This window comes from Gymnoscopelus braueri (assembly GCF_963280865.1).
Source record: "Gymnoscopelus braueri genome assembly, chromosome: 22".
Taxonomy (NCBI): domain Eukaryota; kingdom Metazoa; phylum Chordata; class Actinopteri; order Myctophiformes; family Myctophidae; genus Gymnoscopelus; species Gymnoscopelus braueri.
Window position 1 is genome coordinate 42297455 of NC_137624.1, and position 72089 is coordinate 42369543.

The 72089-nt window shown below is 41.8% G+C and overlaps 3 protein-coding genes across 4 annotated transcripts in view; all 3 read right to left on the reverse strand.

Moving 5' to 3' along the window:
• Positions 1-7103: 7103 nt before the first annotated feature.
• On the reverse strand, positions 7104-8168 carry LOC308079044 (kelch domain-containing protein 3-like; the record flags this gene model as incomplete). The annotated part of the gene is made up of 1 exon (XM_080420381.1): positions 7104-8168. The coding sequence occupies one exon, from the start codon at positions 8166-8168 to the stop codon at positions 7104-7106; it is 1065 nt and encodes a 354-aa protein (XP_080276507.1).
• Positions 8169-16648: 8480 nt separating this feature from the next.
• On the reverse strand, positions 16649-58076 carry LOC308077789 (2-oxoglutarate dehydrogenase complex component E1-like). 2 transcript variants are annotated; one of them, XM_080418719.1, is made up of 24 exons: positions 57969-58076; positions 55934-56400; positions 54888-55309; positions 48753-48944; positions 46887-46974; positions 40773-40888; positions 40050-40207; positions 38992-39138; positions 37762-37852; positions 36007-36186; positions 34002-34130; positions 32688-32867; positions 30903-31055; positions 30069-30171; positions 28207-28335; positions 27108-27258; positions 26416-26543; positions 25567-25745; positions 24408-24479; positions 23664-23792; positions 22829-22901; positions 21389-21552; positions 20240-20394; positions 16649-18881 (listed from the first exon to the last, which is right to left on the reverse strand). In XM_080418719.1, the coding sequence occupies exons 3-24, from the start codon at positions 55128-55130 to the stop codon at positions 18761-18763; spliced, it is 3081 nt and encodes a 1026-aa protein (XP_080274845.1). In that variant the 5' UTR covers positions 55131-55309; positions 55934-56400; positions 57969-58076; the 3' UTR covers positions 16649-18760. The 2 variants fall into 2 exon arrangements, with proteins under 2 accessions (XP_080274845.1, XP_080274846.1); XM_080418720.1 differs by lacking the exons at positions 48753-48944; positions 54888-55309; positions 55934-56400; positions 57969-58076 and adding an exon at positions 48706-48720.
• A 7542-nt stretch (positions 58077-65618) lies between these two features.
• LOC308078645 (calcium/calmodulin-dependent protein kinase type II subunit beta-like) overlaps positions 65619-72089 on the reverse strand; it is a 64047-nt gene continuing 57576 nt past the window's right edge. Inside the window, exons 19-21 of the mRNA XM_080419902.1 lie at positions 71005-71099; positions 68815-69051; positions 65619-65990 (exon numbers count right to left, since the gene is read on the reverse strand). Of these exons, the coding sequence (XP_080276028.1) occupies positions 68816-69051; positions 71005-71099 (331 nt within the window). The 3' untranslated portion in view covers positions 65619-65990; position 68815. The remainder of the gene's footprint in view (positions 65991-68814; positions 69052-71004; positions 71100-72089) is intronic.

The following is a 72089-nucleotide window of genomic DNA, read 5'->3' on the forward strand; positions in this document are numbered from 1 at the left end:
TTTGTACTTTTACTCAAGTACATTTTTAATTTTGGATTTTTACTTGTAACAGAGTATTTTTATATTGCAGTATTGGTACTTTTACTTTTTGAGTACTTTTTCCACCACTGGGCACCCGGAACTAGTGGCGAACAAACTGACACTATGGGTGCCAAAGCCATAGGAAAGGCAAAAGGCGCACCACCTACTGTGGCATGACAAAGGAGCTAACAACACTGTAGAGCTCAAGACCCCTGATGCTAGAGAGGAGGGTGTCTGTAGAGGGCAGCGATTCAGGATAAAGTACTGATCTAATTTATGAATACAACATACAAAAGTTGAAATACAGAGATACAAGGTTTCTGTCCGACGGCTAGCTACAACACGTGTTTAGTTTCAAGCTGACAGGTGACACTCCTGTCTTATTTCAACATCCGTGTGTGTGTGTGTGTCTGTGTGTCTGTGTGTGTGTGTGTGTGTGTGTGTGTGTGTGTGTGTGAGAGAGTGAGTTTTTTTTATCACGACACAAAGCTTGAAACTGACAAGATAATCTTGATAAGATCATCTTGCACGCCTTTGTGATACAGAGGATGTTCTGGTTATGTCAATCCATCACTTTATGATTATAATCTGGCCATGGTAAAGGATTTGGCCTGCAGCCAGTTAAGAGCAGGAAAGCATCGGTCATTTTTGCCAAACTGTTTCCTGATCAGCTTCACACATGTGTGTGTTGTGCTTCACCCATTAAAACCGGGAAAGCATCTGTGTCACTTCAGATTCTAACGACTTTATCCATTATTTTATACTTTGGCTATTCCCAAATGCGATCATTTATGTTCCTTTGATACATTATTCTACATCACTGAGTTGGCCACAGAGAGATACTCTCGGATCCCTTAATTCCTTCATCGAAACAAACTACCGACACCTGAAACCCATTCCAGCGTGGAGTTTTCAGACAGCTGGAGATCATGTTCATTGGAGACCTAGTACCGCTATGGTTATAATTAATCACTGGGCGTCACAGCTCGATATGTAACGCCTGCCTGCCTGCCCCTACCCGACACTGACCCCATTAGATTTGTCGGTCCGCTGGTGTCAGAGGCCTTTTATGGCATAGTGACGAAAATAATTCTCCAGCAGACGCAAGACAGAGTAAAATTATTTGGTCAGAGACACGAGTTGGGTGAGAAACCAGGAAGAATGTATAATTCATAGATTGAGGAGTCAGATACAGAAAGCGCTGGTCACAGGTCACACATAGGACTTAAGTGAGCGAGTGAGGAAGGACAGTTGTTGAGGAGGATTACAGGGTTAAGCAGAACTGGGAGAAAAGGAAGAAAAAGGTGATGATAGAAGGGAGTATGAGAGAGTAGGAGAGATGTCAGAGTGCAAGCACGGTCACACACAACATACATGACATTGCTTAGCTGCTGCAGTACACATACAAAACCATACATTTCACGCACGATAAGCAAAAGTTTAAGAGGAATAAATAATAATGATGATAATACTGCTAACTGCCAAATTATTATAACTGCCATTTTAAAAATAAATAAATCGCCCAAGTACAGAGAAAATTTGCGTTCACATCCGAGGGGCATACAATGTTTGTGGTCTGGACAATATGGACTTTGTTTTCTTACATGGAGGGACACTACAGCTTTTGGACAATACGTCAGTAGACATACAGCTGGATTGGTTGCAATAAACATGCGACACGTGCAGGAGAGAGAACTATATCGAATGAGCATTTTGGGGGTGCTCAGGAAAACATAAACTGTTTTGCGTCTGTCTTCCGGCAGGAGGAGTGTGGAGGAGTGTGTCACGTGACCGAGCCACTGGAAGATGTCAAACCAGGGTCTCCAGCCCCAAAGCATGTGAAAGCTAATTTTCCTCTGGCAAGTTGGTAATTAAAGTATTAAATGGCGAAAGTAGGGCAGAATTGGTTTTATTCACAACACCCTTTTATTTGTATGTTTCTGAAAAAGGAGATACCGTTGTCCTTTTTTCAGAAAAAGGGGGAGAGAGACAGGTCCAGGTTTTAACAAGCATTGCGACATTCATCACATTTAAGTGTTACAATGGAAAATGTAAGACAAACAATATATAACCACACATACTGTAGTATACGACCATGGCAGAGACATAGAAAACTCACACTATACACTGACTGGCACCCTGACCACAGATTACAAGTGTATGTAGTAATTAAGTAAGTAGGCGTAGTGGAGGTGAAGTTTGGAACAATAGGACAAGAAAGTTTGTTAAAATATTAAATGAGGGGCGTTGAATGGAAAAAAGAATGTTATCAGAGGGCTTGAGAGAGAAAGAGAGGAGGGAGAGCTTCTGTATGTGATGTTTAGAAGTAAAAGAGCCAAGAGGGTGATTTGACTGCCACGGCCTGTATGTAAGTGGTGTGATTGAACAGACAGAGAAGTTTAGTTTAGTTTAGTTGTATTAAAAGCTCAATAAAAACGATATCAAATAATGCAAGCTTATAAGGGGAGCAGTGGGAAAATAATGAGTACGAAATAATTGGAGTACAGTATGGAATAAATTAAATATAGTGGAGGTTCCATAAGTAAGGGCCTCTGAATTTGATGTTTGATATGACAGTAAATTAAAATTATCTCATTGTCTTGTGGGGTAGGACTGAATGTCAGAAGGAACATAAATAATAATAAAATATATGATAAGAACAAGGAATGTTTTTATTTTTTATTTTATTTTTTAACAAGTGGCAGATGGCGCGGCGCATGTTTAGTTGAGAGTGAATACATTCTAAAAATAATTTGGTCAGATATGATGGAAGTGGATGTGTAGCAGCCCAAAACAATATTACAATAGTGTCAGTAATTTAAAGTTGGCGTTGGGGGAAGTATTGCGATTGTATTAACTGTTGTACAGCCATCTGTTAACTTAAGTGATTGATCATTCCCCAGATGAACTAACCACAGATCGAAAAAGTCACGGACCAGCTATTTTTAGGTCAAAAAGGGGGACGCCCCTGGACCTGAGCAAAATGTGTAGAAAATGTATTACAAAGTGTACAGACCCTAATTACATTGAAAGCCTCTATTTTTCTAACAGACACAGGAGAAACGGACAGGAGGTATACCCAGAATCCAGCATAATCTGTGTGTGTCATGCTATGCTTGCTTTATGTTGGCTGAAGGAGGTTTTGTCTGTCGGTCGGACGGTCTGTCTGTCTGTCTTTTTTCCTCCCCAGCCAGTCAGGTCTACCATGTGATTCAGCAGTCAGCAAAGGGGGACACTGGGGCAGTTTGGGTCTTTTGGGGTTTTGGCTGTTCGCAGTGGGTAGTGGCATGGGAGTATATGTGTGTTTTAATTACTATTTTTTATTGCAGTACCTGAAGACCCAGAATGACGTGCCTAACCTTTTATTCTAACCCAGACACACACGAGGACCAAATGGCAATGAATTGTGACTTAACACTGTAGATTTAGGTGTATCCTGTCCTTCATAATTTCCCTTATTAGAGTTCACCTACCTTTTTGGGTAGGTGAAAGGGGGAATTGGAAGGAAATTAGAGTGTTTTCAGAATTAAACCCAGCTATTCTGATTACTTGAGCAATACACTAATAGTTAGATTTTATACTGTGCGTACATTTGAATAATTTGTAGGTCTAAAAGTGTTGAGTTTTAGTATAAATGTGTCACTATGACCTTATATTCCAAAGCGATGTTATTAGCATGAGATGAGATCATATCGCCTTAGAGGCCCTCTCTCTCTCTCACTCCCCTCGAGTGATTCATCTGACTGCAGGCAAACTTACTTTAATGGTCAGAGTGCCTTAATGATTTCATAAAGTTAGTCTTTGTGGTCTAAAACTATTGTATACATTCATTGTAGTGCCAACTGATAATAGCTATGATGTCAATTGCCATCAAATGTCTCCTGAAGCAAAACTCAGTGTAACATTTCCTCAGATTCAGTATAACGCTCCAATACAGTAGACAGTGTTAGACATAGTGTTATCTACAGTAGTACAGAAGAGAGGAGTTTTAGGGAGGGTACATTCCACAGGTACCCTGAAGGAGCCAAGGTCATCTTGCAGCCCGGAGTAGCCGTGAGAGAATGAACACACAGGGAGGGGGGCCTTGCCCGCCCCAACGATGGGTCGCGAGAACGCACGGGATGGGAGCCGCCTGCTCGATCCCCTACGATGGATCAACAGCGACTCCTGTTGATGATTTTATTTTAATCTATATGCCAGAGATATAAAAGCTTGATGAGAAAAATATTATGTTATTACAAACTTCTCGATCTGCTTGAGAGGCGTGTATCTCGGAGCTCCGATGTAATATATATCTGGTGTAGTATCTTTATTGTTTGTTTGATAATTCATTCTAATAGTTTCTAGGCTCATAATTGTATACTTAGTTTAAGGATAATAAATGATTTGATCTCACAATTGTTAATCTCCTGTCACTTTCATTTTTAAGGGTGTTTTCACGTCTCCCCACTTAACAGAACCACTGAACCAATACCTTACGATAGATTTACTTTTAATGGTGTCATAGGTTCAGCAGAAATCTAACAATATACAAGCTGTATACGAGCTTGTAGATCTGCTATTTTTGAAAAATCACAAGGATTTGTGCATTTTTTTTTTTTTTAAAGCGAACATTTTTAACTCAAATCTTTGCTTCTGGGGGTCCCTGGAACAACACATTTTGAGATGGGGGTCCGCGGCCAAATACATATCATTTTGGGGGTCCTTGACATGGAAAGGTTTGAGAATCACTGAGAAAACTGTTAGGATTTAGAAGACATTTGTAGAACCGGCCTCAGGTCTTGGGTCAATGGGTTAAACTGCATGGGGAAATGACTCATGTATATCTACAATCAGTAGAGGGTATTCAGTGATGGACAGTACTGAAGAGTATACTGTACTGTAGTCCATTATTTGAGTATTTGTATCTTTGGATACCCATGACTTTAGGGAACATAGCCCATCTCCAAACGATGCAAATGTGTTGAAAAATTCTAGAGAATCCTTGATCGTCTTTGGAAAAAGTCTAGATTTTAAATACAGCCTTTGTAACACTATTTTATACAGATGGGGGGGGGGGGGGGGTGTAGCCTCAAACCTGACAGCAGCAGCAAAATAAAAAAGAAGGAAAAAAAGTAGAAAAAATAAAGCAAAGATTTAGAAATAAAACATTACAAAACGCAAGGTCTCCACCTTTGCGTTCATTTTCCTCTCCCACCCCCGGTTTCTTCTCGTCGAAGTGCCATAACTGTCTGTTTCTTTGTTTCTACATCCATTCCTGATAAGAGATCAACTGGGCGTAGCAGTTCTTAGAGATGTTCTTATTGGATTAGAGATATTCTTCTCATTCGTCCTGGTGTACTTCAGTTAGTACCTCTTTCATTTCCCCCCAGTTCCATATGCACTTAGGACTCCGGACCCCCATTTGACGCAATATAGGCTCTATGCAGCAGCCATATTGGGAAGAAATTGGGCCTCTTCTTTACTTCCTTCACAGGTTTTACCAATGATACTAATGAAGGCTCTGTTCCATTCTGGTCAAACAGAGTCAGGGTGCTGATATTGTGTCATGTTGGCTCACTGGAAACACTCTGCTACACCAGTGGGTCTCAAAGTGTGGTCCAGGAACCCTCGTGGTTCCTTGAGGGGGTTCCAAATGTCCCTTTGTGGGTGTGTAACTCTGAGAGTGTACAAATGGAACCAAATGGACCCGTATCTTTACACTCTCAGAGTTATGGGGGTCGTTGAAATTAAAACATTTGAGAACCACTGTGCAACACTAAATGGAACAGAGCCTTCAATAGTAAACTTGGTAATACCTGTGAAGGAAGTAAGGAAGAGGCCCAATTTCTTTCCAATATGGCTGCTGTTCATAGAGCCTATTGTTTATCTCATGGGGGAGGCCCAATCTACACTGTAAAATCCTCAGTGTTAATTTAACTCTGATAGTGTACAAATGGAAACACATGGACCTGTAATTGGTTCCATGTGTACACTCTCAGAGTTACAGACCCAAAAAGGGTCTATAAATATGGACCCCCTGGTGGTCCCTATAGATCGTACGTTGAGAAACAGTGCTCTATATTCTCCTGTAATGATGTTGCTTCATTCCTGGTGGGCATCACTCATAGAGTCATAATATATCTAGAGTGGTAACCGGAAATCCCGGTCCATTCAACCGGAAATCCCTGTCCGTTCACTTGTATGGAGTTGCTCGCCCCAGCGCATATACTCCCTTTTTACCGCTTTTTACCCCTTCTTCCGTGTTTGTTGACGGTGACGTCACGGTGCTCATCCGCATCGTTTCGCGTCGTCTCGCATGCCCAGTAGTGTCACCCCTGAGCGCAACCCCATGCGCAAGCTTGTGCGCAAGCTTGTGCGCAAGCTTGTGAATCGAGCCCGTTGGTCGCAAACGTTTTCGCTCGTTCCGTGTGTCTGGCCCCAGCTGTAGTAACTCTTTGACTGCCAGAAATAAAACATAATTTGCTAAGCCACTGCCAACGTTATTTTTTTTGTGTTTTCATTAACAACACAAATCATAGAATATTCATCTCCTGTATTATCAATCCCCCGAGCACTTCAAAAGACGTATCCGTGTCTCGTAGAATGTCTCGGAGAAAAAAGCGTGCCGCCGCGATCATCCGTTCCATAGATATGGGCAGTGGAATGTAGGCAGTTTTCGCCAAAAAGCAACAAAAACAGAGAAAAGGCCATTCTTCCATATCGAATAACAAGGAAGTGAACAGGCTGGGTTTTTTTTTTGCGATCACGTGACCCGCTGCTTCTCTCCTTCACTGGGAGCCAAACGGTGACCCATAGGCGAGCAAAGAGCGCCATCTAGTGGAAAACCACGAAAACACAAAATCTCGTCATTCTCGTGCAGACTGCACCTTAGCAGAATATGGCGAGAAATCTCGTCATTGGCAGTCAAGGAGTTAAGCTGCAGTACCAGAATCGGCCACAGTGACTTAAGCGCTTCACTTCTCCCTCTCGGTTCTGGGGGATTATTGGCATCACCGAGAACATTCCTGTGCCCTGCTTTCCTTTCTGTCTGGATGAAGAAAGGTGCTTATTTCCTCGCCTAAGGGTGCCAATCTCCAATCTCACGTTCTAGCGGCAGCCACGGCTGCCAGTTCCCATCTGAGGTTGTGTGGCAGTTCCGACTGCTCCAGGCCGTAATGAAGAACTAACAGCCTGCTTAGTGTCTTCAGACTAGGACTTAAGTCTAAGATGTACACGCCGTTAATGTCGTCGTCGTCTTCATCTTCATCTTGTTTGCAGTCGCTAAAGAGGATGACGCTGTCTCCCACCGTGCAACAGCACATGCTAGACAAATATGGGCTTTCCACCTTGGGCTTCACCCTTGTCCAGGAGAGGGTCCCTACGTTGAGTTTCCACAGATCGTTGAAGATCTCGCCCGTGTTGTGGCCACCGAATATGTAGAGCTCTCCGTTGCAGATGAAGGCCGAATGACCCACGCGACCCTCTGGAAGAAGCTGTGAAGGAGGAAGGCTCAGCCAGTGGTTGGTCTCCGTGTCAAATACTCGGATGTCGTAGTAGTTGTCCTCGTTCCCGCGGCCCCCGAATACAAACATCTTCGTCCCGATGACGGTGGCAGAGTGCCAATCCGAAATAAGCGCCGGAGCACCTCTGGTGCCAATCAAGGACCAGAACATCGTGGCGGTGTCCAACTTGTGGATGTCGCTAGTCCATCGACACTGCCAGTTGTGTCCTCCCAAGACATACATGGCCTTCCCCAACGCACAGGCCGAGTGACCGCTCCTCGCCTCCGGAACGCTCCCCGACATCCTGGGCTTGAACCACGCGCGGGCGTTGACGTCGAACGCGTAGAGCACGTTGCAGTACCCCTCCTCCGTGTACTTGAACCCTCCCCAGATGTAGATGATGTCTTCCATCAGCACAGCCGTGTGGTAGTAGCGCAAGGAGGGAACCTCGGGGGGGCGCTCTCTTCCGGTCGCCACCGGGGGCAGCTTCGTCCAGCGCAGGGACACCGCGTTGAAGACCTGCACCTCGATCTCGTCGTCCCTGCTGCCCATGACGGCGTTCCTGTGGCGCACGCCAAAGGAGTACAGCTTGTTCCCCACTGCCACGGCTGCATGGAAGAACCGTGTCGGCCCTCCTTTCACATGCGCCGTCCAGCGCAACATGTCCCGGCCGGCGTGAACAAAGCGTGGATCGGTACGGTCATGTCATGTGAAAGAATTCGTTCATATAAGGCACGCTGCGACCTATATGGGTGAAGCTTGGCCAATCCACGAAGCCGATGGGTTAAGTTGGCCAATCACAGGGAAGCCAGTGCCTGTTGATCTCCCCTAATATGGCAAACCGATTGCCATAGCAACCCCAGGCCAGCCCACACAGACCCTGAAATTGTTTGGGATTATTTTAGTTTTTTCAAGGACTTCATTTGATCATCACAGATGATCAGATTCACAGGTTAGTTCCCACAGAACTCATGTGCTGCTTCCTAAATGTATACTGACCAAATGCTGTCTAACCCTTTATATCATACATCTCATAAATACACATATTTTCCCCAGGTTTAAAGCATCTGTATCTCCAACACCTACAAATACAGATGCTACCATATGTGGTAAATGTACTGCAGAATCCAGGTGCTGATAGAAGTTGGATGCTGGAGCATTTTCTTTGTATAGCTTATGAAAATAAACTGGTTCCACGGTGAAGGCTGCACCATGTCTCAACACCCGCTCCAGAGAACTAGAAATACAGCATGACTGTTCTACAGGTCTATGCACAGCTCTACAGCAGCACATAGTTTAGTTTTAAATTAAACAGTACTCAGGTGGTGCTGTCAACCACCATGGAGTCTAGGGGTTCGAATCCACTGTGGTGCACCCAGCTTTGTTGATGACAAACGGACGGACGGACACATTGGACGGAATAACGGACAGCCCGGTGTGGAGAAAATAACTCTGAGGCTGGGATCTCTTGACAACGCCGGAGCTTGGTGGTGGTGGTGGTATTGTACACCAGTGGTTCTCAAACTTTTTCATGCCAAGGACCCCCAAAATGATATGTATTTGGCCGCGGACCCCCATCTCAAATATTTTGTTCCAGGGACCCTTAAAGGAGCATTTCACCCCTGGAAGAAACTGCAATCACTCAATGGTAATAGTATTTGTAGTAGATAACAGTAGCACAATTTAAAATTTGCACCCTATGGCCAGAAAAATAATGAAATCTGTGTGTTTGACTAGGGTTTGACTGGACTGCTGCATTACTACAATGACCATAATGCTTTGGTGCACTGCACCTCCTTGTGGCAGGGGAGGTTGCATGTGGGTGTGATCTCCAACAACAACATCCAAACAGCATGCCAGTGTTGCCATGTCTGCTTATTATAAGCGGCTTCTTTCTAAAATGTAGTTGATATTTGGGCTGGTTTCCAAATGTTTTGATTGTTGTTTAAACCAGTGGTTCTCAAACATGTTCATGTATTTTTCCACAGACCCCCATCTGAAATTATAATTTGTGCCAGGGAGCCCCTAACAAATATGTGTCAAAACTATTCCACATTTTGCACTTTTTCCCCCTCAAGATTTTTTTGTAAATAGCATATCTACAAGCTCTCATGAGTAACATCTCGTGACGTAAATAACGTCACGATGTATTCGAAGATTACTAGATATCTAAAAACACAGATTATACACAAAAAAAAAACAGGATCTTGTTTCTTGAGTCCTAAACTTCATTAAAATAAGATCTGGTTGCAAAATCGGCGAAGTTTCCCTTTAAGCAAAGATTTGAGTTTCAAATGTTCGCTTAAAAAAATATATATATATATATATATATATATATATATATATATATATATATATATATATATATATTCAAGGTTTGCACAAATTTTCACGATTTAAAAAAAATAGCTGATCTACAAGCTCATAGCGCGGCACTCGGTGCCGCGCTATGAGCTTGTATATCTGCTATTTTTGAATAGCCTTTTATAAAAGGTTAAAGTGGTTAAAATGATTGTGATGCTATATTAACACATTTTGCTGGGGACCCCCTGGAACCCCCCCCCCACGGACCCCTGGGGGTCCCCGGACCCCACTTTGAGAACCAATGTTCTACACTCCCTCAGTCTAGTCACCTGGCTCTCTACATCAGGGGCTCACAAAGCTTTTCAGCTTGAGAACCCAACATGTACTGTAAAGTCAGCGTCTCCCCCAGAGCCCCAAACCTATACTGTGCAAAAATAGTTATTATGAATAAGTCACTTTTGAGCCCTATTTCAGTAATAGTGAAAATAGAATGTTTTTTTGTCGTCATATCGCACGCTTCTCTGTGTCTGACGAGCCTAAAACAGTGACACAGGAGTGCAGCGCCTCCATTGTAGTGAGTGTGAGGTAAACAGAGGATATGAACTGTAGCATCTTGCAGGGGAGCTTTTTTGCCGTAATTGTCTCCGCCGGAGGCGGAGAGTATGTTTTCGCTTCGTCCCCCCCCTAGCCAAGCTAACATTGGTCAAGCTCCACGTGACAATATGTTGACACCAATGCTTTTGATTGGCTAGAGGGACGCATGACGAAATAAAATCCTATAAATAGGTGTGTCACTTCAAAAATCCATTTATGTTTTTGAAGTGAGGTAAGACAGGATCAATCAGTCTTGATTGGAACAGTACCTTCCAGTACAAATCACCCGTCCGTGCGTGTGTGTGTCCCTCTGAGAACACCTAACATTGGTCAAGTTTCATGTAATATAAATATATAAATAGCTTAGACAGGAACAGTACTATCCAGTACAAACAGAGATCACAGCTGAGATCACACAATGCAACTAACTCCCATTACGCAAACTGAAGAAGCAGTAAATCATCGTCTGAAACCTGATGAAGAAGCAAAGGCGCAGAAGGCCAAAGCTAAGAAACAGAGACAAAGAACACTAAACAGAGACAAAGAATCCCTAAATGACAAAAAACGATAGCACAGGTCTGCTGGCGGAGACACATTTTCTATATATATATATTTTTTGTTACAAGACGTGTGGTTAAAAAACATGAATACCACTTACCTCTTTGATGCTGTCACTTTTCTCGCTTTTGGAAATGTTCTTTGTTTTTTTCACTTGGTGTTAAGTTATAGGTGGATCCTCTTCTTTCTTTTTTTTACTTTTAAGAAGAAATGTTACTTTCCTAACTGCAGTCTTTGGGTCTGCTGTTCTGTACAACTAGCCCTCATCTAGACTTTGTCTTTTACAAACCTTTTGAAGAATAAAACGTAGTTTGATGCTCTAGAATAATACTTCACATGCCACAAGATAAACACAAAACAAGAAAACAAGCGAAGACAATACACAATCAACACATAAATAGAAGGCCATAAGGCTTAATCATGTCAACAAGCTCATGTGTTAACTGTACAGTATTATGCTGCATGCTACTTTGTAACCATTTCTTTGGCTGTGAAACTCAATATACGAGTGCCTGATAAATGCCTATTGTAAACTGTATAGATAGACTTTTACATACTTGATTGATTGATCACCACGCCCCCCGAGTGGAATGAGGAGATTTTAGACTGCAGGAGCAGCCCTGTTAACCCCCGCATCCCTGTGATGTTAATGACATGGGCAACTGGCGGCCCCCGGAGGCCACATGCGGCCCCCCACCTTCACTTAATGCGGCCCCGCAGGTTCATATCGGAACACTGATATATTATTGATTTCAGCTGTTACAATTCCAAACATGCAAACATGACCCGCTTTAATTACTTCAGTGTATATTAGTAGCTTAATGACTAGTATTACAATTCTATTGTCTTTTTGGGCGGTGAAACCGCCCCTATAAGTGAGGTTTGGAAATGTGTACAATTATCTTGGGCAGTGAAACCGCCCCTATAAGTGAGGTTTGGAAATTTGTACAATTATCCTGCGCTGTGATTGGCCAATCACAATCTATTCAGGACTGTGATTGGCCAGTGTCACATGACACATGTGCATAGCCCTATATAAGAAACCATAACTTTAAAGAAACATAAATTTGTTTCTTTAAAGTTATGGTTTCGTCCATCATAAAGAGTGTTTCAATAAATGTATTTATCTTCTGTACATGATTGGTTGACTCCATTCAGTATTGTGATTAGCTAGCAAGACACCGCCCACTTCACACAGGGTGTGATTTTTTCATGTCCAATGCATTTGTATTTAAGTTCATAAAGTAAGTATAACTAAATGCATTTGAAATTAAATTAAAAAAATACTTTTCAGGATTCCAATTCAAAAATAGCAAAAAAAACAATACAATTCCAATAAAAGAAATAGCAAAAATAGCAGATCTACAAGCTCAAAACGCGTCGCAGTGCGACGCGTTTTGAGCTTGTAGATCGGCTATTTTTGCTACTTTTGTGTGACATAGAATGGCATTTAAAAAAGTTGAAAATTACGGAGATTAGAGGTGTCTGCCCGACAGTATAATGTGGCCCTCTGGAGTGAGAGTGGAAATAATAGTGGCCCTCTCCATCATCAAAGTTGCATCACCCCTGACATAGAATATACAGTAGATGATATATAGAATATATTGAGATAATGATTATTCTGGAATTGGTCGCTTTCATTGCGGTTTCCCCAGCAGAAAACCATCCGTTCCTTTTCTTTATTTCAATGGATTAAGTAACAGCCGTCTGCCAGCCTGCAGATGGATGTATCATGGATGCTATATTGACAATTCTCATCACCAAATGCCTAGTCTCAGTAGTCTGTACTGTCATATATCTAAGTACTGTACTCGACTATTTCGCCAAAAATTTGAAAGGTATATACCGCAAACTGTACAGGAAAATAGGGCATGTGAGAACGCCTCTCCCACTGCACAGATGCACAAAAGCTGTCTTTTATATTGTGTATTTTTTTAGTAACAGTGTCCTGTCACTAACTGCGTAGCATAACATACAGCAAGGCCCGCCTGTGTACCTTTCAAGCAGGCGTTATTCAGCCAGTGGAGACAGTTCGGGGGCGGGGTTTGCCAACCGGTCCCGTACGTTCCCAAATCACGCATCACTGAGGATGAAAACACAATAAAAACAGAGGGCTAATATCCATTGTGGTCCTCATAGTAATGATACTGGCTCCATGATGATGATGATGATGATGATGATGACAAAGTGATAACATTTTATTGCATGCTTCATCATACGATGGTGTTGAACAAAAATAGTCTACCGGCATATTCAGAAAATATTGTGATACGGTGCATTGTGAGATTGAAATGTTCGCCTATTCGGTTCTTAAGTCTGATGTAATTTTGTAGTGCGACGTCACGTCCGGGTCCAAGAGGCACCAGTGCCGTCCACTCTTCATTGTAAACAAACATGTTGGAACCCGTAAATCTTTTTACAATAACCTCCTTTTTCAGAAATGAACCATTGAGGGTTCAAAGGGTCTTGATGCTAATATCATTATAATATATATTTTTAATATAATATATATATATAAAAATCACACCTCACTTAAAGAAAAGTAATATTGTGGACCAACCATTGCACACCCCTAACTTAAAAAAAAACATAAATGTGTTTTTTTTAAAGTGCATAGTCCTATTTATAGGGCTATGCACATGGGTCATGTTTCACTAGCCAATCACAGTCCTGAATAGACTGTGATTGGCCAATCACGGTGCAGGGTTAGGGGGGTACAATGGTGGCCAATCACAGCACAGGGTTGGGGGGGGTGCAATGGGTGGGGGGGGGGGTACAATGGTGGCCAATCACAGTGCAGCGAATGTCGATGTCCAAACCTCACATATAGGGCCGGTTTCACCACCCAAAAATCACACCCAGTGTGAAGTGGGCGGTGTGGTCATCACAGTGGTCATCATATTGATGGAAGCTCACTTCAAAAAAGAAATACATTTATTGAAAAGAATCTTTATTGGTCATCATAGTGATGGAATTTCACTTAAAAAAAAAAAGATTTTTGGAAGTCCATAATCTTATTTATAGGTTATTAATGTCATCATGTGTCTCGCTAGCCAATCACAGTGCTGAATAGAGTCAGCCAATAGAGTCAGCCAATCACAGTACAGCTAACTGGACCAGCTGGGCCAATCACAGTGCAGGAAACTAATACTAATGAGCCGCCCCTATAATGACTTATAGGGGCGGCTACACCACCCAAACACGATTTCCTCTTCTTTTTGGCGTTGCCAGGAAAGCGGTAGAATGACACTTTAGTGGTTATTTTAGTCTCAGGTCTGTTAAAACAGCGAGGGACACAGCACTGTGGCATATTGGGAAAATACACACTGGGACCCGGAAGTTATTCTAGCGGGGCGCAACGTCACGTCTTAACAACCGAATAATGACATACCCTAAATAAGAGGCTCCAGGTTGAAATGGGTTAAATATAAAAATGTGTGTTGGGCGGGAGGAGCAGGACAAAAGGCTCTACGTCCTCCCGGTGGGGTCTCCTCACTGGCAGGTGTGAGTCAGTAGGATACGACAGCAGTGACAACACACACATGTGTGTGTGTGGGGAGGAAATCATTGGCATAACAAGCAACATTGGGGAGAAAAGGACTTTCTCTGCCTACCTCTTCTTCTTTCGCTTTCCCTCTGCTGCCCCCTGCAGGATGGTCTTTGTTTTGGAAAATATTAATATCCAGTCAGGGTGAAGTGTCGACAATTTATTAGTAAGATTTCAGGCAGAGAAACGGCATTTACAGCATCAGAGGCCTGGCCTCCTGGCCAGACCTCTGGCCCCACGGGGCAGAGGACTCCTAAGCCCCAATCTCAGACAGTCCTTAGTGTCCACTATAATAAGATGCTATTCTAAATGGTCTTATAAGCATTATGCTAAAGATAAGGGACACCAACAGTTACAGAAGTCACCCATCGATGGCATAATATGTACTATAGACAGATTACACTGACAGAGAGTAAGAGTAAGCGTCCGTGGGGGGCATCAGCTGTTAACACATTGAGTGCCAAAACCGTATATATACCTTTTTGCAAATACACCTGCGGAGTGCCAAAAAGGTATATACATAAGTTTTTTTCGTTTCTTTCCACGCGGGAGGGGCTAGAGCAGCTCTGGAATCACCCATAGGCGATTCTGAAAACTAAGGGCCAGATGGATCACCTTGTCAAAAACATGGCTCCCCCATCCGCTTCCGTTCTATTTCCTTCTCCAAAACCCCTATAACTCCGAAACTTTTTACGCTGGGGAAAACGACTCGTTTTGTATCCTCGATCGCTTTGCCATGGTGACCCGCGTCGTGAGAGATGTTATCGTTCCAGCCGTTAGCCAGGCCCATCGGGTAAAATGGAGGCATGCTTTTTTTTTTTCATGGATCGCTCGTCATGGAGTCTATACAGCTTTAAACAGCACAATGGAACCGCAACGGTGAGATTCCAGGCACCGAACGCATTCTGTTATTATACAATTCTGGCACCCCATGTGTTAAGATTGACAGCTGCAGTCGAGTTAGAATTAGTTACATTGAGTGTGAAAAGTGGCCGACTAGGCTTGAATGAGGTTGAATAGAAGGCCGACAAGTACACACTCAGTGTTGATTTTGACAGCAAATTTTGATTTAGTTTTAGTCATAGTCTTTTGAATCATATTCCATTTAGTTTCAGTCATATTTTAGTCATCTGAAATGTTTTAGTTATTGTCTAGTTTTAGTCGACTAAATATCATCAGATTATAGCCGACTAAATTTACAGTCGATGTAGTAGACTATAATGTATCTTGGCGGTGCCTTGGTGGTGTCATAATGGCAGATTTTACACTTAGTTGCATGCTGAAAATAGAAGATCTACAAGCTTCTGCTATTTTCAGAGTGCTACACCCCGAGCGCAACCAAACATAAAATGACTCGTCTTACTTCCCTCCCTAACATTTCAGTCTAGTTTTTATTTGATGACGAAATTGTCAATATATTTAGTCATAGTTTTAGTCATCATAGCCTAGTTTTTATTTCGTTTTTATTTCATTTTCGTCAGTGAGAAAAGGTAGTCGACCAACATCTTTATATCAGGGGTCTTCAAACGTTTTCAGGCCAAGGACCCCCTAGTTGAGAGAGAGAGAGAGAGAGAGAGATGAAGCAGGGACCCCCTCTATATCGTATAAAATTGTGTTTCAGATTCAACATGTTTTGTTTACTTGGTCTGCTCTTTTTTTCCCTCTACACCTATAGCCTCTTTGCCAAAAATAGCCGATCTACAAGCTGTAGATCGGCTATTTTTGGCTAAAGTTCTCCTCAGAAAAGGGATGCTAGGGTTCAAGTGGTTAAGGTACAATAAAAAACCCTATCGCACAAAGATTTGGCGGAAGTAGTAACTCTGACGACCCCCTAGGGGTCCCGGACCCCCTGTTGAAGACCCCTGCTTTATATGATGAGGCCGATTTAAAACATGTGGGTTGGTGGTTCGTCCTTTGGCCTACGGTGGCAGTGTGCGTGCAAAGTTTCACGCCGACCGGTCCAGCGACTGAGACCAGCTGCTCACAGACAGACAGACAGACCGACCGACTCACAGGCCCGAAAACATAATCCCTCAAAAAGGGGGGAACATTTTCTTAACATCCATTTTTTATTAAATTGTTAAATAGTGATAATAAACATGAATATCAAACATTATCAGACGGTCTACATTTACCAAAAAGGAAATGTGTGTATTAAAGTCAGTCCGACCAGAAGCAGGGACAAAACATATCACCACCGGCGGCCATAAAAATAAATGACCAGAGAGAGGGGGGGGGGGGCAGAGGCATGGATCCAGACGAATCTGCCAGTGCAAAAAAAAAAAAAAAATAGCAATTGGTCTGGCCCCACTCGGCTGTGATTGGATTTCGCTTCCCCCCGAAGTTGTGGGGCACCAATCGGGGCCCAGTATGGAAATATAGGGCGGGTTTTATCGCCCGAGGCATTTTTTTTTTATCCGCCCCTTGGAAATGGCAGGTTCCACACAGAGAGATTCCAGACTAATATATACACAGTGCTATTAGTCTGGCCATGCCAGGCTAGCATGGATCTACTAAAACTCATATCATGACATCATCGTCTTGCTAAACTAATGGCCTATGTCATTTTTGTACGTTTTTCAGGAAAATAAAAAACGGATCCAAAACAAAACTATATGATATTTCTTAATCATTTCCCCCAAATGTTTATAACAAATTATGACTATTAAAATAAAAATAACACTGTCAGTTATGTAACATAAGAGATTTAAATAGGTTTAAATAGGATTAAATCTGACTTACGCCAAAAAAAAAAAATTAAATGGCCTAAATCAGTAAATTATTTGGCCTAAGTCACAAAACCATGACCAAATGGCCTATTTTGGCCTAAGTCACACTAGGGAGAGAGGCCATTATACTCAAAGGGGAGGGAACATCATGATCCTTTACAATTAGGAAATGGGCCATTTTACCAGAGGTGGCCAGTGTCATGAGGAGCTGACTTAGGCAAAAATATCATTTTCCTCAAAAAATGACTTAGGCCATTAGTTTAGCAAGGTGACGTTATGCGTTTAGCAAATTATGGTCTCATTCATTTTAAAATTAAGGATAAAGTAGGGTAATGCTTCTGGGGCTTCTACTGGTTCTGCCGAGTGAGGACACGCCCCTCGCTGCGGTTGCAGCCAATAGCAGTCGTTTCCGGTTGCTTTTCGGGAACGGGAAGTTTCCAAGATGGTGGATTTGAATTCGCTGAAAAAAAGTGGCTTCAAAACGGTTGTGTAGAAACCAATGTGGTCACATGACGGTTCCCTTCGTCCATATTTCTTACAGTCTGTGGGGTGAGACCCCTGTTACTGAACAAACACTCTAAAAGCAAGGGTTCTCAAACGTTTTAGCTCAATACTGCAATGTAGACATACTCTGTTACAAGTAAAAGTCCAGAATAAAAAATGTACTTGAGGAAAAGTACAAAAGTATTGGCGTCAAAATATACTTAAGTACTAAAAGTAAAAGTAGTCATTATGCACAATATTCCATTTCACGTTTCCAAATATATGAAAATCCTTGGAAAATAGCAGATCTACAAGCTCACAACTCTTGTGCTGTGAGCTTGTAGATCTGCTGTTTTCAAATAGCCGTGGCTGAAGTGGTTGATGCATGTTTTGATGCATGTTTTACAAAGTAATTAGTAACTAAAGTTTCCAAATAATTGTAGTGGAGTAAAAGTACAATATTTGCCTCCGAGATGTAGTGGAGTAGAAGTAAAAGTACTGAAACCTGGATATACTCAAGTAAAGTAAAAATACCTCCACATTTTACTTAAGTACAGTACTTAAGTAGCCTAAATGTAATTAGTTACTTTACACCACTGCAACTAGTGAAAATATTAATGGAATTTTTATTAGATTTATTTTTAAAAGTTATTTTTATTCTTTTTTGTATATTTTATGTATTGTTTTTTATATATAATAAACAAAAAAATAGGAAATAAATGAAAAAAGGGGATGTTTAATCGCGTCGCTACCCATAAAAACGTGTCCGCGACCCACAAATGGGTCCCGACTCCCGACCCAATGTTTGAGAACCCCTGCTCTAAAGCACAAAAACCCACTTATCTCCCCCCTGTAAGCCAGATTCATACTCCGTCGCTCAACAGCGTCGCACGGCCGCAACAAACAGCCGCCCTACAAGCTCACATGCAGCCTATCGCGGAATGCGACGAATCGGGCGTCGCCACCGCTGAGGAACACGGTTGGTTAGTTGGTTGGTTGGTTGGTTGGTTGGTTGGTTGGTTGGTTGGTTGGTTGGTTGGTTAGGGTTTCCCTGAGAAGGCTTGGAGGTTGAACGCTGTGTCCATGAAGCGCTGCAGCTCCAGCAGGTGAGTCTGCTTGTTACCGGTGGCTGGAGCGGCTGCAGGCTCACGCCCAGCATACCTGCACAAACACCACACACACACACACCACAAATTATAATAATAATAATAATAATACATACAATTTATATAGCGCTTTTCTAGATACTCAGTAGGCCCTGTCACAATAATAACATAATCATCTAATCGCAATTATTTGAGATAGTCGCAATCATTTTTGCATAATAGTCATAATCGTTTCCATGTTGAAAAATGTTGAAATGAAATGAAAAAAAGCAGAAATAGCGCTATTTGCTTCACTTTTCTTCACTTTGCTTCACTTTGCTTCACTATGCTTTTTCATCGTTGTTTCACCATTTTAGCTCCTTCAGCAGCCATAGCTTAAAATGTTCTGCGTTCTGTCCGCGATAGTCGAGTCTTCCCTCACTTTTGCCCTGCCGTTTGGTACCCCCCCCTGCCGCCGCCCCCCCAAAGTTTGGTGCCCAGCGCTGCAGCATTTAAAGCCCTTGCATTAAGTCTGCACTGCTCTTCATGTGTGCCTTTGCACTTGCAGACATTAGCACATTCTGCACACACACACACATACATTCACACACTCACCACACTTACATGACGGGATTCTAGGTAACTTGAAGCCTAAATTAAAAAAGATTTATATATATATATATATATATATATTGCTTTTTTTCCCCCTCTATCAGCCACTATATAATGATGCTGGGGTGTTTTCCTGCATTGAAACAGTCCTCTTTCTGAAATCTGTATTTTCCCTACAGTTTATGTTTTGACATCCGGGTATCCGGCTCTGTCCGGGACGTAAATGAAACGCACGCATGTGCGCGTCCGTGCGTCACTTTAAAACGCTCGCAAACTACTTTTTTGAGGCACGGAATTTACTTTTAAGATAGCGTTTGGATAGAATTTAGTTGTTTAACTTCATATATGTGGTCAATTAATCATGACGGAGCCTATTTAAAAATAAAAAAATCTGAGAACCGGCAGGGGCGGGCAGTGACACGTATGTATCCGAATAAAGCAACCTATTTTCGGCATAGCCCCTTCTAAAGTCCCCTTGCGTCATATTAGCTGGTGCAGGGGGAAATGAGCTGCTGATTGGCTGAAGGAGAATGAACTGCTGATAGGCTGAAGGGGTTGTCAGTCAACGGTACTAACTGTTTGACAACAGTTTTTTTCTTTTTTTGATCTCTGAAGTTGCCTAGAATCCCTTTAATACATCTCATACTAAGGACCGCAATGGAAACAGTAAGCTTTATTTGCGTTATCCTTTTGATTCTGGTGGGTTAGACGTATGTTTTTTTTAAGGCATAATTATGTTTATTTCACAATCAATAAAGATATCAATCAATCAAAGTAAAACCACTGAGCAGAAAGGAAACAAACAAACAAGGCGGAGCTTACCATACAGGGCGTGTGCGGCTGGTGGTGGTGCGGAGGCGGGGCTTGACGTAGTCATAGTAACCCTGGTTCTTGTGTTCCTCCTGACACCAGAGCAGGTCGGCGCTAGGAAAGCGTTCCGCCTCCACTTTGACCAGATCAAAGGGGAACGGAGACAGCTGGCGGGAGAGAGATGTTTTTACTAAATATATTATTGATCTCATTACATATTCCAGTTGGGCCATATGGACAAAATCATACCACAATATATATATTGTCGCTGTCGGGCACAAAGTCACGAGCTGTGAGCTTGTAGATCTGCTATTTTTGAGAACCACTGTTCTTAAACCACAGTTCTAAATCCTAAGAGTTTACTGAAAAACTTTTGTTGCCATACAGTACAGCAGGGGTCTTCAACAGGGGGTCTGGGACCCCTAGGGGGTCCTCAGAGTTACTACAGGGGGTCCGCAAATCTTTGTATGATATGATTTTTTTTTACATTAACCACTTGAACCCTAGCATCCCTTTTCTGAGGAGAACTTTAGCCAAAAATAGCAGATCTACAAGCTCACAACGCCTCGCGTGTTGTGAGCTTGTAGATCGGCTATTTTTGGCAACGAGTTATAGGTGTATAGGGAAAAATTAGCAGCAAAAGTTTATCTGAAACACAATTTTATACAATATAGAGGGGGTCCCTGATTCATCTCTCTCTCAGCTAGGGGGTCCTTGGCCTGAAAACGTTGAAGACCCCTGCAGTACAGTATATAGCTCAAATCTAAAATGACAAGCAGATACTTTCCCATTTTGCTTTTCCCGAAAATATTTATAGTAATTATTTTAAGCCTGGAACCAAGCCTGGAACCAAGCTTAAATCATGACCATAAAAACCTTTGATTCTGTGTCCAAAAACATTTCAAAATGTAATTATATTATATAGGCTACTTTGCGTTTTTTTTCTAATATTCTTTGCCACAGAATCAAATGTTTTATGGCCATGATTCACCAGGAGCCTGGATGGCTTTGTTCCAGGCGTAAAATAATAACCTCTATGGGAAAGATGAATGGGCTTTCGATCTGTGGCACCACAAAATGGTGGCTACTACTGCTCTATAGGGGGCATTGAAACATTTGGGATCTACTGGGAAATAAATGTAATGTATTGTTATTATTGACCTGTTCAATGCGAATGATAGCCACGGTCTCCTCCATGGCTCTGGTCTTGCGTTCGCGGGTCAGTTCATAGTAGACTTTACCGGTGCAGAAAATCACTCTTTTCACCAGGTCTGCGTTGGTGGATGCAGACCCGACGTCTGGTATTATGCGCTGGAAGTGTGTCCCTGAAGAACATAAGTACATCATACAGTAGTACGCGTTATACCAGGGGTCTTCAACAGGGGGTCCGGGACCCCTAGGGGGTCCTCAGAGTTGCTACAGGGGTCTGCCACATCTCTGTGTGAAAGGATCATTGTTTTTTTACATTAACCACTTGAGCCCTAGCATCCCTATTCTAAGGACAACTTTAGCCGAAAATAGCCGATCTACAAGCTCTCAATGCCTCGCAGCGCGAGGCGTTGAGAGCTTGTAGATCGGCTATTTTCGGCGAGGGGAAAAAGAGCAAACCAAGTACAGAGTGAAAGTTTACAAAGTATTGACGGTTTAAGTGGTTAAATGTCTGAAAATACACATTAACATGAATCCAACATCTATGAAAAGCTTTAATCTGCAACACAATGTTATGTAATATATAGTGGGGGTCCCTGCTTCATCTCTCTCTCAGTTAGGGGGTCCCTTGGCCTGAAAAGGTTGAAGACCCCTGCCCTATACTATAGGATCAAGTAGTACAGTAAATACTGCACTAGAAAATACTTCTTAACCACTCTCAACCTGGAGCAGATTAGGTTTAACCTAATCTGCTCTGAGGAAGGCTGCGGCCGAAACATGTTAGCATCTCAATAAAATGAGAAACCACATCTGAGCCACTGCCTTGCATCTTTGCCGCTTTTTTAGGTGGTTTTCCTTTGAGTTATTTACATAGCTGAGCACCCACTGCCTAAATTAAGAAGCCATCCAGAGGAAGCGCACCGGTTTTCCTTTCTTGTTGGGAATATAAGCCTCAGCGAATTGTTTCAAAAAAAATAATAATGTCAAAATTGTCAAAATAGCAGATCTACAAGCCACTACGTACGTGAGCTTCTAGATGAGTTATTTTGGCAGAGCTAAATCACACCAGCAGAGGTATGTCCTTACTTACTTCACAGGTCTTACCAATTATACTAATTAAGGCTCTGTTCCTGTGAAGGAAGTAAGGAAGAGGCCCGATTTCCGCATCTTGCCTTACCCCTTATATAATTTTTTTTTGGCATTTTTAACTATTTTTAAAAATATTTTGAAATAGTCAATCTACAAGCTCACAACATGTCAATGTTGATCGGCTATAACCAACCAACCAAATGTTTTTCAAAATAGTTGCGGCGTGCAAGATAGGGCCCATGGTGTAGATGGGGGAAAAAAGGAAAAATAAACAAGTACAGAGCCAACCCTGGTCAACTAAGTGTTAGTTTACTAAGTATAGAGGGTTTAAGTTGTTAATAAAAAAAGAAAAAGACAGTTCACCTGGTAGCATGTCATCAAAGCTGGACTTGGCCTCTGGGTGGCGCAAAAGAGACTTTGGAGTAAATACAATCAGCTGGAATTAGAGAGAGACAGACAGACAGACAGACAGACAGACAGACAGACAGTAAAGAGCAGTGGTCAGCTATATGAGCCATACTGTTGTTTTCTGTATGTTTTAGAGCCTGACCAGTCCATCATATTTGTATTGGCCATTCATTTAGTATTTTGTATTATTAGTATTTTATTACTTTTGATGATATTAGTATCAACAATTCTGCAGCCGATGTGTTCCGATTTTTTAATCACTTTGAAACCTGAAAATAGGTTTCACTTTCACCTTTAATTTAAGTTAAATGTTGGCAAGATCGAATCTAAAGTTTTTTTAAATTGATTCGAAAATCTTGCATTTTCTGTGTGTGAAAACATCAGTAATTATTAATAATAATTAAGGACGCTCCAAAATCAGGATCAACATGGGCCCCAACAACCTGGCAAATGGTCTCTGTCGGGTGGAAACCTCATAAGTGTCCAAAACTGTAACTTTTCGGGATTCAAATTCGGAAATAGCAGAAACGCTAAAAACGCGCTCAAAACGTGTCGCTTCGCGCCGCGTCTCAAGCTTGCAGATCTGCTACTTTGGATACTTTTGTGTGACGCTGTAGTATGATCAAGTTGGGTGTTAATTTACAAAAAAAAAATGGAGATAAGAGGTTTCTGCACGACAGCAACGATACGGTGGGACTCTAGTGTGTGTGTGTGTGTGTGTGTGTGTGTGTGTGTGTGTGTGTGTGTGTGTGTGTGTGTGTGTGTGTGTGTGTGTGTGAGAGAGACTCACTGGCTTCCTGAAGGGCTTGAGGATCTGCCGGCGGAGCACATGGAAGAGGTTGGCCGGCGTAGAGCAGTTGACTACGATCCAGTTACAGTCGTACAGCTGACGCATGGCGAACTCCTCGTCAGGCGCTTTCTGATGACAGTTAGAAAGTGATGTGTTTTTATTAAAATAATTCGCAAGGCAGCGTCTCGTGGTGAAAATAGTCGATCTACAAGTTCACAACGAGCCACATCTGTGACGCGTTGTGAGCTTGTAGGTCGGCTATTCTTGGTGAGTGACACCATCGTACGTATGAATCAAGCTTCAGTGTCTGAGTGTCCAGACTGAGACACACCATTAGAAATCAAATTTGAATTCAAACTACTGTCCCTGTGAATTCACAAAAATTAGTTTTTTGTTGTTTTCTTGCTGTTCAGATTTGATAAAAAAAATCTATCTTATTCCAATCTGGATAGGACAAAACTCAGATTTGGACCAGCAGTGTGAATATAACCTTTGAATGACATAGATCTGTATTAGATCAGTGGTTCTCAGCATTCAGAGCATATGTATTTTAATGTGTTCCAGCTAGAATCGATTGTGTGCTGGCTTTATATCAATGGAACTAACATAGTATACTTTACTGTTATTTGGGGGGCCCAATAATACATTGTCCTCACGGCCTGCCAGTGGGCCCGGCCCACAGGCTGAGAACCCCTGGTACTAGTGTAGATAACACAAGCTACTGTAGCTCTCACACAAACTCACAGGGAAAACGTCTGGGTCATCGTTGCACATCTGCAGAAACCTCTCCGGACGCGCCGACGAGTGCTCTGGACCCTGAGTAGAGGTGGAGAGTAACAACCATTAGCACACACCAACCATTAGTACACACCAACCCACCATGGAACGTTTCTAAGTACATCTACTTTTACTTTAATCGAGTATTTAGAATTATCCATTTTTCTGATACTTAATCCATTAAGACCAGGAACACATCAGTGTCATTTTAAGATTTCTTTGGCTATTCAAAAATAGCAGATAAACAAGCTCATAAGGCGGCTGTAGATCTGCAATTTTTTTTTACATTTTTATCTTGGAGAATTTGTGCAAATCTTTGAATATATATATATATATGTTTTAAAGCAAACATTTTTACTCCGATCTGTGCTTCTGGGGGTCCCTGGAACATCATATTTTGAGATGGGGGTCCACGGCCAAATACATATCATTTCTGGGGGCAGGGGCGTCACTACCGTCACGCAGACAACGCGGTTGCGTTGGGGCCCATGACGTTAGGGGCCCCTCCCCACCCAGAAAAAAAAAGGGGGAAAAATTTATATTAAAAGAAAAAAAAAGTAAAAAAAGGGGTGGGCCCCTTAACATTGTAATTGTTAACCAAGGTTGATTTTATGTCGCAACATAATATCTCAAATTCGGACCATGACTGTCACGTTAATTTTATGGGAGGAGGGGATGACTATGGCCGTTTTCTGTGTTTTTCCTTCATTCAGTAGTGTTTGGTCGGTTACAAAACCGTTGTTTATGTACCCGAAATCCGTCACAAACCCGCATGCGCGTTCATGAGGGCCCGCTGTGACCACCTCGCGTCGGGGCCTACTGTTGCCTCGTTACGCGACTGTCTGGGGGTCCTTGACATGGAGCGCCACTGATATAGCAACATACTGTTAGGATTTAGAAAACATTTTTAGATATGTATTTGGCCGCAGACCCCCATCTCAAAATGTTTTGTTCCAGGGACCCCCCAGAAGCACAGATTTGAGTTATGGGTTAAATAAATACTGAGGAACTGGGGTCCCAGAGAACTTTTTTTTAAATCTGTCTGTGGATTAATGCATATCAAACTGGGGGTCCTTGAAATGAAAAAAGAGAGGTTGAGAGTAAGCGGTGGTGGTGTTGTTCCTACCATTCCCTCCATGCCGTGGGGGAGCAGCAGGACGATGCCGTTCTGGCGGACCCACTTGGCCTGGCCCGGACAGATGAACTGGTCTATGATGCACTGGGCCGTGTTGTGGAAGTCCCCGAACTGGGCCTCCCACAGGACCAGGGCGTTGGGGCTGGCCATGGCGAAGCCCAGCTCAAAACCTACACAGTATGCAGGATGGACAAAATGTCATTTAGATCAGTGGTTCTCAAACTTTTTCATGTCAAGGACCCCCAAATAGACACATTTTAGGCTGCGGACCCCCATTTGAAAAGATATGCCAGAGACCCCCATAAAAGAAGATTGTTTATGGCTCTAGCAGTGATTCTCAACCATTTTAATTTCAAGGACTCCCAGTTTGACATGCATTAGGGCTACGGACCCCCATTTAATGGCATTTCTATCTCTGGGACCCCAATTTATATTGAAAAATCAATGTTAATTTAACTCTGAGAGAGTACAAATGGAACCAAATGGACCCGTTAGGGTCCATTTGGTTCCATTTGTACACTCTCAGAGTTACAGACCCATAAAGGTCCATTTGGTTCCTAATTATCTATCATTTAGCTGGGGACCCCCTCAAGGACCACTGGGGGTCCCCGGACCCCAGTTTGAGAATCAATGATTTAGATAACATGTTATTAAGACGACTTTTTAGCTCGAGACCCATTTGATGTCTCCCTGGGACCCAAACTTGGGAAAATAGCAGATCTACAAGCTCACCACACGTGGCATCGCGACGTGTGGTGAGCATGTAGATCTGCTAGTACTCATATCTGAACCAGTACTCATACATTAATACATTATTGTGCTGTACAGTACAGTACTGACCCAGTACTCCGTACTCAGACAGAGAGCTGTTACACACAGTGTAAGGAGCCTGGTTGGAGGAGATGTGGTTCATGGGGATGCAGACCCGCTTGTCAACGTTCTGGTCATGGAGGACATGGTGTCGGTGACTGTGGACGGACACACACACACACACACACACACACACACAACACATTATGGCAACGAGGGAGGGAATGGAATGTGATGGTGCGTGTCGTGTGTGTGTGTCTGTCTGTGTGTGTGTGTGTGTGTGTGTGTGTGTGTGTGTGAGAGAGTGAGAGTGTGTGTGTAAATCGGATATTTATTGTTAGCTTTATTGCATATCCACCTGAAGATATGGCTGTCACAATTATTATCATTTTTTGCATAATCGTCATAATGTTGAAAAATGTTCATATGCTTAACATTTAAAAGAATAGTGAGGCTACTTCCACTATTAATGTTCTCTTTTTTTAAAGTATCAAGTTACTTGATTATGTCTGTCATGTCTTTGTATATTTAGGTTATTTGTCGTTTCTGCCCTGTGCAACTTCAAAGCCTAAAAAAGCCAAACAGAAATGTAATTTTTATTCAATTTTGTTCAATAGGACAAAAACACAATTAAATCGTTAATCGTAAATTATTTATGCTCTGATATGTAAATTATTTATGTCATGTAAAAAACGTCATAATGGTGACAGACAGCCCTATACCTGAAGGTGCCTCTCTCCACGTCCTGTCCGCTGAGGCGGACGTGGATCCCCTCTTTGAGCAGAGAGCCAAAGGCCATGTACTCGCCCAGAGCCCAGTCACACACCCGCTGGTCCACCATGTTGGCACGGCTCTTCAGGATGCGACTCAGACCTGAGACGGGTACAGAAGAACACACACACCAGTGTTGGTTTTGAGAGCAAATTTTGATTTAGTATGAGTCATAGACCTTTGAATACAATTCGGTTTAGTTTTAGTCATATTCTAGTCATGTGGCAGTTCACCCTGCCAGTGCCACCGATGATGCATATAACCTAATATAGTAAGTTCCTGCGTTATTTTTCCCATAACCTAACTGGAATTCTATCATAGCTTAAAGTTAAAGGTTTAATTATTCTTTATTGTTTAAGTTGCAGAGAATGATATTTGTTTGATTGATATATTGATATGTTGATATATTGATATATTGATATATTGTTTGATGGTTGTTTGATTGCATTGTCTCCAGTGTAGGGAACATGCAATCAAACATGCCCGCTCCACCCATGCTGAACCATACCAACTGTGGTATGCGGTGTAAAGTGGGAAATTGGGTACTCTAATTATTATTAATTATTATTATTATTATTATTATGTGGGTCATTATTTGAGTAATATGCGACACTTTAAAATGAGGATATATGTTTATTTTAGTCGAGTAAATATAATTAAAAAAAACTTTGGGCGGACCGTGATGGCATTGAAATGATTTTCACTTAGCTGCATGCCGAAAATAGCCGATCTACAATATCTGCAATATATTGAGTCCGATCTGCGACGCATTGTGAGCTTGTAGATCAGCCATTTTCGGTCTGTGACACCCACGCGCACTCATGATGACTTGTCTTAGTTCTACTGGATCTCTTCTCCTCTAGATCCCTCTCTGACATTTTAGTCTAGTTTTTATTTGTTGACGAAATTGTCAATATATTTAGTCATAGTTTTAGTCATCATGAACTGAACTGTGTATAATGTCTGTACCTCCATGCATAGTGAACTGTACTGTGTATAATAGTGTGTACCTCCATGTATAGTGAACTGTACTGTGTATAATGTCTGTACCTCCATGGATGGTGAAGTCCTCCACGGGGACAGAGGAACCAATGTGTCCAATAGCAGAGAGGTCTTCCTCACTGATGCCTGTGGACGGGCAGCTCATAGTCTGGGGCTGGCCATCTAGGGTGAAGAAACCTACACACACACACACACACACACACACACACACACACACACGTGTGCACACACACACACACACACACACACACACACACACACACACCAGGGGTCATGGTGGACATTTCAGTCAAAATTCTAATTTTTTCCATGGACACAAATGAGTGGACAATAATATTACCAAAAGGACAAAGAGCTATAGCCTTAAATTACCTTTACAGGTCTGTAACTCTGAGAGTGCACAAATGGAACCAAATGGACCCGTTTGGTTCCATTTGTGCACTCTCAGAGTTCGGGGGGTCCTTGAAAATAAGAAAGTTAGAGAACCACTGTCCTAGTGGACTAATGTGCCATAGTGTCATAGCAAATCAGTGACATAGCCTACATATTCTGAGGAAAATCTGGAGACTGACATTCAGTAATTGGGTCTTATATGATCAAAATGAGAACATGAGAACAAAATGCTATGTAAACTAGAAAAAGTGCTCCTCGGAGCACAGGTCTCCGCCAGGTCAGAAATCGGCCTCATGGTGGCGCTACAACGGGCCCATGTGAAAAAAATGAAAGATTTGGGGCAGAGGTTCGGAATTGGCATCCGGGGAGTGTGTGTGCAAAGTCAGGCCAACGGTGCCGGAGATTAGCTGTTCACAGACAGAAGGACAGACGGACAGGGTGCAAAACATACTCTCTCGCCATGCCTTTCGGCCTGGCGGAGACAAAAAACAAAAAATCTAAAATGTGCTACTGACAAGGCCAGGTCTTGCCACGGACACATTTGTCCGTGTACGGACAAATTGATGACCACTGACACACACACACACATAAATATAAAAATAAAAAAACATTAAATCACAGATGTTCATCAAACTAATTGTTTTAATTCAGGGGTCTTCAACATGTTTCAGCCCAAGGACCCCTTAGCTGAAGGAGAGATGAAGCAGGGACCCCCCCCCCCCACTATATGTTGTATAAAATGATATTGCAGAACATTTTCACTGTCATCAGTGTACAGTACATCATGTTAATCAACTTAGTCAACTTAACCGTTGGCCATGTACTTGGTCTGCTCTTTTTCCCCCCGTACCCGAAATCTCCGAAAATAGCAGACCTACAAGCTCACAACGCCTCGCGCTGCGAGGCGTTGTGAGCTTATAGATCTGCTATTTTTGGCTAATGTTCCCCATCACACAAAGATTTGGGGGACCCCCTGAGGACCCCGGCCCGTAGGCGTCCCGGACCCCCTGTTGAAGACCCCTGTTTTAATTCATTCTAAATAATGCTATTTGTAAGCAACAGCACAAAGTATAAAATAGGGCTTAAGTGGTTGATCAGACTAATCAATTTAAGCAAAAATCTATTCACATTGTTTTGTGCTGATTCGTCGATATAAAAATAAACACACACGCATTCTTAGGTATAAATCAGGCATAACTCTAACTTCCCCCTCCCCCTCCCCCCCCAAATGTCTGATCCTAAACCTAACCCGAATATTTTCCCAGAAGTCAAATTTACTAATCTAATCATACTTAATCTCAAAACATCCATTTGTCTTGTTGAGGACCAGGAAAATGGTCCTCACAATAATGTCCGTTTCTGAAATTCTACTATACTTTTGGGGACATTTGGTCCTCACACCATAGTAATACAAACACACACTTGAAATATTGATTTATGTCCACATAAACAGAAGCACAAGAATGGACATAAACAATGCCAATGCGGTCAGACAATAGGGTAAGCAGCGCCCTCACCTGGCCAGGGCGAGTCCAGCCAGTGTTTGATGTGGAGTATCTTCTCGTCTTTGGACTGAGCGTACGCCTCCTCACAGATCCGGTCGTACTTCGCCACCTCCTCCTAAAAGGAGGGACAACATGACACTTTATTAACCCTTTCAATCCGGGAACGCATCGGAGTCATTTTTAGATTTATTTGGCTGTGGCTATAGATTTAGAAAAATCTTGAAAATGTGTGCAAATCGTTGAATATATATTTCTTAAAGCAAACATTTGTAACTCAAATCTTTGCTTCTGGGGGATTCTGCAAATGTCTTCTAAATCCTAACAGCTTTTTGAAAAAAACATATGTTGCTATAATCGGTGGTTCTCAAACTTTTCATTGTGAAGGACCACCCAAAATGATATGTATTTGGCCGCGGACCCCCATCTCAAAATATGTTGTTCCAGGGACCCCCAGAAGCAAAGATCGGAGTTAAAAATGTTTGCTTTAAAAAACATATATTCAAAGATTTCTCTAAAAATAGCAGATTTTTCTGCTATAGATTTCCCTAAAAATAGCAGATCTACAAGCTCATAGCGCGGCACTCGGTGCCGCGCTATGAGCTTGTATATCTGCTATTTTTTAATAGCCAAATAAATCCTAAAATAACACAGATGTGTTCCCGGTCTTAATGGATTAAACTTTGTTACAGGAATAATGTGTTAAATCTCTAAATTGTAGCTTTCCTTTGGATCTCTGGGAGATTGAGTGCCTTTGGACTTTGTTATTCTTTTATCAGTATCAATTGTATTACTTACTTTCTTTTCTTCCATGAAATACGGCAGAGAGATGATCATCATATTTTTTACCTCATAATCTTGTCTGGTGACGACGCCCTCAGCGATGAGTTTTTCGGCGAACGTTTGCAGAACACATTTCTGCTTCTTGACCTGCTTGTACATGAGTGGCTGAGTGAACATGGGCTCATCCATCTCGTTGTGGCCGTTACGCCTGTAGCAGACCTGCAGAAACAGAACCAAGGTTATCATAGTTGGCCTGGGCCGTAGCGTGACAGTCCAGGCACCCTAGGCTAAGACCATATCTAACAACAGACGCAAACTCTTCATGCATGCTATGATTTTCTCACACATCACATACTGCTTCACAACCTGGTCACAGACAAATCTAACAACTCTCAAACCCATAGAATCACTTTACAAACGGACATTAAAAACACTTGATCAAAAACCCAACCGTTACCACCATTGCCGTATATAGTTCAAAAGTATAATTTATTTAATTTTGATAGCTTTAAACATTTTGCAGATGCTCGTCTCATTTTTAAGGTTTTAAATGGGCTTGCACCTCCACCACTAAAACAGTTCATAGAGCGAAGAGAAAGTGGTGACAGAACAACAAGGGCAGCTACCAGAGGAGACTGTGAGGTACCATTCAGACAGAGTGTGTTTGGTAAAACAGTCTTCTCTGTTAGAGCCTCCCATCACTGGAACAGTCTTCCTACCGAAGTAAGAGAGACCACCAACTATCTAACCTTCAAATTCAACCTCTTTGACTGCGGACGACGCAATAACGCGTCAAGAGCTACTTTGTCCAGTTGCTGTTGGCCGTCGACGCGTTCGACGCGCTTGACGCGCGTTCATTGTTTAATCTCTGATTGCGCTATGCTGCTTAATATTCAATGTTATTCTCGAGTTCCACTTACTTCACGGACATCTGCATCCGGTTTCATGGCCTGGATTCCTTTTCCGGTTTTTGATTTTTTTCCCCAGTCATTTTCGTCCAAAATAGGTAAATAAACGGGTTTTCACACGGTATAACGGACAAACGGACAGGTTCTCTCCTATAATCTATGGTCTGGGTGACGATCAGTCATCGCCGTCGTGTATCACATCGTAATTTTCGCCGATCAAAACAATCTGGGACGACGTCACATCCGTTTTCATGTTTTTCCTTGTCTAATCTATCAAGAAGGGTGAGAGAGACCCAACGACATGATCAAGCTGTCATGTGCTGCTCTCTAGTGGCGGATTTGTGCTGGGTCTTTAAATTATGTGTCCTTAAATTATTTTCATGAGAAAAATTCAAAATATAAAAATAAAAAAACACGAAAATTGCTGGCACTGGGGGAGTACTTTATGAAAATACTCTGGCAGTCAAAGAGTTAAGAGATGGCTTAAAGCTAACCAAATTTGTAATCATGAGTAAATTTCGGCTCCATTAAATCACTGTGTCTTCTCATATTTTACTGTATCTGTCTTCTGTACTATGTCTACTTGTTTTGTATTGTTGACGATGTATTTTTGAATGGATAACTATATCACTTTTTAACAGCCTGCTCAGGGACTACAGATGAAAATTAGCCAACTCTGGCTAACTCTGGCTCATTTACATGGACGTGAATAACTGACATGTTGATCAATGTGCATTGTCCCTGTTAAATAAAAAAGTAAATAGGCTAGGCTGCAAAGCCTGACAGCGTGTCACGGGTTCGACTCCCGTTCACGACGACCTTTGCTGCGCGTCACAACCCCCCCCCCCCCCCATCTCTATGTGATTGAAATAATGAATTACTATAATGATTCATTATTAGCTAGCTTAGGTCACATAATGACATCTCCCCATAGAAAGCTTACCAGGTCTACGACCACGTCTTTGTGGAAGGTGTTCCTCCACTCCGCCGCCACGTTGCACACATACATCACCGCCTCGGGGTCGTCCGCGTTGACGTGGAAGATGGGGGCGTTGACCACCCGGGCCACGTCTGTGGGGTACGGAGAGGAGCGGGCCATCCTGGGGTCTGTGGTGAACCCGATCTATGGAGGACACAATGTGGGGGGAAGAAGAGCAGAGCGTTAGTTTTTGTCTAGTTTTAGTCACTTTTTCACTTCACTTTGCAGGTTTTTTATTTTTGGTCATTTGTACACTATGCAAACAATATGCTCTATTTTCTTAAAACAACAGCAGCAATAATACATGACATAGTTGTGACCAAAAAAAGTATAGGCTGAAGCTACATAGCTTATATTGCCTACCCTTTCAACATAGAATACATCCATGACAATCAAAGAAAAACAATGTAATTCTCACAAAAGTTAAATTAGAAGGAGAAGAAAAAATAATACAGAGAAAAACAGGACAAAGGTTTTGGCTTCATAATACAATGCATGTTCACATATGGTTATACATTTTACTTTCTTTTTTGTATCTTTTTTTGTATCTTTTTTTGTTTTATTCTCTGTTTTATTTCTATTATACAATATCATTATATAACAATCAAAATGATACATGATCACACTAGCTCTTTATACTTATTTATAATATTTGTTTTAAACATTTTTTTAAAGACAAAGATCGATCTACACCTCCTCAATTCATTATCGCAACAGCTCCACAAACTTACTCCTTTTACTGATACACAGTGTTGTTTAGTCGACTACATAATTTACATATCATAAGATTATAGTCGTCTAAATCTACAGTTGATTTAGTCGACTAAAATGTATTTTGGCGGTGCTTTGATGGCGTCGTAACGGCTGATTTTACACTTGGTTGCACGCTGAAAATAGCAGATCTACAAGCTCACAACGCTTCGACGAAATCAACACTGACCTGGACTAAATGATTGATAGTTAGGAACCAAATGGACTCTCATGGGTCTATAGCTCTGAGAGTGTAAGAGTCGTAGATTCTTAATACAATTAACAGTGTAGATTGGGGTCCCAGAGATAAAAAATAAATACATTTATAAAATCATATCAAAACGGGGGTTGCTGAAATGAAAAGGATTGAGAATAACTGGACTGGAGGAATACTAATTCCATATACTGAGTGCTTGAAGATATTTTTGCTTTTATCGGTTCGGTGTACATTTAGGTGTGTGTGTGTGTGTGTGTGTGTGTGTGTGTGTGTGTGTGTGTGTGTGTGTGTGTGTGTGTGTGTGTGTGTACCTGGTTGTTGACCACCACATGTATGGTCCCATGGGTGGTGTAGGAGGGCAGGTCAGACAGGTGGAAGGTCTCATAGACGATGCCCTGGCCTGAGAACGCTGCGTCACCGTGGAGCAGCACCGACATCACCTGGAACATTACCACACAGAGAGAAAACCCTTTATAGCAGCACCGACATCACCTGGAACATTACCACATAACATGTTCTTGTGACAGAGTTTATGGTTAAAAAAACAGGGTTGCAGTACATTCCACTCCAGGGGGTCCCCAGCTGAATGGATGATGCGTAGCTTGCGAGCTAGCTAGTTCAGGCAGATACACTGGAGAGGTTTCACACATGCTCATTACTATGTGGGTGTATATGGATGTGTTATTACACTCTACAACGGTGTTGAGCCAAGACCCACGCGTCATACGCTGGCGTGGCAATCAGTTGCTCTATTCACAGCAGCCATATTGTATTCACCTGTTTCCTAGGCTGTGTGTTTTCCACTTCCTGTCGATTTCATTGGATATCATTGGTCATCTGACCAGTTTCATTGGATTTCATTGGATCAAATCGACAGGAAGTGGAAAGCACAGCGCCTAGGAAACAGGTGAATAGAAATTGGGCCTCTTCCTTACTTCCTTCACAGGTGTTACCAATTATATCAATGAAGGCTCGGTTCCATTTAGTGTAGCACAGTGGTTCTCAAACTGTAAAATTTCAAGGACCTCCTTAACTCTCAGAGTTACACACCCGTAAGGGGCCATTTGGAACCCCCTCAAGGAACCATATGAGGGTCCCTGGACCACACTTTGAGACCCACTGGTGTAGCAGAGTGTTTCCAGTGAGCCAACATGACACAACTCCACTTGAGCTGTATTTGGGTAAAGTGATGATAATATATTTCCTGAAAAGTTTATATTTTGGACATAGCTGGTTTCTGCCCGACAGCAGAGATATATCTATCTATATATCTATCTCCCTGCTCTTGATGGTTAATGATGGTTGTCTAAATGTGCTGAGCAGGGAGAACAATGTAGCAGAGCCTGAACGCCAAGATAAAATATAATATTCACACTTGTATTTACATTCTATGAATAAAATATTGGTTTCAATCCATTTGTGAGTTATCTGGCTGAACTGATAGTTAAGGACCAAATGGACCCTTAGGGGTCTGAAACTCAAAGTGTGTTGAACGCGAGGACCTGTCAAATAAAATAAATGTGTAACTGCTGTAATGATGACAATGGAACATTTATGTGTAGCACCATCTGCTGGCCTCCAGATGGGGCACTTTCCTAACATTATGTGTGGTTGGATACCACATGATTAGTATGTCAGAACATTAAGAGTACTTTATGTAAAGTATATACTTTACTTATACACACAAGTATGTGGATTTTGGACGCAGCTGCAGACATTGTAACTGCGACAATGCAGCACAATACTGTATGCAGTGGTGGAAAGTAACTAAGTATATTTACTCAAGTGCTGTACTTAAGTACAATTTTGTGGTATTTTAACATTACTGGAGTATTTCTAATTTTAATAATTTTCCTGATCTCAAAGGATTTTTTTGTACCTTTTACTCCACTATAATTATTTGAAAACTTTAGTTACTAGTTACTTTGTAGATTTTGATTATTATTTAAAAGAAAAGCACTTCAGACCTATATACTTTGGCAATTGGAAAATAGCAGATCTACAAGCTCACAACACCTTGCTTTTTAATGCGTTGTGAGCTTGTAGACATTTTTTACACTTTATATAAATACATTTGAAAACTTGTGAAATGGGAACCTTTTGCATAATGAGTACTTTCACTTGTTTAAGTATATTTTCATGCCAATACTTTTGTACTTTTACTCGAGTACATTTTGAATACCGAGCTTGTACTTGTAACAGACCATTTCTACAACAGGGTATGGATACCTATACTTAAGTAAAAAATGTGAGTACTTCCTCCATCACTGACTGTATGTACATTACAAAAGGAGGATGAAGATGAAGTGATCCTACCCTCTTCCCCTCCGTGTCTCCACAGTAGAACTGCTCAGCCTTGGTCTTTCCTTGGACCACGGGGTTCACAGCCTCCAGGTGGGAGGGGTTGGCCACCAGGGACAGCGTGATGTTGCGGTCCGTGACGCGGTTGGTCCGCCTGTGAAACATCCCCAAGTGGTACTTAACGTCACCAGAGCCCTGAGAGGGGAAGGTGGACAGCTTGTTATAGTTACTGTAACCACAACTGGAATCAGGAAAATATCAAAACAAAATTAAATCAGAAATAGTGAGCTCCTCTGAGGCGTGCAGTCATAGCCACTTGGAATGGAATCTTAAAAATCTGACATACGTCTTGATCACATGATCACAGAGGTAATGTGTACCGTGAGCACAGCCTGATCGCCAGAGATCTCCGTAACATTGCACGGATCCAGTGCACTTCATTCCGTGGATAGTCGCCTAGAAACCCCGAAATTGCGTGCATATGTACGCCGAGTCCCACGGTGGGCGTAACCAGTCGCAACCCGGAAAAACCCAGAAGCAGAGCAGTCCCCACAACAAAATGTACGATTCTGTGCCTATCGGTACATAACTCAAACGGCGCTGAGTAGGCACAAGGGAATGTCGCAACGTTCGGGACGGCAACTCGCTCGCTTTAGCTCGCTCGGTGGCCCCTTACGTGGCGACACTTCCCTTGAGACTGCGCGCCTCCGAAATGGTTTTGTCACAAAGGGAGAGATGTACATATGCAGGCAATTTCGGGGTTTCTAGGCGACTATCCACGGAATGAAGTGCACTGGATCCGTGCAATGTATACTAGTTCTCTGGCGATCGGGTTGGTGAGCATTTGACCAAATAGTTGTAGTACAAGTAGCAAAATGTGTGTTTTAAAGAAAACACTTTTTCTTTTTTACTGTACGAAGAGTAGCTATTACAGTGCCATGATGAGGCCAATTTGAACAATTAGGGAAGAGATTCTTCCTTATGGCTACTGGGAGTGTGTGTGAAAAGTTTCACGCTGATCTATCCAACGGTGCCAGAGATTAGCTGCTTACAGAATGACACACACACACACACGGATAGACGGACTGAGACTATGTTTTCGCCCCTGTCCGTGTACAATACAAGGGCCCTGTCAAAGTACAGGAGGCCCTGTCGGCCCTTACAAATATAAACTAATGGCATTTCAAAACTATAATAACCTTTGCCAGACGCAGGAATGGTGTGGGTGAATATAATGCACCTTGTAAAGCAACTTGGGAAAAGGCACTATATACACCATTTACCAATGGAGTGAGTGAGGCTCAAAAATGAGTGAATTTAACCCATTCAATCCGGGAAAGCATCTGTGTCGTTTTAGATTTTAGCACAATCATTTTAACCACTTTAACCATATTTTATACTAATATTTTAAAATAGCAGATCTACAAGCTCATAGCGTGTCACTTCGTGCCGCACTATGAGCTTGTAATCTGCCATTTTTGCCAAATCTGTGCAAATCTTTGAATATATAGAATATCTTTTTTTTCACTCAAACTTCTGGGGGTCCCCGGAACAAGATGGGGGCCAAATACATATAGTTTTGGGGTTCCTTGAGAACCACTGATATAGCAACATAGGTTTTTCAGAAAACTGTTTGTACACATTTGTAGAAAAGTGTACAAATGGAACCAAATGGACCCATTTGGTTCCATGTGTACACTCCAAGAGTTACAGTAAATGAACAGTGAGGATGTTCCAGGGTAGGTTATGTGAAAGAAGCAGAGCTCAGACCTCATCAGCAGCTTCCAGCTTGGAGTCAAACTGACAGAAGATCTGGTCCAGCTCCTTGCGGATCACGTTGGCCAACACGTTCAGTCTGCCCCTAGTGGAAACACACAGCAAGGCAGCGTGGCCTAGAGGTTAGAGAGACGCATTTGTGACAGAGAGGCTCCCGGTTCGATCCTCTGGACCGGGGCAGGCAGGGATGTACTGTAGGCCTACAGAGGATGTTAAAGGAGAATTTTGGACTAAGTTTTTCTTACCTTTTCTATGATGTTATGATATCTTAGGATGAATGGTACAGTAGAACATTTTCATAACTCCATCCTGGGTCCGCCACAGCTTAAAACGTGCGCGGATAGGCCTTGCGTTAGATCACATATTTGAATAGGTTTTTTTTTTTTGATCCGACGTTCATAGTGACGGAACACTGTGCAAAAAAACCCCCCCAAAAAAACAGAAGTCTCGCTAGACGAGATTGAAATCTCGAGATTTCAATCTCGTCTAGCGAGACTTAGACGTTCTAAGCTGTGGCGGACCCGGGATGGAGTTATGACATTTTTCTACTGTACCATTCATCCTAAGAGATCATAACATCATAGAAAAGGTAAGAAAAACTTAGTCCAAAATTCTCCTTTAAGAGGGGCAGGTGCTGACATCTTTAAAAGGGGAATTTTGTTGGACATTTGTAGCCGGAAAATAGACGACATACAAGCTCACAAAACGTTGCATTGCGATGTGCTCGACTAAGTATAATCTAGCCTTTACAGGAGATGTTGCGTACATCATGGATTTCTACAGAGGGAAATGCTTTCAACATAAAATGCTGCTTTCAAGTTTATGAGAGTGTGGAAAAAGCGATTCTCTTGAATGCTGCCTTTGAGCATAAAAATAATGCATTTTAATTTCTTTCACCATAGTAAAAGTTGCATTCATTTCCTGCACGTGCCTGCCGGCGGGAAAAATCTGGGTGGGGAACAACACCTCTGAAATGCCCTTGAGCAAGGCACTGAACTCCAAAATGCTACAGTGGAGCTTCTCGGTGGCCAACAATATAAGACTGTGGTTGTACTGGGCAACGTTGTGAGCTTGTCCATTGACTATTTTCGGTGCGCGACACCAGCGCACAAACCGCGTATAAATGGGGCATAAAAGGTGTTCTGAGTACCTGTGTGGCATGCCCATGATGAAGGTGTTCTGAGTACCTGTGTGGCATGCCCATGATGAAGGTGTTCCGAGTACCTGTGTGGCATGCCCATGATGACGCTCTCCACTCCACTCTCACTGGACTTGTCAATGATGGTTTTTAGGGCCGGGATGAGAGACTCACATCCTTCCAGACCAAAACGCTTCTCTGACGACCACTTCCTCTGGAGGAACTCCTCGAACCTGCAGGAAAACACAAGGATCTCTGTCTCAGAACAGTAGTTGAACTCTGATACGCTGAAAGTAATAATACTGTATGTTACTGACTGTTCATATTTCCACCCTATGTTTGATTGTTCTCTTGTCAATGACTTTTGGTTCAAAGTATGTAAAGAAATACTGTATCATTTAAGAGAAAGCGGGCCCTTAAACCTATAGGTTCTGTATTCTGGGAATGCAATCACCATCAGTAGTGTAAGCGAGTGCCTCCCAAACCTTTTAGCTCGAGACCCAACAGAGAAATTTGATGTCGCCCCACGATTACTATTAAGTAAACAATCTGTGTACTTCTCCCAAAACTGATAAGGACTGGTGCTCATACACACCAGCAAATAGTCATTGATGGGGGATAAGGTAGAAACTGCGGAGGAACACAAGTACTTATGGGCACAAAGATTGATTCCAAGCTGACATGGAATTCCAACACTGATCAGCAGACTGTCAGCAGACTGAGACTGTATAACGTTGTGAAAAGTCTAATGGTACTCGCCCGTTAATCTTTTGTGGAGAGTGCATAAACGTTTTGTTTTGTTGCCCGATATGACTCTTTATTGGTTAATAAGAACAAACTCCATGAAATCATCAATGTATCCAGCAAGATAGTTGGGGTGCAACTTGAGAGTATGACGCCAATGTATGAGACCCGGGTACTTAGGAAGGGGAAAGCTATTACTAGGGCTAGAACGCACCCGTTATATAGTCAATACGGCCTTCTACCATCAGGACGACGGTACACAGTGCCGATGTTTCAGGCTCAGGCTCAGAGATAATTTTGTCCCCACAAGTATAGGACTTCTGAACAAACAGGCCCCCTCTATCTATCTATCTATCTATCTATCTATCTTGAACAGTGAGCATTGACACTAGAGTCAGACCTGGTGGAGCGGATCATCCTGTCCAGCAGCAGTCTCTTCTCCTCCAGGGTGAACTGCATCACCACGCCGGGGGTCTCGAACTTCTGCCGGATCCACTGGCACTGCTCCACGTCGTTGATGAACATGTACTCTACCCCGATGTGCTGGCAGTACGCCATCTACAGGAGTGCATGTGTGCCGAACATTTAGAATTTAGAATTTCAAGGACCCCAGTGTAAGATGCATTAGAACACAGACCCCCATTTGATGCAATCTTTTTAATCTCTGGGACCTTAATGTACATGTACTGCAAAATCCTCAGTGTTAATGTAACTCTGATGTCTCTGAGAGTGTGCAAATGGAACCAAATGGAGCCGTAACGGTCCATTTGGCTCCATTTGTAGTTAGTTACTGTTACAGGACCGAAATGATCCATTTAGACCCAATATGTTTCCAAACCTTTTAGCTTTAGACCCAAAAGAGAAATTTGATGTCTCCTCCGGGACCCAAACTATTGAAAATAGCCAATCTACATAGGGGAATAGGGGAAACCATGGTGAAAGTGTTTTTCTTTTTTAAAGGGTCACATCGGCTACATAATTGCCAGTAACGCTGCCGTAAAAGAAGGGGAAAAAAAATCTAATAATGACAGATATATATGGGCCAAACCGGCTGGACTATAATGCCAATGTTTTTCTTTGGAGGTTGGGGTTGTTGAGTGAAGGTGCAGTAAGTGTGTTGTACCTCTAGGCGGTGTATGATCTCTTTGAGAGGCAGAGCACTCTCACTGCCTCCAATGAAGGTGGTGGTGGGCAGACGGAATACCTTGTCCAGGTCCGACTCCTCCAGCCCATAGACACCTGTGTGTGTGACACATGGGGACATGATCATCATGGTGGACAACCGCACAGACAAGTTGTAGCGTGCACAGACAGACAGACAGACAGACAGACAGACAGACTTGACAGACTTGACAGACTAGAGTCTAGTCTGTCAAGTCTGTCAAGTCTGTCTGTCACTAGACAGACTAGACAGACAGACAGACAGACAGAGTGGTGTAAGTGATTTTCATTTCATTTTTTTCTTTTGTTTGCTAAATTAAGTTGACAGGGGTCAAAAAACAATAGCTATCAGGCCTATATTTATTTATGTATTTATTCACCATGAGGACTTTCAGTTTTCACATCAACGTAAATGAGCCAGAGTTAGCACAGAGCTAATTACATTTTCATCTGTAGTCCCTGAGCCGGCTGTTTAAATTGTGCTATACTGTAACTATCAATACAAAACATAGACATATCAATACAATTAAACATAGAACAGGAGATGGAACAATTACGGTATAATACATTAATTAAGAATTACAGCCGTGACAAATTGAGCCGTCTCTTGTTAAAGGAGAACTGTAAAAAAAAAAAGAAACAGAAGTCTCGCTAGACAAGATTGAAATCTTGAGATTGAAATCTCGTCTAGCGAGACTTCTGTTTCTTTTTTTTATTTCATAGTGTTCTGTCACTATGAACGTCAGATCTCACAACAACAAAAATAAAATAAACTATTAAAATATGGGATTTAGCGCAAGGCCTATCCACGCACGTTTTAAGCTGTGGCAGACCCTGTAAGGAGTTATGAAAATGTTCTACTGTACCATTCATCCTAAGATATCATAACATCATAGAAAATGTAAGAAAACCTTAGTCCAAAATTCTCCTTTAAGGTTGAATTTGAAAGTCAAATAATTGGTGCTCTCTCTTAACTCAGTAGGAGGAAGACTATTCCAGTTCTTCCTCACCAACTAAGAGGATGAGCGAGTCATTATGAAGTTTCTATGTGAAGATATCACAGATGTCCTGTTGGACATAAATGAGGAGACATTACAGGAGGAAGGTGTGATGTTGAACCTCATGCCCCAGATCTGCCAGAAACAGCAGCAGAGACACAGAGGAGATGTGTTCCACCTCCTGTTTGCACTTGATGTTTGGTGGTGAACGGAAAGCTTTCCTATCGTTTCCCCAGTCGTCTCCTGACACCATTACATCACATTGTTCTGCTCCCGTACAATGATTTTGGATTTTGATTTAGAGCAGGGGTCTTCAACAGGGGGTCCGGGAGCCCTAGGGGGTCCTCAGAGCTACTATAGGGGGTCCGCCAAATCTTTGTGCGATAGGATTTAGTTTTTTTTGCATTAACCTTGAATCCTAAAATTCCTTTTCTGAGGGGAACATGACCCAAAAATAGCCGATCTACAAGCTTGTAGATCGGCTATTTTTGGCAAAGAGGCTATAGGTGTAGAGGGAAAAAAAACTTTAATCTGAAACACAAGTTTATACAATATAGAGTAGGGGGTCCCTGCTTCATCTCTCTCTCAGCTAGGGGGTCCTTGGCCTGAAAACGTTGAACACCCCTGTTTTAGAGTATTTCTTTTTTTGTTTGTTTCTTCTTTTTTTTTATTAATTCCTCCCCACACTCACGTCTGTGTTGTCACTGCTGTCGTATCCTACCGACTCACCTGCCAGTGAGGAGCCCCCACCGGGAGGACTTGGAGCCTTCGTCCTACTCCTCCCGCCCAACACTCCCTACTGACAGGCTCCGCCCCCCCCCCAGCCCGTATAGGATTACGTACGGTGACAATTATCCCCCCTCCCCGCCCGGCTTCCCTCCCCTGAACACAGGTCAGTTGTACTGGATGTGACACCACTCACTGCTATCATTACGTAAGGCAACAGGGACTCTGTGCGCTCCATGCTTCAGAGACCAGACATGGAGATATTGACGAGCTGTTACACTAGCCTACATTGTGCAGAGACAGATAAAGAAAGTCTTAAATAAACCATCACCTTTTCTCTCTTCCCTCACCCCCCAAAAAACTTATGTTGCTATAATATCAGTGGTTCTCAAACTTTTCTCAAGAAATCTGAAAATCTCTGAAAACCTCCGTATAGGACTAGATTTAATCGATCTGAAAATCTAGTAATGATATAAATAAAGCTAAAATCAAGTACTTGAAAAAAATAGGTCCATCTTCCGTTTCTGACCATGAAAAGAAGCATTGTGGTTTTTTTTGGTCCCTCCAAGCAGTATGTAATAAGGATACAATCTGACCTTTCATTAGTTTGTCAACCTCTCTCAGCCATGTCATCATCTACCATGTGAGTGTCGTGTTCAATTCTGATGGATTTTGATTGCCAGCAGTGTGTGCTTACTGTATATGGGTCAACCTAGTATCTGATGTGTTCTTTAAATAACAGGGACATGCTGCACTGAGACTTTAGACCAGGACAGAGAGGTGGTCTAAGAAGGCACAATCATTTCTGACTTGTCGCTCCACCAATACAGTAACAGTAAGACAGCAATGCACCGACAGTGAGCCAGCAGCTCACCTCATGTTATGACCAACACACACACACCCACAGGCACACGTTCACCACGTGGCATGAAAACAACCACTGCTCTGTTAGTAAACTATAGCTCTGACTTTGTGCCAGGTGTAAGATAACACTGATGATGATTTTACTGTGCAGATTGGAGAGATAAAAATCGTTTAGAACAGTGGTTTAACAGTGGTTCTCAAAGATATAGCAGATATACAAGCTCACAGCGTGTCACTTAATGGCGCGCTGCGCGCTTGTACAGTACATACACATTTTGAATTTGTTAACACAAATCTTCTCTTCTGGTACCCTGGCACAACACATTTTCAGATAGGAGTGTCCGCGGCCAAATACATTTTGACAGCCAATTTTGATTTAGTTTTAGTCATTGTCTTTTGAATAAAATTCCATTTAGTTTCAGTCATATTTTAGTCATCTGAAATGTTTTAGTTTTTGTCTAGTTTTAGTCGACTAAAATCCATAGTTGATTTAGTCGACTAAAATGTATTTTGACGGTGCCTTGACGGCTGATTTTACACTTGGTTGCATGCTGAAAATAGCCGATCTACAAGCTCACAACGCGTCGCGCTAGATCTGCTATTTTCAGAGCACAACACCCGAGCACAACCAAACATAAAATGACTTGTCTTTTTAGTTCTACTGGATCTCTTCTCCACTATAGATCCCTCACTAACATTTTAGTCAACATTTTTCGTCATAGTTTCAGTCGACGAAATCAACACTGCTGAGAAACTACTGATTTAGAAGGTATTTGTAGAATCGCCCTCAGGTCTTAATGAGTTAAAGGATCCACACCATGAATTAAAAAATATATATATATTTAATATCATATTGTTTATGTCCCTCAAACGTTTTTCAAAAGGTTTGAGCCTAAATCAAGTCTCAGATACTCATTCCAACTAACTTCTCTCTGGCTTATAAAGCACTTTCACCTGCAATACCACATTGTCCTGTTTGGCACGGGGCGCTATTGAGCCAGTTTGTATGCATGTTATCTCCTGGTTTGTGTGGAAAAAGTAAAAAAATAAAATAAGAAAACTTTTTTTTTTTTCTTTTTTTTTTGTTGGAACTGAAAAACGGGAGGGATTGTACCCTGACGTGACGTCATGTCAGGGTACAAATCAGTTTGGCCTGTTTTGAGACCAATTTACAGAAAACCCCAGATTTGCTGTGAAAGCCTGAGTGTTCAAACTGGGGTATTTTATGGGATAGAAGAGAGGTAGGGGAGACCAAAAACAATTTTTTTTTGGAAAAAGTTCAAATTCATGGTGTAGTCCCTTTAAAAACGTCTAAGAATGACTGCTAAGTAGGGTCACTCGCTGCACACAGCTTGTCATGTAATTCTCTGAGAGAAGAACTCTACCTCCATACAACCAGTAACCTTTTGTCCAGCCTCGGCCCTGAGAGCTGACCTCTACACCACCGGGCCAACGCACAACTCACTGACCCTGTTGTGCTGTGCTGTGTTGTGTTGTGTTGTGGGTGGGGGGGGGGGGGGGGGGCACAACACAACACAACACAACACAATGAACTGTAGAAACATCCTATTCAATGGTGGGAAAAGTACTCAAATGTGTTACTTAAGTAAAAGTATCAATACGACAATGTAGAAGTACTCTGTTACCAAACGAAACCTAATTCTAATTTGACTTGACTAAAAGTACAAAAGTATTGGTATAAAAATGTACTTAAAGTACCAAAAGTAAAAGTACTAAAAGTACTAAAATGTTTGAAAATAGCAGATCTACAAGCTCACAACGCGTCGCGATGCGACGCGTTGTGAGCTTGTAGATCGGCTATTTTCAAATAGCCTAGGTATAAAATAGGGCTAAAGTGGTTAATGTATGTTTTATGATGTAATAATTTATATCTGCAAAGTAACTAGTAACTAAAGTTTTCAAGTAATTGTAGTGGAGTAAAAGTACTATATTTGCCTCTTGATGTAGTGGAGTAGAAGTAAAATTATAGACAATTGGAAATACTCCAGTAAAGTAAAAGTACCTCAAAACTGTACTTAAGTACAGTACTTGAGTAAATGTACTTAGTTACGTTGCACCACTGGTTGAGAGTGCCCCCCCACCCACAACACAACACAATGAACTGTAGAAACATCCCATTACACGTCATGACAATTAGCTGCCTTTGACTGCATGCGGCCGTCCCTTTCATTATAGAGCACACAATACTGTACACACACACACCATAATAACGCACGCATGCACACAAAACGCCCATACGCACAATACATACACACAATACACACATGCTCTCCTGTTTGTTCTGAGCCTTGAACCTTCATAAAAAGGTGTGATAAGAGCGGTCCATAGCTGGCTAACAGTGTTGGGAGGTGGAGATGTGTGTGTATAGCCATGCATTTTGCACCTGAACATTCCTATTCACAACGGTGCGCAACAAAGCACTTTGAATGGTCTCCGTGAACAAAGCTTCACTACGCAACGTTAAAACAACAAATCATAGTACTACTACGACACCTAACCACTTAACTGTAGGGCAAGTGTTAAAGCATCACTATGTAACTTCTCCCCAGGGGTCTAAACTTAATTTGGCCCCCCTCTTTTTTGGGCGGTGAAACCGCCCCTATAAGTGAGGTTTGGATATTTGTACAACAAATCCTGCGCTGTGATTGGCCAAAAATGTACAAAAATGTACCCCGCCTAACCCTGCACCGTGATTGGCCAATCACAGTCTATTCAGGACTGTGATTGGCCAGTGTCTCATGACACATGTGCATAGCCCTATATAAGAAACCATAACTTTAAAAAAAAACATAAGTTCTTTTTTTTTAAGTTATGGTTTCTTCCATCATAAAGAGTGTTTCAATAAATGTATTTCTTTTTTGTACATGATTGGTTGACTCCATTCAGTATTGTGATTAGCTAGCAAGACACCGCCCACTTCACACAGGGTGTGATTTTTTCCCTCTACACCAAATCTCTTCACTGAAAATAGCCGATTTACAAATTCACAACACATGGCAAAGTGATAAAAGCAACTTGAGAAATCGCACTGAAGCGTTTCTCAAGTAGCCTACTTGCTCATGTTCTGAAGGTCATAGAAAGTGGTGTGTTATTACTTCCTCCTCCAGGGATCAAACACACATTTATCTTATCTTATTAAATGGAAACAGATAGGCCTATAAGTTGTCCTTATGTATCCTAAATAAAACATGGCTGGCAGGAGCTTGAGTCATAAAGAGCTGCTCAACTGGATAGTGTTTCAATAGGAACAGTGACCTTAGAAAACCCCTGATTCACAGTCAATTAGATCTCATTATCTAATTATTTGTATACATGCCACAGATCATGATGGGATCTTAATTGCTTAATTGTATCATGCAGTGGAGTTCTTCACTCATTCATTCAGGTTCTATCCTTTAATTTGAGGAGAGAGAGAGAGAAGAGAGAAGACAAAGTGAATACATATAAAGTGGGTTCGTGTTTCTCACCAACGTTCTGGAAACTACAGGGGGCGTCGTCAAAGTCCACACAGCTGATGTCCAGGGGGTCCAGCTTGGCCATGTGGTGTCCACGTACCTGAACACAGAGCAGCAGTGTTCAGTGTGTTTGTGTCTGTCCCCCCCATCACAGTCTGTTCAAACTGTTGCCATCAGGGAAGAGGTATCAGAGCCTCAAAGCTGGCACAGGCAGACTGAGGAACAGTTTCCTCCCCCAGGCTATATATACACCTTATAGACCATATTCACACGGCGGCCATATTGCCATTAATTCAATGAAATGCCACCCCAGTTGCCACAGCAACGCAATGTTAAATTCCAAAATGGCCACCGTGTGAATATGGACTATTCTTGGCCTTCTCCTGGGCAGCGCCATTGCCCTTATCAGCTGCTTCATTCAATATCTGTGTTCACTTCCTCCCTAGTAGGCTACAAGGTGTAATACAGGTAATCAGTGTGTTGCCAGATTTGGCAAGAGAAACAAGCGGCCGCTTCTATAAAAACAAGCCCAAAAGAAGCGACTAGGCTAAGTGTTTACCACTTTACATCGGATATTTGAAAATAGCAGATCTACAAGCTCACAACGCGTCACATCGCGACATGTTTTGAGCTGTAGATCTGCTATTTTCAAACAATATTTGGGGGATTTTTCTTTTTTTTCTAATATCTTTTGAAACATTTGAACACAAATCTTGTAGGGGTCCCTGGGAACAATATTTTCACATGGGGGTCCGCAGGCAAATAAATATTAATCTCGGGGAACTTGACGTGAAAGAATGTTGGAACCACTGGTTTAAAAAACATTATAGAAGCAGCCCAAATAAGCAACTACACTTTAGAAACAAGCCCAAAGTCGCTTATTATAAGCAGACATGCATGGCAACGCTGGTAAACAGGAAACCACTTGATATGGGGCTCCCCCCCCCCCCCCCTACTCTACCTGGTGGGCGTGGCCAGGAATAAGCTGCTAAATAAGAACAAAAAAACAATGAACGTCTTTTGTGCATTGCATGCTGATCTGGGTTTTTTAACTGTTTTGAACTTAGGGCTGTTAACTCTTTCAGTGCCAAGAGTATTTTCATAAAGTACTCCCCCAGTGCCAGCAATTTGAGTTTTTTTTAATTTTTTAATTTTGTAATTTTTCATTCAAATAAATGATCTGATTGGGGTTTTAAACCCATAATACAGTTCTACCAGTAGAGAGCAACAAATCGACACATTGATGATCTCGCTGGCTCACTCGCCCCCTCCCAAACAGGCTCACGTCATATCCGGTCATAACCGGATGTTGACATTTTTGACAATCGTTGATCGGGCTAAATTACGATGTGATACACGACTACGATGACTGATCGTCACCCAGACCCAAGAGAGTAGACGTGGACCTCTCCGTTTGTTTTTTATACCGTGTGAAAAAACGTGACTTTCCCTATTCTGGCCAAAAATGATCGCGGGAAAAACAATTAGAACCGGAAACGGAATCTGCGTCATGAAACCGGAACCCAATGAGTCTGAAGGAGTCAGGAAGCGAAAGTGATCATGAAAAATAAACAGTATAGCGCGACCACAGTCAAAAGTAAAAACTCGGGATTTCTCGTGCTGGCACTGAGGGTACTCGGGAAAAACTCGGGATATCTCGGGGCGTGGCACTGAGAGAGTTAATAAGTTTAGTATTGCTATTTTTGTATTTTTGTATTGTGTATTATGGAGCACCCCAACCTACGTTTTTCACAGTGCATTTACTCGTACTGTACATCCTTGTGACAATAAATCTCTTGAATCTTGAATATTGATATACAGTGTAATTCACCTGATAGGCTCGTATGAGTGTCTGTACTGATATACAGTGTAATTCACCTGATAGGCTCGTATGAGTGTCTGTACAGCCAGGTGATCCTCCACCAGCTTCTCCACGTTGGGCTGTGACCTCGCCAGAGCCTGCTGGGAGCCGACCAATCCCTGAGCGGCCCCGCCCAGCGGCGGAGGGCTCTGATAGGCTGCCCCGGGTGGAGCCCCTGCGTTGGCGTTGCGGAAGAAAATATCCCAAGACTGCAAGAAGAAGAAAGAATACAGTAAAACATGTATATATATTAACCATAAAAAGAGAAAGAATACAGTAGGCTAGTCGTTCTCAAAGTGGAGTCTGGGGACCCCCAGGGGTGCTTGGTTCCAGGGGGTCCCCAGCAAAATGTGTTAATACAGCATCACAATTATTGTACTCACTTTGTACATTTATACATGGCTATTCAAAAATAGCAGATTATACTGCTATTTTTGAAAAATCTTTACACATATCTTCCCTTCTGGGGGTCACTGGCACAAAACATTTTTAGATGAGGGTCCGTGGCCAAATATATAACAATTTGGGGGTCCTTGGCACAAAAAGGTCCACACAATTCTTTTCCCCTTCATTATATTATTATTCAATGTTTCTTTATATTAAGTTGTTTAGGCAGCATTCATGCCAATGTCATTGAATTATAATGAGATTACATTTCCTTGGAGAGAAGTGATTCAATTCCCCTGTGCACAGTAGAGCCCTGAGTGTTGGTTTAACTCAGAGAGAGTACAAATGTAACCAAAATGGACCCATAATATGGGTCCATTTCCCTTACATTTGTACCCTCTCAAGAGTTAGAAATTGATAAATGAACACTGGTGATTTTACTGTGTATTTTACCTGTAAGTAAATTGAGGAGTTTCCTTAACCTTTCAGTGTCACAGTCCCTGGTTTGTCTATCTGTCTCTGTCTGTGTTTACGTGTGTGTGTGTGTGTGTGTGTGTGTGTGTGTGTGTGTGTGTGTGTGTGTGTGTGTGTGTGTGCGTGCGTGCGTGCGTGCGTGCGTGCGGGTGGGTGGGTGGGTGTGTGTGTGTGTGTGGGTGGGTGGGTGTGTGTGTGGGTGGGTGTGTGTGTGTGTAGGTAGGCGTGGCTTCCAGTGAACCAGCTTGGCACACCTGTTTCCAGTCTCCTCGTTTCCATCAACCTGCCATCAGCTCATCAGCCCTCACCAGTGGTGTAAAGTAACTAAGTACATTTACTTAGTCCTCTAAAGTAAACTTTAGAGGACTTTAATAGTTACTTTGCAGATTTAGATTATTATTACAAAACATACATTAACCACTTCAGCCCTATATACATTTCGGGCCATTTGCGAATGAGCCTATAGGTGCTTAATGTGAGGTTAAATGTGAATGCTGGGACCCCAAATGACCCCCCCTGCCCTGTGTGTTTCTACCTGTACTCAACCTCTGACTGCATGCATACCTGTCTGTCTGTCTGTCTGCCTGCATGCATACCTGTCTGCCTGTCTGCATGTATACCGGTCTGCCTGTCTGCATGCATACCTGTCTGTCTGCCTGCATGCATACCTGTCTGTCTGTCTGCATGCATACCTGTCTGTCTGTCTGTCTGCATGCATACCTGTCTGTCTGTCTGCATGTATACCTGTCTGCCGCCTTGCCCTGGCGCTCACCTGCCCGCTCACCTCATCCTCTCCAGCTGGGTGCTTCATGCCACCTTAATTGCCCCCCTTATTGTCCCCTTGTTTTGAATAAACACCCATGAACTTTTATTGTGTGTCTGCCATGGTTTGAAACCCTGACATTCACAATGATCACACATGATTATGCTCATCTATTACACTGTACACATTTAATCCAGTCAGTGTGTGGCAATGCACCTTTAATGGCAGGTAGCATTTTCATCGTAACCCACATGCCGTGCTCTGTCTGTCTGTCTGTCTGTCTGTCTGTCTGTCTGTCTGTCTGTCTGTCTGTCTGTCTGTCTGTCTGTCTGTCTGTCTGTCTGTCTGTCTGTCTGTCTGTCTGTCTGCCTGCCTGTCTGTCTGTCTGTCTGTCTGTCTGTCTGTCTGTCTCTGTCTCTGTCTCTGTTTCTCTCTGTCTCTCTCTGTCTCTGTCGCTGTCTCTCTTTCTCTCTCAGAAATGATTGACGTTATTAGCTGCAGCTGTCTAACTTAAGTACAATTTTGAGGTACTTATACTGGAGTATTTCCAATTTTCAGTACACTTTTTGGCCAGAAAAAAAAAGGTTTTACCGGAAGGAAAAACTTGTTTTGGTTACTCCACTGCGCCCTCTACAGATCTGATCGATGGAATTTTCCTACTGAGCATATTTTTCCTTCCGGTGAAATATTTTATTTTCTGGCCAAAAAGTGTATTTTAGTCGTGAGGTGAGGGGCTCAGAGTGTTCCCACTTAGTAGAGTTGGCTTTCAACTCCATAAAAGTGTATATATATTTTTTTTTTTACTACAGACGAGAGGCTGCTCGGCCTGTGGTGTGTGTGTGTGTGTGTGTGTGCGCAAAGGATCAAAAGTCCCATAGCCTTAAGGAGAACTCCTTCTAACGCTATTGACCTGAGCTAACCTACTGTATACATACCTGTTCATTGTTTGACAGGTTTGACAAGAACTGAACAGGAATGTTGTTTATAAACATGTTCTCATTCTGGAAATGTGAGTTGTGAAAAGCATCTATGGTTAGTTAGTTAGTTAGTTAGTTAGTTAGTTAGTTAGTTAGTTAGTTAGTTACTGAGACTGTCCGTTGAAATTGATGGAATGTATGACCTTTTAGCAGATCTACAAGTAGATCGGCTATTTTCAAATGACCAAATGTGTCTATAGGGCTGAAGTGGTTAATGTATGTTTTGTAATAATAATCAAAATCTATAAAGTAACTAGTAACTTTTCAAATAATTGGAGTGAAAAGTATAATATTTGCCTCTGAGATGTGGTGGAGTAGAAGTAAAAGTACTGAAAATTGGAAATGCTCCAGTAAAGTAAAAAATACCTCAACTTTGTACTTAAGTACAGTACTTGAGTACATCTACTGGCATATACATCACATAGGCTCTCGGAGGAATCATAAAAAAACAATAACCATGTGTATCAATGTTGGAATTGAGGAAGCCAGAAGATTAGGTAGGATTTATAATAAGGATTTATGTATTGCTGTAATAAAGATTTGTTGTTACTCCCTGCTTGTGGTAATAAAAAAAACATTAAAAGCCTTTCATTGAGTTGGCTTTGATTAGAGCTATTGGAGATCAACAGAATATCCGATCTACAAACTCACAGTGTGTCACATTGCAATGCAATGTGAGCTTGTGAATCAGCAATTTTCAAGGATTCGAGTGATTAACTTGCCAGGCAAGATACTTGCCAGGCAAGATACTTAAGACTAAACACAAAAGCCTGACCGATGCCAGATATTTGGGTCTGATACTGATCCTGATTTTGGAGAGTCCTAGACCACTGGTTCTCAAAGTGGGGTCCGGGGACCCCAAGGGGTCCTTGGGGCAGGTTCCAGGGGGTCCCCAGCAAAATGTATAATATATAAATGTAAAATATAGCGTCACAATAATTGTAACCTTTTATACTTTGGCTATTCAAAAATAGCAGATCTACAAGCTCATAGCGCGGCACTGAGTGCCGTGCTATGAGCTTGTAGATCTGCTATTTAAAAAAAAACTTTTGTGCAAACCTTTGAATATATATATTTTCTAAGCGAACATTTTCAACTCAAATCTTTGCTTCTGGGGGGAAGACATTACATGACCGTCAAACAATATATTGTGATTTACTGCATGTCTATAAACCTATAGAGGTTTGACATAATGACTGTTCGAGTAGCAGAGTTACAACCAAACATGTTTTACCTTCACTTCCTCCTCGGCATCCAATCAAGCATGTTTATGTTCATTCCTCCTTGCATAACACTGCATGCATGTATGTGCGCACACACACGCACACGCACACTCACGCACACGCACACGCCACACACACACACACACACACACACACACACACACACACACACACACACACGACTACGTATTGATTGTGTCTGTGTGTATAACCTTTATCCCAGTTCTTTCTGAACAAACAACAAACAATCCACAGAGAGATGATCATCTTAATAAGCGATCAGGAAGTACTAACAGAGGAGGGCACGAGGTTCTCCACGTGGGGAACCAGAGGGGGTTCCAGGGGGTCCCCAGCTAAATGAATGATAGTTAGGAACCAAATGGACCCGTCATGTGTACACTCTCACAGAGTTAAATGAACACTGAGGGTTTCTGTGGAAGGGGTGTTTTAATGTACAGTATGTTGTAGTAATGAATGTTGTTATGTATTCATTGTTATCCAGCAGCCTATAGAAGGGGCTGAGACCGCCTAAAGTTCTCATAGAATCACCTCTGTCCTGTGGTCTAGTGCAGGGGTCTTCAACAGGGGGCCCGGGACCCCTAGGGGGTCCTCAGACTGAGTTACTCTTTTTTTTTCTTATTTTCAAATTAACCACTGGCGTCCCTATCCTGAGGGAAACATTTGCCGAAAATAGCCGATCTACAATATCTGATTGTAGATCATCTCTGTCCTACAAAGACAAAGTGCAGTGACTTACAGTATGTGTGTGTCCCAAAGGTCATATTAGCCTTGGTGATTTTGGGGGGATAAACAATTACCTCAAGAACAGAGGTACAATTAGTGTTATATCACTTATATGCCTATATCTCATTTGGCTGACCAGTTGAATCACTTTTAAACCAATTTTTCATTGATTTTCCCCCCCTTTTTTTTCGTATAGTTACTGCACTTTGGCTTGACGTTTGGTGTAGAGGGGAAGAAAGAGCCGACCAAGTCCAAGTTTTCTAAGATTGAGGCTTTAAGTGGTTAACTGTTAAATAAATACACATGAACGTGAATCCAACACAACACTACACAATGATAGTTGCTGTCAATGAAGCAAATGAAGCTATCTATGAAATCTATGAAAAATGTTTAATCTGCAGTGTTATACAATATGTAGTGGGGGTCCCTGCTTCATCTCTCTCTCAGCTAAGGGGTCCTTGGCTTGAAAAGAACGTTGAAGACTCTCTGGTCTTAATGCGTATCAAACAACACACATGATCATGTGTGATGGTGGTCTTTTTACCAGAGTGAAAATCTACTGAATGCTGCTTCTCTCTTATTGGTCTAATGCAGTGGTTCTCAACCAGTGGTCCGGGGACCACCAAGTGGTCACTTGAGGGGGTTCCAGGTGGTCCCCAGCTAAATGATGGAGAGTTGGTAACCAAATGGACTCTTATTAGATCTTTAACTCTTGAGAGCGTAAAATGAAACCAAATGGACCCTTATGGGTCCATTTGGTTTCATTTTACGCTCTCAAGAGTTAAATAAGTGTTAAACATCTGCATTACTTAAAAATATTTTTTATTTTGATCAACGTTTGCCTGTTATCTCTCCTATGGTACAGTACCAACATCAATACAGCATGGATGGAATTGTGGACAAAATCTTTATCCAACGATAACAAAATATTCTAAAGTTTTGGGTCTGAGAGGCTAAATCTCATCAAACGGTGGCTCCGTGGCTCAAATGCCCAATAGATAATGGACCTTGATATGAAAAGTGTTGAAAATCACTGATCTAATAATGACCCGAGATCCCCTCTGTCATGTCTAGGAACCTCAACTCTCTCTCTCTCTCTCTCTCTCTCTCTCTCTCTCTCTCTCTCTCTCTCTCTCTCTCTCTCTCTCACACACTACTCACAAACTACTCACAAACTACTCACAAACTAACATTTGTGAGTTCACACAAACAAGGGGTGTGTCTTTTAATTTACTTTCTCTCTCTCTCTCTCTATCAAATATTAGCTGACATCAACATTGAAAGTGCGTGCGTGCGTGCGTGCGTGCGTGCGTGCGTGCGTGCGTGCGTGCGTGCGTGCGTACATTCATTGCATCTATTTCCCTGTCAGCCACACAGTAACTAAGAACGCCCAAACCAACCTAACTAGACCAGTGGTGGAGTATTAGGCTTTTAAAGTTTGGGCTTTTTTTCGCTAGTTGCGCATGACATCGTTGTACAACAGAGTACAAAATAGGTCTTAAGTGGCAAATCAGACTAATTGATATTTTTCCACAATTATTTAGAAAATCAATTTAGATTTTTTATATTGGTGTGATGAGCTACCTTGTGCACATTCCTGGGGTTCTCCAGCCACGAGTAGTACATCTCCTCCACGTAGTTAGAGCTGGTCCCGTTCAGGAAGGGCTCGGCAGCCACCGATGCGTTCAGACGCCGCAGGGGCTGCGCGAAGGCGGTCCTCCTGGGACCCCCTTCCAGCAGCATCACGGGTCTGGGAGGCTGCGAGTGTGACACGCTCTGAGCTGTGACGGGCCGGAGCCTCAACACCGTAGTCCTTAGCCGGTGCATTGTCTCCCGGCCGAGGCCCACCACCAGTAGTCCAGTTGTTCAGTAGTCTAGTAGTTCAGTAGTCCACGGATCACCAGTAGTCCAGTAGTCCACGGATCACCAGTAGTCCAGTAGTCCACGGACCACCAGTAGTCCAGTATAGTCCACACAGTCTCACCACGGAGATGGAAGTATAAGGTCTGTAACGATTACAAATTTAGGTTGACGATTAATTGTCACTCAAATAATTGCGATTAACAATTTAACCCTTTAAGACCTGAGGCCGCAAAAAAAAAATCTAAATCCTAACAATTTTTCGGAAAAAAATATTAAAAAATCATTTTCACGATTTTTCAAAAATAGCAGATCTACAAGCTCGTAGCGCGGCACTCGGTGCCGCGCTATGAGCTTGTATATCTGCTATTTTTGAATAGCCTAAAGAAATCTAAAAGTGACACAGATGCGTTCCAGGTATCAATGGGTTAATGAATGTGTTTGGCCATTGAACGTTGGAACATATGAATCCTCTTAGGCTTCGTAATCAAAAAATTGCACAGACCAGATATGACAAATAATTGAAATATACAAAGAAATTATTGAGATATTTAATACATTTTATACATGTAAAAAAAAAGCAGAAATAGCTGATCTACAAGCTCGTGACGCGCTGTAAACTTGTAGATCAGCTATTTCTGCTTTTTTAAATATTTGAAAATGTGTGAAAATGTTTCAACATGGAAACGATTATGACGATTATGCAAAAAAATATTGTGATTATCTCAAATAATTGCGATTAGACAGGACTAGATGGAAGCTACAAAAACCTTGTAGGAGGTTCTTTCCAGGCTCCTGGTAAGGCTTCTTCTTGCTTATACGTGTTTGGTTGTGACTGCACTGTTGTTGTTGTTGTTGTTGTTGTTGTTGTTGTTGTTGTTGTTGTTGTTGTTGTTGTTGTTGTTGTTGTTGTTGTTGTTGTTGTTGTTGTTGTTGACTTGTTGTTGTTCTGCTCACTGCAGGCTGCTCTATACAGTATACTGTATAATACTATTGTAGTCTGTTGTTCATTGTTGATGCTGCTTTTTGTGATGTTATTCTCCTTTCCCCCCCGACCTCCTGGTTCACTTTGTATTGCTACCCTCGCTGTACCTTACGGTACGGTTCTTACTCTGTATCTGTAACTTAAAGTGCTGTGCTGCCTCTGGCGACTGAATCCAATAAAGGTGTGTCTTCTCACGGCTGTTCCTCCTCCGTCGTCCTCCAGGCGTCAGCCTGGCTTCTCCTCATCCAGGGCCTGTACGTTAAAGGTAGTTATAGTATATGAGAGTAATACAGTGATATTTGTTGAAAGGTTAAAGGTCTGTAATGTGATAGTGATCATTGCTATAGAGTTGTTGTTCAGTAACAGAGGTCAACCAGAGAGAGTACTCAATTATCATGACTGGCCATAGCTGAGTGGTTAGTGAGCCAGCCTGGGGCGCCAGAGGCCCTGGGCGTCCCAGGTACGATTCCAGGCCAAGCCAGCAATAGACCATATTCACACGGCGGCCATATTGCCATTAAGTCAATGAAATGCCACCCCAGTTGCCACCCGGCCCACCCCAGTTGCCACAGCAACGCAATGTTAAATTCCAAAATGGCCACCGTGTGAATATGGACGATGTGTGTCCCTGAGCAAGACTCTTAACCCATTAAGACCTGAGGCCTATTCAGAAACAATTCTAAATCCTAACAGTTTTTTGAAAATAATGTAAAAAAAAAAAATTCCCAATTTTTTCAAAAATAGCAGATCTACAAGCTCATAGCGCGGCACTCGGTGCCGCGTTATGAGCTTGTAGATCTGCTATTTTTGAATAGCCAAAGAAATCTAAAGTGACACAGATGCGTTCCAGGTATGTCGGTAGGTCTGTATTAGATTAGATTAGATCAGCTTCATAATGTTTTTTTCATTTCACTTGTTCATCCTATATCATATCTCTCTGCTGATTGGGTGAAATGGGTATCCCGACCTGAAAAGGGCTGGAGAGATGTGTATGACCTCTTTTACAGAACAAACACTAAATAGCAACAATGGGAATACAGAGCTATTTAACACTTACTTTCAAAAAAAGAAAGAAAGAATATATCACCTACAGTAGTAGCCTACCTTTAAACTATCAGACACTATGATTATGCTCATTATGACACGTGTATATAGGCTATCATCTCAGCAGCAGGTACTAGCAGACTAATCACTGACTAAGACAGACTAATCTTATCACTAAACCAGCAACCAGTGGTTCCCAAACTTTTTAGCTCGATAACCAAAAGAGAAACTATGCAGCTACACGTTTGCCCGGGACCCAAACTAGTGAAAATAGCAGATCTACAAGCTCACATTTCTTAAACTTTTTTTAATTTTTAATTAATGGTAATTATTAGATTTTATTTATGAAATACTTTTAGAAACATGTTGGAATTATTTTTAATTGATGAAAAGTTGTGGGTTTTTTTTTCAACCTTTTAAAATCTTTTTTTAATAATATATATATATTTTTTAAATATAGGAAATGGAAAAAAGGAGATATTTATTCGCAACCTATAAAACTTAAAACAAATTAAATTAACACTGGAAACGGTCGTGGAACTCAGTGGCCTCTATAGCCTATGATAGAACTGACGTGCATGCGCGTCGCGCGTAATTACGCACGCAGTATGACCGCCAACCAACATGCTGCTGGATCTGCAGATGATCTACAAGCTCACAGCGTGTCGCGATTGTCGAGACACACACACCGCCGTACGTCGAAGAATAACTCAGGCTCTCTAGCAGACAAACTAACTAATGAACTCACTCTCTCATCAACGCATTAGAACACTTACCCTGTGTGAATGAATAGACCTTTAACAGCTGTTTAGTCCGTCTGGTTGTGATGTATGGACGGATGGACGCTTTGAACGCAGTGATCAGCGTTCTGTCTGAACAGTCAGTTCATTCACACACCGTTTAACCTGTCCTGAGAACTGAATGATCCATGTATCACATGGCCTTTACGTCAGCACACACACACACACACACACACACACACACACACACACACGCACACACATATTATCAGTCGGTTGTTGTTGCATCATCAGACAGACAGACACACGCAGAGAGAGAGAGAGAGAGAGAGAGAGAGAGAGAGAGAGAGAGAGAGAGAGAGTGTGTGTGTGTGTGTGTGTGTGTGTGTGTGTGTGTGTGTGTGAGAGACAGAGAGAAAGGGAGAGAGAGAAAGAGAGAGAGAGAGAGAGAGAGAGTGTGTGTGTGTGTGTGTGTGTGTGTGTGTGTGTGTGTGTGTGTGTGTGTGTGTGTGTGAGAGAGACAGAGAGAAAGAGAGAGAGAGAGAAAGAGAGAGAGAGAGAGAGAGTGTGTGTGTGTGTGTGTGTGTGTGTGTGTGTGTGTGTGTGTGTGTGTGTGTGTGTGCGTGTGCGCTTATATCAGTGGTTCTAAAACTCTTTAATTTCAAGGACCCCAGTTGTGTATGCATTTAACTTAAGTCATGGACCCCCATAACTCTGATAGCCTATGTAACCAAAACCAGATGGACCTGTAAGGGTTCATTTGGTTCCATATGTGTACAAGGTTCCATGAGGACACTCTCACGAGTTACAGACCTGCAAGGGTTCATTGGGTTCCTGTCAATCATTTAGCTGCAAGGGAACCCCCTTGAGGACCCCCTGGAAAACCAGGTGATGCACCTCAAGGGCCTTATCCTCTAACAGAGATGTCTACATTAAAAAAAAAGATCACACCCAGTGTGAAGTGAGCGGTGCTATTTATGAGTTATTAATTTCATCATGCATCTCGGTAGCCAATCACAGCACGTCCTGCGAAGTGACGTGCTTACATTTTTTACATTATTATTAATTTCATCACATGTCTCGCTAGCCAATCACAGCACGTCCTGCAGAGCTTAGCCTATGGGCGTGTTTTCCACAGCATGGCGTCACAGCGAAAGACACATTTTCGTGACGGAAAGAAAAACTTTCACCACGGATGGGTCCTAAACCCACTTATAGGAGCGGTTACACCGCTCAAAAATACATTGAGGGCCCCTGGGGGTCCCCGGACCCCACTTTTAGAACCACTGGTTCATATAGAATTGAGTTTTCAGGCCAAGGACCCCCTAGCTGAGAGAGAGAGAGAGAGATGAAGCAGGGACCCCCTCTATATTGTATAAAATTGAGTTTCAGATTAAACTTTTTTTTTGTTTACTTGGTCCGCTCTTTTTTCCCTCTACACCTTATACCTCTTTGCCAAACATAGTCGATCTACAAGCTTGTAGATCTGCTATTTTTGGCTAAAGTTCTCCTCAGAAAAAGGAATGCTAGGGTTCAAGTGGTTAAAGGTTCTATGACATTCATTTTAACTTTTTTTATTTTCAATGTTTTATTTGGGGTTTTATGACCTCAATTACAGCCAAAAAACCTGAACTTAGAACATTCAGTGGATTTTCTGTGGTCTGGGGTTTTCTGAATAATTAGGCTGAAAAGTAATCTGAGCTTGGCCCTTCGACAGTGAGGTCACAGTCGATTAATCCCGCCCACTCTCCTCCTCGCCCCTCCCCTCCCCTATCCTTTCCTTTGGGGGGGGCGGAGCAGAGGCGATGATTGACAGGCAAAATCCCTCACCAGCGACACCCGCAGGCAAAGATTTCTTTTTTCATTGCAGTTGAAAAGGCTTTAGAAATGTGAGAGAAAAACACCTGCCATGGATCACTGGAATGGAATTTTCACTTAAAACTTTTTGTACACTTTTGAAGGACCAGGACAAAGACTTTGAATGTGGTGTAAAAGTGAATGTCATTAAACCTTTAAATATATATATATATATATATATATATATATATATATATATATAACCCCCGGGATTCGAACCCAGGTCTCCCACGTGGAAAGCCAACATCTTAACAGCTAAACCAAAGGGATATTCCTTTTGATTAGGGGAGATATCAGACTTTCAGGCCATCAGGCTGAGGTAGTGAACCACTCTGTTACACATATATATTGTAGCTCCGTCATTTCAACACAACTTCCTCCACTAAGAGAGATAGCTTCTTAATGGCGCAGGGGGTTGTTGGCTGGACTGGTGCGCCATGGGTGGAGGGTTCGACTCCATCTCGGGGTGCTGCATTTCTCAGCCGTTACAATATATATCACACAAAGATTTGGCGGACCCCCTAGGGGTCCCAGACGCCTGGAATAGACCATGCTTACTTTGCAGTTATGCCTACATGACTCTGTCTGTCCTGACCTCACTTTATTGATGCAGAGTGACAGTTAAACTTTGCCCTGAGTTTAGAGGTGGAGGTAGATACTGTATGTCTGCCTTTATGTCTCTGAGATCACACAATCCATAATGTCATCAGTGTCACCATCACTTAGCCCACTGGTCCTCAAAGTGGGGTCCAGGGACCCCCAGGGGTCCTTGGAGGGGTACCAGGGGTTCCCCAGCAAAATGTGTTTTTGTCAATATAGCGTCACAATCATTTTAACCACTTTAGCCATATTTTATAGTTTGGCTATTCAAAAACAGCAGATCTACAAGCTCATATCGCAGCACCCAGTGCCGCGCTAGGAGCTTGTAGATCTGCTATTCTTGAAAAATTGTGACACACACATATGTATATACTGTAGCTAAATTCTAAAATGACAGATGCTTTCCCTGATTGAATGGGTTAAATAATAAACGCGCACACGCGCACACACACACACACACACACACACACACACACACACACACACACACACACACACACACACACACACACACACACACACACACACACACACACACACACACACACACACACGTTCATATAAGACAAAACAAAGATAGTGATATATTTGTCAGGTGGACTGTGTGGTCTTTCATTTTTATTAGTTTTCACATTGATAACATTTTTCACACCACTGACACCGCTGAGAATAAATAAATAAATAACACGTCGGAAGAATCATTGTCATAAAAAAACAAACAACAAATAACTTTGTTTTCCCATTAAGAGCTTTATGTTACAGAGAAATTGAGCTATATCAATCATTTCCTTTTCATTCAACCAGGAGGAAACAAAATGCACACCAAAAAAATGCTATATTTGCATACAAACAGCTCCAAAAAGACAGTCTTCATTCTGAACTTCAAAAAGCCATGTACAGTAGGAGCAACAAAGTGGTAATATATATATATATATATATATATATATATATATATATATATATATATATATATATATATATATATATATATATATATATATATATATATATATATATATATATATATATCAGGTATCGTATAATACACATCATGCATGCAGTGAAAACACACTCACTCAGAATTACTGTATTTATGCTCAATCACATTATGATGTATTTTACAGCCTTTGCAGTCCAACTGCTGTGTCTGCTTTATCTTTATCAGTCCTATAGCACCATACAGTATGGATGTTAATGTTTACCTTGTACCGTCTGTCTGCCATGCAGTCTCACAAGCACAACTGACCCTTATTACTATTAGGCTCTATGCGCAGCAGGCAGCCATATTGGAAAGAAATCGGGCCTCTTCCTTACTGCCTTCACGGGTTATACCAATAGCACTAATGAAGGCTCCGTTCCATTTAGTGTAGCACAGTGGTTCTCAAAAAATTATTTCAAGGACTTCCATAACTCTGAGAGTGTACAAATGGAACCAAATGGACCCTCACGGGTCCATTTGGTTCCATTTGTACACTCTCAGAGTTACACACCCCCATAAGGGGCCATTTGGAACCCCCCTCGAGGATACAATATCAACACCCTGACTCTGGTTGACCAGAATGGAACAGAGCCTTCATTAGTATCATTGTTAACACCTATCAAGGAAGTAAGGAAGAGGCCCAATTTCTTCCCAATATGGCTGCTTGTGCATATACAGAGCCTATTACAGTTGTACAGTTACCACTCAAATGTAAGCAGCATAACATCAACAGGGTATTTTATATGAATGTTACACACACACAGCATAAAATGCAAGGCCTGGCCCTGCTTACAGCTTGAATGTTTTAAGTGTATGTTAGGCGCCCTCTTGTGGATAGTAAGGGTATTGCAACGGGCCCCAACTTAAAATTATTTAAAAAAAAAATTCTTTCTGCATAATATCTTGTCAGGGGGTCTGACCTCTGACCTGACCTGACATGACCCCCATTTCACTCACTAATAATGGTGCTTCCCGAACCGTTCCATATACCAACAAGGACCCTCAAATAAGCCATTGTCTCTGGCTGTTGTGAAATTAATTTAAAAAAGAAAAAGAAAATAGCCGATCAACAAGCTTTGTGAGCTTGTAGATCTGCCATGTTTTTTGCTATTTCCCAAACATTTTAGAAAATGTTTGAACAATATTACAAGCTTTTGACAGTAATGGCATGTCCAAAAGGATGCCAACAATCTTATGGATTGTAATTGAATTTAAAGGTAGTGTAAGTGATTTTTTTTTTTTAACCAAAAAGTGTTTTGTGTAAATGTTAAAGCTTCATATTCTGGCATTGCTATGCACATCTTTAATTAACAGAAAATACATCGTCAGGTGGGTGTTCCAGACCCAATTTTGTCTGCTCATTTCTTTTTGTCATCACTTCAGTCAATTTAGCTTGTTTATCAAGTATCCCGTATGATTGGATGAAATTCGTATCCCGACCTGAACATGTATTTTATGTTTACTAAAGCGCTGGAGAGACGCCCGTTACTGAACACACACTCTATAGCAATGATTACTGTCAGAATATACAGCTATTTAACACTCAGTTTAACACAAGAAAAATCCCTAACCGCACCTTTAAAATCAACATTTTTACATAAAATGATTGTATTTATTAATGTTTCCATTGCTTTGCTATTGGTCCCCTGACGCCCCCTTGTGGCCCCCACTTTGAAAACCAGCGTTCTAATGCACACTGCAGGTTTGGTGCAAGCCAGGGCCATATTATCTTCATCGGTCCCCATTACATTGTTCTAATAAACCATTTTCTACTTTGCCATACATCTTTTCCAGAACCACTTCAAAACCAGCGGTTCTTCATTATTCAATAAAAAAAAACATGCTATAATCACCAAAACATACCGAAATATCAATAAAAAACTCTTTATGCTGTTACAGAGGTCGGAAAATAGTAGTTAATAATACTAGCAGTTTACCTGCGGTCGATAAAAATGTAACTCTGTAACTTTAGCACAGTTAGCAACATGTCGATTATCATGCAACAGAATACCACCCCACGATACGTTGTAGTTTAAGTCACCTCAATGTAGCTGTAGTTTTTTTTTTGTCTTCTATTTTTTTTAAATGTAACGATGCATTACTATTAGTTTTAAGCATATTTATAATTCCTCATTTCAATACTTGCTTGCAAGTGCTTACACAGAGAGTCAAGTAAGAACAACAGTATACATTAACATGTTTGGCATGCTAAAGTGATGTCCATTGCAATTGGCTACACAGTAAAAATCAATGAATTGAACTCTTAAAATGAATTATTTTAATTCATTCGTTCATTCATTTAACTCTGAAGGGTGTACGAATGTTGTCCATGTGTACACCGTTCAGAGTTAAGGAACCAAATACACTTTTCAGAGTTAAATTTAGAGATGTTCCGAACATCCGATAACATTATTTCTCTCCCATTGCCGATATCCGCAATTTGCGTATACCGGTCGATACCGAGTACCGATCCGACACCAATGCGTAATTTAAAAACTAATCTAGGAATAAATAACAATTCCATTAATAATTGTTAAAGTGCAGCCCACAAGTTAGTAAAGTAATCGTGTAAATACAATAAGAGTATAAAACAGTAGTGCAACATCAACCCAAGCATTCAAAACTCTAAAATAATGTTTACTATAAATGAAATATCATCACGTGATAAATTACGCGGTATCGGATTGGCGTAGACTGGTATACTCTGCCGTTAACGATACCAGCATTTTGTTGGCAGTTATCGGCAGTTTTTCTGATAACTGGTTATCGGTATGGGAACAAATCGCTGAAGGATTTGGCTGTGTAGGGTTCTGACAAGGTGTCCACCACTCAATACGTTATGCAGCTATTATAGTGCGGTGGTGCAGCTAAAAACCTTCGACAAATAAAACGTTTAAGTATAAAAAACAGACAAGGTGCAGTCACTGTGATATATGGTACTTGTAGATCCATTTTAAACAGGCAGACTTATTCATGCAGAAAACAGTCCTTGGTAACACGTAGAAGTCATGCTCAACTTTAGACGGGGAAAGAAGTCTGAGTGTGTGTGTGTGAATATATAAATAAATATATATATATATATATATATATATATATATATATATATATATATATATATATATATATACACACACACACACACACTGAAATCAGAGAAAGAGCCAACCATTAAAGATACTCTACAATTTAAATAGATCAGACTGCAGTCGTCAAAATCTACTAGTAAGAAACAGAAGTACAATTTCATAAAATTAGAATGACGAATCTCTGATGAGAGTATTCATTATGATTTGTAGTATACTCTGTTAATATAGCCGATCTGCAAGCTCAGCTACTACGTGTGTGTGAGCTTGTAGATCGGATGCCGTGTTCTGCAGTCATCATGAGTCATCGTAACGCTATGTGAGTGAGAAACAGATCAAGTGCATTATTTCATAAAATGTGTAAGTTGAGTCTTCTTGAACGAGAGGGGAGATTTGTCAATAAGACGGAGTCGCTCGCTATAGCTGGAAATGAGACGATCTACAAAGCCGAACAGCCTTGTAGATCGGCTGTTTTCGGCGAGCGATGGAATGTAAAATCGTCAGGAGGAGATACTGGTCTGGAGGAGATACTGGTCTGGAGGAGATACTGGTCTGCATGGAGGAGATACTGTCAAGGTGGGAGTCAAGTGATGGAGTGTGAGTTTGGAACACTGTGCTGTGTGGCGCTACATTTAACCGCTTAAAGGGATAGTTCGCGCCCAAAATGACTTTTTTTCTATGGATTAGTCACCCCATGGAGACAAATCTGAATTCATGGATTCTTTTGGGGTTTTTGTCTCATTCCTAAGCCAATAGTTTGAAGACCGGCAGCGGTTCCGGTACGAGACACAAAGAGTCTCCTTTGTCTCTCCTACCGGAACCGCTGAAATGATGAGTATATTATCATATACTTCGTCTATTCGATAAAATAGCTTTTAATACAGGACTTTTACTTTAAGAATATTTCTACAGTGTGCTATTGCTACTCTTACTTAACCCATTAATACCTGGAACGCATCTGTGTCACTTTTAGATTTCTTTAGGCTATTCAAAAATAGCAGATATACAAGCTCATAGCGCGGCACCGAGTGCCGCGCTACGAGCTTGTAGATCTGCTATTTTTGAAAAATCGTGAAAATTATTTTTTTACATTTCTTTCCGAAAAACTGTTAGGATTTAGAAAATGTTTAGAAGCGGCCTCAGGTCTTAATGGGTTAAGTAAAAGTAAAACATAGGATTACTTCTTCCACACTACTGACGGCATAGACCAGTGTTCCTGACTCACATGACATGTTGTTATGATGAAAAGCAGGTTATAGATTGTGTTGTACAGTTGGTTTTTATGGTTCATACCTTTGTTCTAGGAGGAGCATAAAGGGTGCAGAACATAATTCTGCTGGTCTTTATGCCCTCATGGTTGAGGTTGTACTGACACACACACAGAGAGGGAGGGAAGAGCAAAGTTATTTCTGCAAGCGGCCAAACCTTGATCTCCACTTTTCATCCACATGGTTCTCCTTTTGTATCCTTTGTTATTATTGGTTCCTGTTTTTTCTCCATCATGTCTCTCATGTCATTCTAAGGGGCATCATCGTCATCCTGCAAAAGAAGGGAAAAGTTTACATTCATTTGTTTTGTTTGCAACTATGACGAAACCTGAAAATGCATCTAATAACATGTACTATTCATCATATCGTCTGTGTCGGGTGGAACCCTCATACTCATGACCAAAACTGTGACTTTTCCGGATTCAAATTCAAAAACATCAAAAGTAGCTATTTTTGATGTTTTGGTGTGACGCTGTAGTATGATCAAGTAGGGCATTAACACATTGAATGCCAATCGCGTAGATCTACGCGAACCTATTTAAAGCCGCAGCGTGCCAATCGCGTAGATCTACGCGAACCGCCGATTCCCATTGAAATTTCCCCAGGTGCACTTTCCGAATTTTTTCTGTCTTCAAACCGTTTCCGGTTTGAAGACAGGAAACCGAATTATTCGGGTTCCGTTTTTTTCGATCGTATCCGCTTCCTGTCTGGGATCCTGTTTAAAACTCGATTTTCTCGGTTGTTGTTTTTCTCCTCGCTGATCACTGTTTAGCGTTGATCCGCTGTATCTTCAAGATGGCGGCTCGGATTTGGAAACTGTTTTCGCTGGCCGTTTCACACAGATCCGCTGTGTGTTTAGAACCAAATGAACGCGCACTTTTAACTTATTTAGCGAGGTCTGTGGCGACATGAAAAAAACAAAAAAACAACAATAAAACGCTGGCACTGGTGAGTACATTATGAGATTAAACTCTGGCATGGAATGTGTTAATTTCGGGAAAAAAACTAAAAGTTAACGTATGGAGAGAAAACAGCGACGATATTCTTTGAGACACAAATACGGGTAATTTCGGGGGCGTGGCAGAATCCGCCACTCCTTCACCGGGTGAAACGACACAGCTTTTCACCGTTGGAATTGCATAACGGAACGCAAACATTGTTTGCATTTAGCGGGTTTATTTTGTCATGGTGCAATATATGGTGAAGTATTGTAGTGCAGGTCATTGCAACAACCACCGATCTTGTGAAAAAATTAAAACGGGAAAACGCCAAATTTTCTAAACCTTGCGCGATTCTGCCAATAATCATATTCTTTGAGACACATCCGAGTTTTTGCCGGGTCAAACAAGGAATCACGTGACGTTGATCCCCTTTCCCTATTGGCTCTTACTAGGACATGACGTACGTGTAGGCAGAAGAATAATCTGTACCAGTGTTGAGCTAGTTACTCCGGAAGAGTAATGCGTTACTTATTATTACTAATTTAAAAAGTAATAATACCACACCCTATATTACTTGGTATCAAGTGTAACTAGTTACATTACAAGTTATGTTATCATATTACTTTGGTTACCCATAATAAGCTGTGGTGAACGAGTGGGCGTACGCGCCTTAGTTCTTCCAGCCTGCCGTCTCATTGTCTGCTATAACCGAACAAATGTAGTTTATTATGAAGATTACGTTTATGACAGGTATTAAACAGTCATAGGCTATAAAAACCAAACTGTGACGACAGATGAAAACAGAACGATGCTATATTTGTTTTGTTTCTATGAACAAACCATTTGAAATGGAACGTTGGCAGATATAAACGTAGAATACCGTCTCTGCTATCACTACAACATGAATAGAATTCTGGACTTTTACTTGTAACAGAGTATTTCTACATTGCGGTATTGATACTTTTACTTAAAGTAATACTAGGTAACGTTTTCAACAAAACTAAAGTTAAATTGTATATCTTTTGTGAGTGGCAAAAGTTTCACAACACCCACTCCATGAATTTCACCCCCGGAAGCCTTTTATTTATATATTTTCTATTGAACGTTGTCGGGGGGGACTTTCCCGGGAAAATGATGTCATCTGGCCAGAAAACGGAGGCGGAAATGCACTGGTTTCCTGTTTGGCCAGGAACTACGGTTTCCTGAACTACCGCGCTAATAACAAAAAGGAACCTCACGTTGATTTTAAGAGAATGTAGGATTGGAAGATCGAAAAAGAACAGAAAAAGAAAGCACCGCTCATGGTAACTAATGCTCCACTGGCTAAGAGAAACGATCCGCAGATAGTATAAAACAATTAAAAGAACGCTTTTTGAAACGCTTCCGGTGAAAACAAATGGAATTCTGGGTAATCGAGGACTACGGAAATTGTATGCAGTGACGGTAGTGACCAGCAGAGGTTGCTAAAATCGTTATTTGTGAATCTGCATTGTACAACTAAGTAAAACATTTGAGTGCTTTTTCCACCACCGCCGGGGACCATGCATCTTTCGGGTCTTCCGCTAAAAACGTTTGGGAACCACCAGCATGGTGTGTACTACTGTATGTGTGTACAACATTGCATTAGTGTGTATTTGCGTGGTGTGGTGGAAAGTAACTAAGTACATTTACTTAAGTACTGTACTTAAGTACAATTTTGAGGTATTTGTACTTTACTTGAGTATTTCCAATTTCCAATACTTTTACTTCTACTCCACTACATCTCAGAGGCAAAAATTGTACTTTTACTCCACTACAATTACTTGAAAACTTTAGTTACTAGTTACTTTTCAGATATAAATTATGATATTACGAAACATACATTAACCACTTTAACCCTATTTTATGCCTAGGCTATTTGAAAATAGCAGATCTACAAGCTCACAACGCGTCGCTTTGCGACGCGTTGTGAGCTTGTAGATCGGCTATTTTCAAACATTTTTGTACTTTTACTTTTGGTACTTTAAGTACATTTTGATGCCAATACTTCTGTACTTTTACTCAAGTAAATTTAGAATTCCGGACTTTTACTTGTAACAGAGTACTTCTACAGTGCAGTATTGATACTTTTACTTAAGTAAAACATTTGAGTACTTTTTCCACCACTGTGTGTACCTCATCCCTGCAGAGGCGAGGCGGGGGACCCGGAGCAGTGGAAGTGAACCGTCTGCCAGCGGCCGTCCCGGCGGTGCCACACCCTCGTCTCCTCCGACTGGTTGGAGCGCGGGCGGCCCTGGCCGTCCACGAACTGCGTGAGGCGGATGTAGGCGATGCAGGCGGCGTCCTCGCCCACTATGTGCACGTGGGGGTTCAGGATGGTGGTGTGGATGGGACGGCTGTTTTTAGACAGGACTGTGTACCGGGGTAGAGAGAGCAGAGGAAGCTTAGTGCATTCACTTTATGTTTTAACCCTTTAAGACCGGGGGACGCATCTGTGTAACCACTTTATCCATATTTTATACTTTTGGCTATTCAAAAATAGCAGATCTACAAGCTTATAGCGCGGCACCGAGTGCCGCGCTATAAGCTTGTAGATCTGCAATTTTTTTTTAAATCGTGTTTTTTTTTTTGGCAAATCTTTGAATATATATCTATAAAGCAATAGTTTTTTACTCAAATCTTTGCTTCTGGGGGTCCCTGGAAAAAAAAATGTTGAGATGGGGGTCCGCAGCCAAATACATATCGTTGTGGGGCTCCTTGACACTGACATTAATATTATAGCAACATAAGTGTTTCAGAAAACTGTTTTAAACTGATTTAGAAGACATTTGTAGAATCCCCAGAAGCAATAACATTTTAGCTAGAAATGCTCGCTTTAAATATATATATATTCAAAGATTTGCACAACATTTTTCACGATTTTTCAAAAATAGCAGATCTACAAGCTCATAGCGCGGCACTCGGTGCCGCGCTATGAGCTTGTATATCTGCTATTTTTGAATAGCCCAACGAAATCTAAAAATGACACACAGATGCGTTCTCAGGTCTTAAAGAGGTGGTGCCATGGTTTTGCACTTTTTCTGTTTTTCATGTGTCTATGAGGTTGATAGAACTTCATTAAGCCCCCCCGGTGGTGTTTTTATGGTGTTTTATGTCTTCTCTGACTATTTGGAGTTTCTTCCTGGAGGCTGAAACCTTGAGGGTCAAACGTGCCAATAGAGAAACAGCGCTTTAGTGACATCACAAAGCCATACCCTCCCCCTCATTATCATAACACAACAGGTGTGGGCATGAGGAGGAGGAGGGACTAGGACAGGTGGGTGGTGCTAAGGTGGTGGAGGAGGTGCTAAGGTGAGAACCAGGTATACTTAATGCACTGGTGGGTGTGTCCACATAAAAACAACATTTTAACACTTACTGTACACTTTTTTTTTTGTTGAAAAAAATCCTTACATAATAATAATACCTTATGATCAGGTTTTAGGGTTGAAAAATATCATGGCACCCCATCTTTAAGATGAAGAAAGCAGAATGACCAGGTGCTCACAGGGGGAAAAAAAGTGATATAAAAGTGCTCCTGGATCCAGTGGGATACAAAACATGAAAACAGTTGATCCAGGCACTTTAAAAGAGGAGAACAGGCTTTAGTAGTTGGAGAACAGGCTTTAGTAGTTAAAACGCTAACATGTTTCTTCTTCAGGTCTTCATCAGGTCTTCATTCCTGCCCAGATGAAGACCTGAGGAAACATGTTCTCCTCTTTTAAATTTCTGAGAGCCCGGATCATCTGCTTAAAAAAAAAAAAAAGACTTTTGTAGGCTATTGCTATTGTATTGTTGCCTTTGCCTGGTATAATAATAATAATGATAATGAATTGCATTTTATTGCACTTTTCTTAGTACTCATACTTACTCAAAGCGCTTTACAATGGTTCATTCATTCATACAGGTGGGGGGCTTTGGGAGGTGAAGCGGCGAACAGTCGACGCCAGCGTCCTCACCTTTCCCACACCAATGGTGGCAAGCTAGCGCCGACTGACTCATTGGAGGCAATGTAGGGTTCAGTGTCTTGCCCAAGGACACTTGCACATGTGGACAGGAGGAGGCAGGATTCGAACCGCCGACCCACGGATCATTGGACGACCTGCTCTACCTCCTGAGCCACAGCCGCATACAGTCGTGTTTTACAGTGATAGTAGAACAGCTGAGGGATGTCGTTACATTAGGCATGATGTAGATCATGAGTGCCTATACAGTACAAGCCCCTTAGCTGTTTTAAAACCACGGTAAAGCATGCCCCCCCCCCCCCCACGTGTGCCTTGTTGCTTTTATATAACAGCCTAACCCATGTCCAGAGAGTACTCTTACGGTTGTCAAAGTAGAATCTATGGAAGTCCATGCCCTCCACCAGGTTGCCCAGCCCCTCCGGCTCAAACGATGTCAGTCCAGGATCACAGATCTTCCTGAAAACAACCACACACACACACACACACACACACACACACACACACACACACACACACACACACACACACACACACACACACACACACACACACACACACACATAGAGTTCAGTACAGTACAGTACAGTACAGTACAGTACAGTACAGTACAGTACAGTACAGTACAGTACAGTACAGTACCTCCACAAATATTCATAAACGCTTGATAAGCATAATGCTGTATAGAAGATGGACTATTTTGGGAATATTTGGCCTTTACAGATAAGTCAATAGTATGAACCATTACTTTGGTCATCGCGACGCATTGTGAGCTTGTAGATCTGCTGTTTTCAAAAGATTTTTTTAATACATTTTATACATTTGAAAACCTGTGAAATGTATCTGCATAATGAGTACTTTTACTTTTGGTACTTTAAGTACATTTTGATACAAATACTTTTGTACTTTTACTCAAGTAAATTTTGAATTCCGGGCTTTGACTTGTAACAGAGTATTTCTACATTGCAGTATCGATACTTAAGTACAAAATGTGAGTACTTTTTCCACCTAAAATGTATAAATGGTTTAAAAACGAGCTGCCAGAGACGAGCATGGAGTGTCTCTACTCTACTTCTGTCAGCGCTATGTGCTGACGGACACAGCAGATCTGATCCACCCAGACCAGCAGAGATCTACTGGATCACTGGACTCGCTTATTGACCAGGGTGTCACTCGTGCACTTCAGACACGCCCATTTTTGCGATAGAACGGAGCGAATGGAAATGGTCGCTGCTGCTGCTATAGAGTGAATGAAGGCTTTTACTGCAATAGAGGTTAAACAACCACTTGTGAGAGTCAAGGTTTACTTTACTGCATAGGATACTATTTTTTGAAAATATTGTCCTATGCCAGGGGTCTTCAACGGGGGGGTCTAGGACCCCTAGGGTGTCCTCAGAGTTACTACAGAAATAGTTACTATTTCATTCACCAAAAAACCTGATCGAAATT

Bases quoted from the DNA above. Each gene is read 5' to 3' on its own strand.
- LOC308077789 (XM_080418719.1), bottom strand. From the start codon at position 55,130: ATGCACCGGCTAAGGACTACGGTGTTGAGGCTCCGGCCCGTCACAGCT. The intron at 39,139-40,049 runs GTCTGACTCTAG...GTTTTCCTGCAG, and splicing joins AGGATGATCCGCTCCACCAG to GTTCGAGGAGTTCCTCCAGA. The intron at 18,882-20,239 runs GTAAGCTCCGCC...GTGTTTGTGCAG, and splicing joins AGCCGCACACGCCCTGTATG to GTATGCTGGGCGTGAGCCTG.